Source organism: Protopterus annectens, chromosome 14.part0, assembly GCF_019279795.1.
Source record: "Protopterus annectens isolate FY-2018-M chromosome 14.part0, PAN1.0, whole genome shotgun sequence".
NCBI lineage: Eukaryota > Metazoa > Chordata > Ceratodontiformes > Protopteridae > Protopterus > Protopterus annectens.
In genome coordinates this window covers 503729815-503801903 of record NC_056748.1, presented here as the reverse complement: position 1 = coordinate 503801903, position 72089 = coordinate 503729815, and positions in this window count along the sequence as shown.

The window sequence follows — 72089 nt, the reverse complement described above, 5'->3', positions numbered from 1 at the left end:
AACAAACTCTACAACAAGAGGAGAAAGCTACTACATGACAGAGCAAAATCCCTAAATGGGAAGGCATCTCTGATCAATACTAGCAAAAAACTACGATCACTCATAAAATCATCCAAGGCCAACTTTGAGAGAAAAATCGCTAATGACACAAGACAATCATAAAGCCTTCTTTAGCTATGTTAGAAACCTGGGTGGAAACTCCCAGATATGCTCAGAATTAGTCCAAAATGATAAAAAAATCACTGAACCCACAGACATTGCCAACATACTGGCAGACAGGTTCAGTGCAAATTTCTCCCTCCCCCCCCAAAAGGAGAAATATCTATCCCACCAGAGTCTAGCCTCCCAAACATCTCAGATGCCCAGGTGAGAGCTGCTCTCTCTAAAGCAAAAAACACAGCATCAATGGGACCGGACGGTGTCCCCGGCTGTGTGCTACATGAACCTATGAACCTAAGAACCAATACCATTCACAGATGAAGCCAAAAAGATACATTTAGTGACTGCATGTAATAACCAGTCCATACACCATCAGTAATACAATTCTACCTTACATAGCTTATCAATTGCATCCATTTAACCAGACACACACCATTTAATTTACCATCCATTAACAACTTAAGAACCAATCCAGTTAGCTATATTCATCAAGTCAGGAAACCATAACATTACACATCACAAACCATCCATAACCCATTTGTAGACTCCATTTCACATCACATGAATTCATTGTAGCACCATGTTAGACATTGCATTCAACACGATGGTCTTCTGTAGTGAGCTGTACTACTTCCATGCATTCAACACGATGGTCTTCTGTAGTGAGCTGTACTACTTCCATGCATTCAACGGTGATGGTCTTCTTGCTGTACTACTTCCATGCACCATGCATTCAACACTCTTCTGTAGTGAGCTGTACTACTTCCATGCAATGTGATTCCATCGTACAGGTAGCCAAATGTAATTACCTTGCAGAAAAGAGGCTGAAATGTGGAGTATGACCACTACTTTTCCACACAGCCAGGGGGTGCAAAGACAAAATCCTCAACTCTTTACACTCTGATATGTGCATAAAACACAATTAGTCTGAACATCCACAGTATGGATAACAGAGGTTCCTGAATAGGTCTATCACCATTGCCATGGACGGTTTTGTCTTGAGCAAAAACATATCGACTAGATGGGAGACCCTACAGTCCCAGGTTAGTGCCCATGAAATGTCATGGCAACAAATCCGGAGTGAGAGACAAGACTCTGAATAGACCATCGACAATATCCAAAACAGGGGGTATAGCCAGAGGCCTATGTTGTAAGCTCAAATGACGGAAGCCTGTTCTGAGGACAGGGATTATTCCTCCACTCTAGGCCTTTTATCTGTGGGGGTGGGTGAGTACCCCTGATAAGAGTAATCAAGTCCTCAGCCATTTTAAGCATCTGCTTCTTCTTTGTGGTTCCAGGTGAGGGGCCCTTACCAAACTGTTTCCTGGGGTGTTTGGAAGCCTTGGCCTTGGTAAAGGCCTTTAGAGAAAGTAGAGGGAGGTCTGAAGACGCCATGAGAAGAGGCAGATTTCTCGACTGTCTCAGCATCAGTAGCAAAGAAGGCTTCGGTATAGCCAGGTAAGATTTTGGCCGACACACCAGCCTCGAGTACCCAAGGTACTGCTAAAGAGGTGTCATCTGTAGGCAGAGGCTGTGTCATAGTCTTGCTGCAAACTGGGACACTAGAGGTCGGCTTAAGCGGGGTGTTGGTAGAGGCTGCGTACCGCATGTGTCTGGCCTTTTCCTTGTGTTTTTTGTGTAAATGCGTAGTCGGTATATCAGACGACATTGTAAAATTCAAATCTTCTCCAAAAATATTTTCAGCGAACTCGCCCCCACGCTTTATACTGCGCATACTGAAAGCACAAAAGTGACAGGCAGAGACGTAGTGGTCTGGGCCTAAGCAAGGTATGCAAAGGGAATGTAAATCCCTATGAGGTATTTGCTTCCCACAAGAAATAGAATTAGCTTTTACTGCTTTTAGTGACATTGGTCTGAGCCAAGAAAATTATCCCCAATGGGGTACTTAGCTTTTTAGATGACTTTGGAATGCTGATATTTAGTTCTCATGAGCTGTCCGACCGGCACTTGCAAACTGCTTCTGCTTTGGGCACTGCGCGGCAAGAAATACTGAAGAAAATTGCCTCGGCTGTTTCCCTTATACCCATGCCGCACTAACGTCAGGGAAGAAGTGAAGACAAACGACGCTGGACAAGGACTTTGGAATACTGCCGACTCAGTGGGATCTCCTGATGGCAGGACAACCCATTTGTGATGCCTGCAGCTGTATGCACGGTGAACATTGTCCAATGCCACCCACAGGAGCCAGTGCACAATCACAGGATGGGGAGTGTGTGAAGTAATACTGCAACATGGAAGGCATGGACATCTTTCGGGTAACAATTCACACAACTTTGATGTCCTCCAGTTCCACTGTTGTACTATTCCATGTGGTTGCCTTCCGCAGCTCACCATGAACTCTATTCTTTGCTAGATGTTTCCCTAGGAAAAGGTGGATGACAGCCCGTTCCAATCTAGCTCTGCCCATTGTGATTGCCCTGCTTGCATTTTTATCATAACGTCTCAGCTATGGAAAAACTAGCTACTTCAATGATAGCATTGGTGGTGTTGCCACGTTCCTTAAGTCCCCTGAAGAGGCCATGGATCTTCTGTAGTGAGCGGTACTACCATGCAATGTGTTTCCATGGTACAGGTAGCCAAATGAAATTACCTTGCAGAAAAGAGGCTGAAATGTGGAGTATGACCACTACTTTTCCACACAGCCAGGGGGTGCAAAGACAAAATCAACTGTTTTACACACTCGGATATGTGAACAAAACCCAATTTGTCTGAAGATCCACAGTATGCATAACAGGTTCCTGAATAGGTCCATCACCATTGCCATGAAGGACGCTTTGGTCTGGAGCAAAAACATTACATCGACTTGACGGGAGACCCTCCCGTCCAAGGTTACTGCCCGTCAAATGTCATTGCTTCATGTACATACATTTAGGTGAGTCTTTGACATGTCTCACAGGGGGTTCTGTTCAGTACTTTTTCCTTCTAGTTAAACCCATGTAGGTGTCCATTTCATATGTTTTCTTAAACGTAGAACCCCCTTCGTGAAGGTAGTCTCTATAAGGTCCACTCAGGTTGCGAAATGCAGACATATCTAAAAAAGTCCATTTATAGCTCATTATGCACCCCTCTGTATTTGTTACTACACAATACAGGATTAGGTGGATTTTACTTTTCTGTGTCTCGAAAAACTTCAAAACTTCATGGAAAATATTTTCCTCTTTGATAGGCAAGATTGCCTTGTTCATCTGTGATCACTACAGTGTTTAGTTGGTCCACTGAGTGTGGTAACTTGGTGTGATTGACCAGAGGGAACCAGGGCTCTCTTGACCAGTATTGAGTCAACCTAAAGATGTACACTTTTTCCAGCTTAAGTTTCAGCTGCACATTTGGAAAGACTCTGAAGGGTGGTACAGCATGCAGACAATTCCCCTGCCAAGAGGTGGAGATGGCATCGCTTATCACTGCCTTGTCATTTTGCAATGCCAGCCTAATTGCCTGTTGGAAAAGGCAAACAGGTGCATTTGAGGTACGCCCCACATGTGGTCCAGTTCCAGTAAGATCTCTGAAGCTGTACAGAATGCCCGGGTGCATCCCAATGGGTGTCACTTAACTGGTCAATCAGGGCTAATCTTGCATATTCTATCAGTCGTTAGAACCACAAAACAGTTAAAATTAATTTAACTGCAGTGAGCTATTAATGGTATAGGTGTAGTCTCGCCTAGTACCATCAATAGCTGGGTATAATACTCTGTTAGTTGAAAAAAATTTCCACCATTTACTTACCCAGTCCACATTAGTAAATGCGCTGTTTCAACCTGGAGGTTTACTACAGTCACCGAATCGTGAAATATGTCTAGCAATCACCATACTCTTCTCAGCGTTCACACTTAGCAATATTCTTTGGTATGTCAGGTATAGCCATGGGTTGCGTTTCCAAGATCCCTCATTTAGCTTTTATAACTTCCAACATCAGGTCATAGATGTAGTCAAACTTTCTTTTCTCAAATATTGGTTTGGCTACCCATTCCTGTTTTGCTTTTGTGTACACCACGCAATACCTTAGCTCTCCCTTTGCTGCTGACTTCTTTGTAGGAAATCTCACCACTGCTTGCTCATGATGAACGTTCTCATTATGATCCAGGATGGCAAGTATGATTCTTGCTTTCATTCCTGCAAAACTAAAGTGCTCAAACTTGGGGCAATATTTGCATAGTAATGCATGGAACACCTCCAGATCGCCAGTATGGCAGAATTTGGTGATGTGCTTCAAATCTTTAATGAGAAATTTGTTAGCAACAATTCTCTTCAATGCACTGTGACAGGCATCATCTTCTTCCAGCCACTTCATCTCGTCTCCATCGATGAGTGGCATTTCATGTCCACAACAGGAAACCTTGTTGCCACCATCCCAACTGTGTTGGTCGGTTACATGGTAGAGCAACGACAACCATTTCTCCTCTAGTACTACTGCATCCCCTTCACATGTTTCAGCACACCACCACAGGTGATTTGAAATACTGTGGCACCACTGCAGTAAGTCTTGCTTGCCTCTCCTTTTCCCAGCTTCAGTGATTTTCTTAGTCAAATTTTTGGTCATATGCCACACATCAAACTGATGATCCACCTTTGGAAATTCTGTGCTATCAATAACCTTATTCCAGGATGTCTGTCTGTCGCCACAAAGGCTGACATTAACATTTTATCCATCAAGTTTTCATGCACTTCTTAAAAGCTTTCTTCTCCAGTGCCACTGAGGATACACCTCGGCTGACCTGCTCCAGGCAGAAATCTACAATGAATCCAGAATCCAGGTCCATCATGCTGTAGCAGCAGTACTTTGCAGAATAGCCTGGACTATCACACCGCCCATCTCCAGCTAACCTTACTTCCTTACCCATTGCATCTTCTAGCAGACGAGACTGATGCTGTGTCCAAGTATGCTGCAAAACGGGGAATAAATACTCACGTTGAATCAAATAGAATGTGGTTTCACTTATAAATTCAAGTCCTAGATAAGCACTGAATCGCGCTATATGTGCATATGTACTTCCACTGAAAAGTACAGATGATGCCAGTAGAAGATTGCCAGCTGGCATTCGGCCAATTAATGGTTGACTTTCCCAATGGAGAACTTCATGTCCACTAATGCATGAAACATTCACCGAGACATAGGATCCCAACTTCACTTTCCTCAGCTCCACAGCCGAGGTGTGGCATTGTGGACAGGTCAGTTTCAGCAACAGGCAATCCAGGCAGGACTCAAACACAATGAACTTTGATTCTCCAACCATTTTCTCGTCTTCATCCTGTTCCAGCACTGTGTCTTGATCTCTGACGTAGACAAGTTGTCAGAAGTGTACAACCAGTCTGGATCCTTTTCCACATCATCTGTCCACTGAGAAAGTGAGGAGCTGCTATGCATGCTCGTGTTATGGACGTCCTTTCGTAGCTTGACTGGAGTACTGCAATGTGTCATCTCCACAGCAATGTATGCACTAGAGCTACATGTGGCCTCTTCAGTGCAACTTTTGTCCTTTTCATTGGGACATCTAATCTCAATCAGGTGCTGATTGGCATTATTGAAACTGTGTTGTGGTCTGTCCGCACTCAATTCTGTTTGTACATCCTTTGATTTTTTAAAATATGTGTGGTCTAACAGTGGTGAGACTCCTACTTCTGGAACCTGTACAGCTGCATCAATCATAGTGCATGGTACTGTTTCAAGGTCCTTTAGCTTCACTTGAATTCCTATGCTGCTACCTTTCTTTTGGGGAAACTTTGTCTGGCATGCGACTGTACTCTGACTGCAAATCCCAGTCTCCATTGCATATACTTCCATGTTCTCGACTACCTCTTCATACAAATCAGTTGCTTGAACCTACAATCACATAAGTGTTACAGTCAATGCTTGACTAATGACAAAGTTAACTACAGACACTCTACGATAACAGGATAAGCATTTTGATTGCCGACATCCGGACTCAATATAGTCAAGGGAGTCCCAATGAACTACATAAAAATTTTGTAATTTACACTATTACTCAGACAACCATAGACTGAATGCTTATCCAGTATCGCATATTACTGTAGGTTTTCATCTAAACTTACTTCCACACATTCTTGATGCGCTTGACAGTCTTCCATTCGGTCTTCCACAGTGTGTCTTGACGCATCATTATCTGCATCCCTTTGATTCTGTAGCTGCACATGCTTCCTCTGCAAGAGATACAAAAAGTAAGGCACATTAAAATTACACATTCACCCGAGTAGTGAGCAATTATTTGTGCGCTGAAGAGGTAATACAATTACTCACCTTGCGTTGCACAGACCGTTGCTCTGTCACAAGGTCTTGCAATGTAGGCTGTGTTTTACTCAGAAGGTCTTCAATAAGCTGCATGTAAAAAGTACATCCAATTAACTGTTGCAATTTGAAACACATGCAGTGCCAGTATCTCACTACGCAAACGTCAGTTGACTCATTAAACCTTTCATTGCTCCACTGATACTCACCTTCTGCTGCTGTTTCTGCTGCAACCGATGCACTGAAGATGTCCGTGTCTTGCTGTTCGAAAGTGAGAAAATTGATGGTACTGCCGCTTTTATTAATCTCCGTATTGGTCGCTTGGGTCTCATGTCATCAGGAAGTAGCTGTTGCTGGTAGTCAAGGTGAAACTGGCTCTGCTCAAAGTGTTGAGAGCAGAGGAAATGTCGTGGCTTTGCACTACCCAAAACTTCCTTAACAAACTTCGGTATGCTACCAACATCTCTACCACAGTTAATCACCCACTGTCTACACAGGTTGATATCCCGTGGAAACCGATGGAATGATACCCCCCGTGGCAGATTGTCTTGGCACATACTACAGTTGATTGCAAAGCAGGAAGGCATTTTGACGATCACCTAATAAAAATAGAAATTACTATATCAAATCATACAGTACACACAATTCATGGTAAACTAGTTACACTCATTGATATTCATATAACCTGTAAGACTTAATGGTTAGAATTGATGTGCAATGAGATATCCAAATTTAATAATGGCTGCTTTTGTGTGACAGTCATGCAATGCATTTGTCAGTGTCACTTGCATCCGCCTTCTCTCTGCAATCAAAATGAATCCTCGCTTACAGCCTTTACACGGCACATGGAAGTCTGCATTTACTCAGATTCAAACTGGGGCACTGTCAACATCGACTTTTCTACATGAGCAATGTGAAAGCATTTTTAATTCAGGTGAATTTCTCCCCTTACCACAAAAACACTTTGTGGTGCAAATTAATGAAATGACGCAGGATGGCATATAGCGATTGTATGCTAACTCTGAAAAGGCCTAATAACTTATGGATTCATTAGTCTTGCATAGGCAGTGTGACCGGACCTGTACATAATTAAAAGCCACTTAAAGGATGACATACACTTTTGTCTGCATGGTGTGAAGGACGTCAGTTGCACAGGTGGACATTCGCCAATGATTTAAAGTTGCTGAAATATTGCTATAAAAAAGACAATCACCATCATGATATACAACAGTGAAAACGGCTGTAAGTACGCACTCTGCTCTCAGAGCAGCATCAATTTAAGGCGATGGTAGACAGATGTAGAAATGTACACATGACACATTAAGTATCCAAGTCAATGATACTAACTTTATTAGTGTACAAACTTCATAATAAGGTAGCGTATACAGTATTGACAAGTAATATCATTTTTCAACTTTGAACAGGAAATGCACAGCTAACAATAGACATGTCAGTGTTCAGAATAAATCCAAAGTCCCTCAAAGGCTCTAAATCCTGTGTACGAATCATCATCTGCACATGGAAACTGTTCTCGAATTTGTGACACTACACAAGCGGGAAGCACCATTCGATTACCAAATCCCAGCCTTCGATTGTTATGCACCCACAACACATATGCACGGTACGCCACAACCCGGTACAACCTGAAATATAGAGCAATCCTGTGGTCAGACACACTGACAGACACACACACTGACACACACAGACAGACAGACACACACACACACAGACAGACAGACACACACAGACAGACAGACACACACTGACAGACAGACACAGACAGACACACACAGACACACACACACACACAGACAGGCACACACACAGACAGACAGACACACTGACACATACAGACACACAGACAGACAGACAGACACACACAGACAGACAGACACACAGACAGACACACAGACAGACACACAGACAGAGACAGAGACAGAGACAGAGACAGAGACAGACAGACACACAGACAGACAGACACACTGACAGACAGACACACTGACAGACAGACAACGTACTTGTTTGTCCACTGCGGTGGTTGATAACACCCTCTACGCCGACACAGAAGCCTGAATATAGTTTTTAAAACGTGGTTATAAAGGCATGCCGAGTCAAACTCTGGGGGCACAATTATGCATGCATTGTGACCTGAAGTTGAAGTTACTTCTGCCCATTTTTCAATTGCTCGTGGAGAAGACACGCAACATAGGCATTCGAGTGACGTGGTCATCATTGTGCATTTGCCACATAGGCACCATGTCATACTTGACAGACTGCTGTAATCAGGGTCCGGTGAAGGCGGTTGATGCTGACCACTGTTGCACAAACGGCGCTGCTTCCTTGGCTCGCCAGGTCGATACCTTGGTTCAAATTGATATCCCTGTCTTGCGATATTTTGACTGTGCCCTGCCATGAGTACTGTTACAATGTGGGAGAGAAGAGCCAAAGGAAATGCATGAGAATTCTCCAATGCAAAAGAATGACATGTGTTCAGTGTTCCCAATATTGCATGCATGTACACATCCATATATATGACAGCCTGGAGGAGAAATCACCCTCACTGAAGACACCATTGACAGTGTTTCAGTTTGGATAATGGGCAAAGTAAGCTATATCTATCAGAAGGCATGTAATCACAGTACAAGAGGAAATTAAGTGACACACACACACACACACACACACACACACACACACACACACACACACACACACACACACACACACACACACACACACACACACACACACACACACACACACACACACACACACACACACACACACACACACACACACACACACACACACACACACACACACACACACACACACACACACACACACACACACACACACACACACACACACACACACACACACACACACACACACACACACACACACAGACTACACACACACACACACACACACACACACACACACACACACACACACACACACACAGACTCCACACACACACACACACACACACACACACACACACACACACACACACACACACACACACACACACACACACACACACACACACACACACACACACACACACACACACACACACACACACACACACACACACACACACACACACACACACACACACACAGACACACACACACACACACACACACACACACACACAGACTCACACACACACACACACACAGACACACACACACACACACACACACACACACACACACACACACACACACACACACACACACACACACACACACACACACACACACACACACACACACACACACACACACACACACACACACACACACACACACACACACACACACACACACACACACACACACACACACACACACACACACACACACACACACACACACACACACACACACAGACTCCACACACACACACACACACACACACACACACACACACACACACACACACACACACACACACACACACACACACACACACAGACTCCACACACACACAGACTCCACACACACAACCTCTTCTCTAGACCCTTAGTTTATCCGTCACTGGTAAGATCCGACCTCTCTTGTTTGGCATATATTTCGAGGTACAGGCCAACAAGTAAAGACTGTGGCTGACCAAGTTCACAGATGACTGCAAACTGGGTGCAATAATTGACTCTTCAAGAAGAATGTTGATGAGTGGATATGGGATCCTAGGTTTAGGCCGGGTATCACTTCTGTGTCACTGTTAGACAGAGGCACAGTATACTAATCCTTGAAAAAGGCCATAGCAAAATTAATTTAAAATGGGCGTCGAAAGCAAAACAACTTCTCCATAGGATTATAAATTAACAAGAGCAGATAGCCTAGTATGAACCTATGCACCTAAATCCAGTTATTCAATTGATTTTGAAACATTTACTGTGCTAAATTTCTAATCAAGATTATATACAATTTCGAATGGCAGTTTACACTGCTATAAAAGTATGTCAATGGTATTCCCAAATTAAACTTAATCTTATAAAATATAAACAGATGCCAGAACATAAAGCTGATGCTCGGACAAGATAAGAGCTGCTGCTGCATGAGTGCACCATACACATTGTACTACAGGTCCACTACCTTGGCCTAGCCAATAACCGATTTGGCCTGTGACATGTTGAAACACCTTAGGTTGCAACATTGTGATGGCAAGCTTCATCACTGCTATCAGTCAAGGATTTGGCAAATATCATTTTATGGAGTGAACACATTTGTGCAAGTCACATTTACAGGCTTCTTCATACGACAAAATAAAGTTATTTATTTTTTCAGTTTCTGACTTATACAATTTAGTTTAAATCAACAATTACACAGCTATAAATTTTATAACAGCCTGGCTTGAAGCCAATAACACTATACAACCTGGACAGATATGCTACTTGTGTAACAGTATCATAAATATAAATCAAGGTTTAACAATTAACTCTACTACTAAATGCAAATATAACTCAAAGTCTGCTTATGGCATTGGGACACTGCATTCATGCTTACTTTTTCTGATAGCACAATGATCTGATTCACTGTAATTCAAAAAAAATGCTAGACTAATCGGACCTTGACTGTGTGGAAATCATGAAACGACTACAACTCTATTTGCTAGCCAAGCATCCTAAAAACTAGTACTAAATGCAAATATAACAATTCATCATCGAAACATTAATTATGCAGGACAGGGGCATGTACACGACGCGTGAACGGTCACATGCACTTAGATTACATTTGGCCAGCATTACACAGAGTACTAAACTGATGCATGGACGCTCGCAGAGAAACGCATGCCGATTTTCAATTTACCAAATGACAGCTTTACAGAGAAATAAAACGAGTAATTATAAAAAATCATTCTAAAATACAGCCCCCATAATATAATATAGCATCAATAAATACGAAAGAGCTACAGTAATCAAGTAACAGCAGCAAACAGGGTAGCACGTGGCACATGCGCACACAAAAGATATACAATCTATCAATGTGCAGTCAAACACTTGCGAGCACAATATAAGGTCTAGTAGTACAGAGGCTCCATGTACAATTAACATCTGACTTCATTACGAAGACTTACCTTACTAATGAAGGAAAAATTCAGTCAAGCTGCAGGCAATGTAATGTTGAGGTCTTGAATTACGTCGACAGGATACACTCACTAAGAAAAAGAGTTCCACACGTTAGTCGGTCCGTTTTATTGTGGGTAAGAGTGTGATGGTCAAGGCACCTCATACATCACAAGATGGGTGCCTCATCTATACAGCATTCACATCAGGCTGTGGTTACATCAATTTTTGGGGGGGGCGATCTACTGAAGAGTACAGCAAGAGCTATGGCAGATATGACAGCATCATTTGAGAGCCAGCTCGACTATTTCTAGCTTATGGTTTAAAACGGAAACTCATACAGTACGTAAACGTAAATAGGCTAAGAGGTATAACAGTACAGTGGATTGTTTTGTAAAGCTGCATTTTTTACATTCTAATCAGGTATCAATTAACTGCGATTAGACGCACACCAGGTTGAGCAATCTAGTTTAATATCCCGTTCTCCTTAAATGCAGTAAATCTAGACAAGGCAAATTATATCTGGGGGGACATGTAAACAGTACTAAAAGTTGATCTGTTATAAACTGAGACAGGTGATCAAACAGGTCTTGCTTTGGCATGCATTTTTCACAAGGTTATGAAGGCTGAACTGTCTCAGCTACTAACTTTCTTGGAAAATTACAGAAAACCACAAATTTTGAGAGAACAAACCCAAAAACAAGAAGCCTTAAAATGGAGTCTCACACAGCCAAACTGACAGAGTAGCCCCCTTGCTTGCCTGCAGTCACACACACTAGCCCCCTCGCGTGCAGTCACACACACACTAGCCCCCTCGCTTGCTGTCACACACACTAGCCCCCTCGCTTGCTGTCACACATCCAAGCCCGAAGTGAGCATGCTTGTTTAGTCTATGTTATTTTTTTTGCTGTTTTCTGGTTTCATTCCAATTTAAGCACTAGTACAACAGGTAATAAGCAACCTCAAGAACACTGAAAAGGCTAGAAAATTCAGTGAGGAGACAATTGATTTTCCAATCGATTCTGAATTTGAAAGTCATAAAGACATAGTTATTTGTCAATATGTGGACACAATACACAACATGAAAGTAAATCTGAATGAAACCAGAATAGAAAAAAAACAGACTAAAGAAACATGGTCAGTTCACTTTAAACCCCATAGTAAAGAATAAAAAAGATGGATAACTCATGGGTACTGGCTTTTTTTTTATAAGGTTATATCAAAGATTCTTTGAAAAAAGACTGCAGCTGATTGAATAAATTCCAGCAAAAAAAAAAAAAAAAGACCAGTACTAGGCACTGAAAACAGACCTGCACTAGGCACTGCCTGCTTCAGATTGAGATGTTGCTAGAAGTATTTCAGTTTAACAGAAAACATTGAAATCATAAGCTTTGGAAGGCTCAGCTTGGATTTACAAAGGAAGGTAAACAGAAAATGTGCTGTTATTGGCAAAACTACTAGTAACTGTAAACTTGAATTACCTTCAGTCCTTAAACTTTTCTTAGAGCTAGGTTGAAAACATATCAAAATTGCGTTCTCATGCAATAGTGACAGTACACAGATTCTCAGATGTAGCCCACTAATTGTCTGAGGGTCACAGGTGTTACCCTTTAGCATTTTCACAGTGCAAGTAATAACAGTCACATCTTGGGAAGACAGCAATTTCCCACACAGGTGAGACAAATTGTATTGGTGGTACCACATCCTTCAAACATTTCTTTATAAGATATGAAGTTCACTCTTTCACATGTCTCTTATTCATAGTTGCTTGTAACTCCAACAGTGAGCAGTACAATATAAATGTTGCTTTCACAAGGAATCTATTTCCATCAAGTAGTACACACACTGTTCTAGAACTGAGCCTCTATCTGCATAGGTATGTTATAAAAGCCAGTACTCAATGTACTAGCTGCAGGAGAACTCACAGCATTACATGCCCAGTAACCATTTCACTACCATGCAGTCACAATCTCTGATGATGTATCATTGTCCAACATAAAAATGGATAACAATAATTAGATACAATGATTTTTATGTAATGTCATCATATTCCTATAATGTTGCATCACAGACTGTCCATGTGAAACTAAGTGGGTAAAACTGCCTTCCAGTTTATAGCCTGCTACAGACCACGCTCCCAAACCCAGGAACCCCACTCGGCCTTCCTGAGAAGGCTGAAAAATATGAAGGTCTCTCCAAACACCATTATATTGGGCGACTTCAACTACCCAAACAGACTGGGAGCATTACTCTAGCTCCAACACCCTAGCCCAAAGCTTCCTAGAATTTATAAACTCAAATGCTATGGAACAACTTGTTACCACGCACACTCTGCCCACACACACCCTGCCCACACACACCCTGCCCTACAATTCTCACTCAGCTCCTGCTTCACCATCCCATTACCTCATCTACTCCAAACCTACCAAATCACAGCAATCCCATCTCAGACTTACCAAACATCTCCATAAATGTATCCCTATCCTGCTCATACTCCTCCTCACATCCAACATTGAATCCAGTCCAGGTCCCTCCCACCACATAACACGCATAACCTTTCCCAACAGTAACACCCTCTCTTCTGCATTACTTAACACCCAAAGTATTTCTAATAAACTTGATAAAGCAAGCACTTTCCTTACAACCCACTCACCAACTTACAGTTGTCAGCGGAAAGTAGCTCAAAACAATAATCCTACTTTTCAACAACCATCTCCCTCCTAAAAATACCTCCAAGACACCTGGCCTTGCAGTAGACAAGGTGGCGCACTCATTTCTAACAGAAACCACCTTCAACCAATTACCATTGCACATGCGAATACCTCCTCAGATAATAAACTCAACTAGATCCTTCTAAAACTTCCTTCCTGGAAGATCAGTCACTCTTTAATAGCAGTTGCATACCTTCTTCCACCAGTCTCTATCAAATTTAAATCCCTTATTCTATCAGAACAATGACAGTGCTGAATGCCTAGCCAATATCAACTTTATACAGTCAGTGATGCTACCCATCTAGATTAGGGCTACCCAATTTGAAGTGATATTTAAAAGCCACATAGTTAAGGCTACTATACACAGCACAAGCAGAAAAATATAATTCAAAGTGGAAAGAGATGATGATAAAACGGGGGTAGCTCAAGACACAATGAGGGACTGGGCTTTTGGATGCAGGCCGTTAAGGGGAACAAATTGTACAGAATACTGTATCTAAGTGGCAGAAAGTATACTTGTTGGTGGGACAGATTTGTGTCCCAGAGACTCCCCATCTATGGAATAGACTCCCTCTCCACATCAAGCAAAGTCCCTCTTTATCCATTTTCAAGCACAATGTGGATAACTGGATATGAAACAGAAAATATACCCCTGGGATTCTAGTCATGTCCCTGCTGGACAGGGGCACTAGGTGTCAATTTGTCTAAACATGGGCTAAACTCAGCTAGGCTTATAAGGGCCTCTCGGGGCCAATAGCCTAGTAATCTCCTATGATCCCTAGAACTAAGCCAACACAGGAATGGAGAAAGGAGATTCTACTGATTGTGATGACTGCAATTAGGGATATAGACAATATGCAAGAGATGGCTAGAATTTATTGGGGAAAACTGGCAAAGAAACCAAGGTATTGGGAGCAAATAACTAGAAAAGGAAATATGACAGAATGGGAAGATGCCAAGAATTGAGCTTGAATGCAGGTTAAACACTGTCTATACTCAGATACCAATCCTTGATTGGTAAGGCAAGGGGAAAGAAATAAGGGGTCATAAAGGAAAGACAAGCACTGCCACAGTTTTTAGTAAAATGCAGAACAGAAGCTGTCATTAAAAAAGAAATGAGTAATGTATATACAGTATTGTATGATAACTTAAGAATCAGAGGAGGTTAGAAAGGATTGGGAAGAGAGAGTGGATAAGCAATTCACAACTAAACAGTGGCAGGATCTATGTATGCCTCCAAAATATGCAACAAAACATAGAAGATGTAGGATTTTTGCTTGGAAATTTTTATATATTTTTATACCCCCAAGTAGACTCCAGAAAAATTTTCCTCAGGTAGGCAAGTGTTTGAGGCATGATGGGGAAGAACGAGGCAGTTGGGAACATATTTTCTGGGAGTGCAGGGTAAGGATTCCCTGCGGGATGCACTGTCAGAGATGTTGGGTGGGACGATTGGTGTGACAAGGGAGATGATTTTTCTGAGCTATACCACCATACATAGGGAATTCCGATTCTATAAGGCCTTGCTGTGTCTAATTATGGTGGTTGCCAAAAAAGCAATTACTAGAAAATGAAAATAAAAACTGTACTAGAAAAAGTGAAAACAGTAACAGAGGTAAAATTGAAATTGCGATCTTCAGAAAAGGTAAGGAGCAAACAACGGAGGGAAATGGGAATTGTGGGAGCAATACATGGGGAGGAATAAGGTTTAAAAGAAGGCAGAACTTAAATGAGCGATGTGATGTTTAAAAATGAGTGGGTAGATTATAAGTGATACAGAACGTTTGCAACTGAGAGTGCGTCACTATGGTTTGTAATGTAAAATGCTTCAACTAGGATTCTGTTGGTGTACTTTGTTTTCATTTATATAAAATGTATAATTACTTATGTCGTAAGTGATGGCTTAATAAAGATGTTTCCTGTTAAAAAAGGCAAGAACTGAATTATGTATATAATGTTGTTTATGATACATAGCAATATATGTGAATTATAATGGTTACAAACATGAACTTAGTACAGTTTGATCACTTTTACATAAATGTAAATTGGCCTATGTCACAACTGATAATTCAATAAAGGATGTTAAACAAATAATGCCTCCGGGATCTGCTAATAACTAACAACCCTACCCTCATCTCCAATATATCTGTTCTTCAGTGAGCACTGACCAGTAACCAAAACTGCCCCCTAAACTAGTTATCTCCATACCTAGATTCACCATCAATACAGACAACCTCAAAAAACAACTATCAACTTTTGACTGGGCTCCCATTACCAGCCTTCCGAACCCCAGCTTGGCTACAACAGCTCTGACACAAGTACTCCTTAGACTAAGAAAAATACTTACCTCTCACACAGTCTCTCTTCAAATACAACAAACCCCCCTGGCTAATCACCGAACTGAAAGCTGTACTCAAACTTGTAAACAATGCGTGGACTTCATGGAAGCAAAACCCCTCACCAAAAAATCATACTGCCTATACCTCTTTATGCAACCAAGCTAACCAAGCCATACACAGGTACAAAACCAACCACTTCAAAATCAAGTAATTTGTTTTGCTAGGCAAACCTAAACATTTGTCATGCAATAAGTCTCACACACCATAAATCCATTGATCCCGCCTCTTCTAACACTTCTCAAGGCCAACTGTGAACTTCTGGCTTTCTCAAAGAAATCGGCCACCTCCCTAGTTCTGCAACCTCTACCACCCCCTCAACTCAGCTCACCCCTTCCTTTTATCCCCCTCTTCCATTTTTTGGAAACACACAAAAAATTGTTCCACTTATAAAAACACACACTTGGAAGCACCCCTTGGTGTAGACAACCTCCTCCCTTGGTTTAGATGACTCTGCAAAGACTTCCTTGCCACACCTCTTCTACATATTTGTAATCTCTACTTAATTCAAAATACAAGACACACATGAAAAACTGCTCTGGTTAAATCCCTTCCCAAACAGACTCAGCCAGTAAATACCTCCTACTTCTGCCCTCTCTCCATCCTCCCACACTTGGGAAAACACTTGAAAAACTGATCTACAACCAAATGCCCACTTACTTCCAAAAGTATTACCTCCTCATTCGAACGTCATGGATTCAGGCCTGGCTGGAGGACAATGACAGCACTATGGTGACTTACAGATGAGGTCTCTCAACAAGGATAAAAGATACCTTTCAGGAGGATTCTTTGACCTTACCAAAGCTTTTCAACTAATTGACCAATTCCTGGTCCTTCTCTCCCTCTAAGAAATATGTATTAGCCCCAATATTTCTAAAGCAGGTCTTAGGCCTATCCCTATCGCTGCCAGCACCCCTTACAAGAGGAGTGCTCCAAGGATCCATACTTGCCCCCCTTTTGTTTTCTATCTGTATTAAGCTGCCCTATGTAATCTCTTTAACCTTCCTATTTTTCTATATGCAGAGGACATGGTTATTCTTTGAATCCATTCCTTAACATTCAACTATTAAAACCAAACTTCAGTCTGACCTCTGCTCCCTCAGTTCTTGGCTAAACAACCATACTCTACTCCAAAACCACTCAAAAAATAATATGGAACCTCACAAAGGCCAAAAGAGACTCTCAAGATTGCAGATCTCAGTAGCTGCCCAATAGAAACAAACAGATAATTTTAAATATTTAGGTTTATGGCTAGACCAGTCACTTAACTTCCAAAGTCGCACTGAAAACAAAAATTAATAGATTTTTTTTATTCTGGTCCTGGAAAATATATCCCTTTCTCAACATTAAAATAGGCTCTCCATCAAAGCCTGCAAAACAAAAAATAAAACCTCACCCACTCCACAGTCCATTGAAAACAAAATCTGCAGATTCATTTCCAGGTCCTCCCTTCAGGAATATCATTCCATCATTCTCTCCAAGGCGAAATGGTACTAGTCTTCTATAGAGTTGAGCTACTTCTAGAGTAACTTGTTTTCAAACTAATTCAGCCAGGTGCCTTTCCACCTCTTGCAGCCAAACTCTAGAACAAAACCAACAACTACCTACAACCTCCGCAGCCTCTCTTAACTCACTCACTCCAGAAACCCCAAACTTTACAACTTTGTACTGACAATTCCTTCTCCATTCTTGCACCCAAACTCTGGCAGTCCCTCCACCCCACCTTAAAGAAGTTGTCTCTTTCCTCACCTTGTAAGTTCAACTGAAAAGACACCTTAATCAAAAATCTGACTGCGAGTGTTTTTCACCACTCGATACATAACCTAACTCCCTCCTCACATGCATCTTTTCTACTTTGATCCTCTGTTCCCAGCTGTGGCTTTCCTCTCATATTTATTACTGTAATAATTCACATTTGATTTTCTACTTTGCTATTAATTACATATTGTATCAATAGTCTATAGTATTAGCTACCTTCTGTGATTACTCCATTTGTGAATTTGTTATAGGTTTATTTTTTTTTGAATGTCTTCACCCAAGCTGTCCCTGCAAATGGTCTATAATGATAAGTGTACTCCCCCGGTAAACAAACTAAAATAAACAATCACATATGCTAGGTATTATAAAGAATTAAAGCAGTTGGAGAGATGCTTGTTAGATAAGGGAAAAACCAAGATGTATATTTTATTAAAATAGTGTACATTTAGCCATTATCTTTACAATGTGGACCAAAATGGACAAAATGAATATGGAAGAAAATGAAAATGGTGCAAAATAAAACAGTGACATGTATGTTTTAGTCTGGAAACGTTTATAGATATGTAAATGTGAGTATAGGATTGTGCTAGGACTGTGACGCACCAGTAATCAAGGAGTCTCAATCCTCACTAATGGGAACAGTGGGGTATGTACACACTGGGAGGATGACAAGTACACACACACAGTGAAGTGCAATTTCCCTTAAGAGCACACAGAGATCAGTCTGAGGCTGGTTTCTCCCTCTTTCTCCAGACCCCCAAATAAGACTCCTCACTGGCACAGCTATAGGGTTGAGATCTCAGCTGATGGCCAAACCAAGATTCCCAGTACCCTCTGTCCAACCAGTGCTTCGTGTCCCTGCCCAAATAGGTGAGACACACAAAGACGTGATTTATATACACACACTTCTGGGAAAGGCTGGCACAGGTTTACTAGCCATGCCCCCTTCTGCCCAGACTAGAAGTAGTTCCAACTGCGACCAGCCACTCTATCAGCTATTTTAAGCCCCTTAAAGGGTGTCCAGTCCTACTGTGTACTGTTACAAGTGGTAGTTTGACCAAGAATCAGGCTATAAGGAGTGGCCTGTACAGTGTTACTAAATAGATATGCAAATACTCTAATAGCTTAAATCTGTCTAAACACGCCAGCCACAACTGAAATGTTTAAATATATTCAATAATTAATAAAAGAACAAGACAATAAATACCAAGTAAGTAATCAAGAGTTCAAAATCATAGGAAATATTTAAAACATTGCAGGACAGTTTCAAATGAAGACAACATCTAAGCTATATTTTACTATATTCCTATCTGAATCTAAAAAAAGAGTTACTATGCCCTAAAAACTGACTTACAGAACAACAAGCATACAGAAGTGGTGAGTGGATGTGCTTATCAGGTCAAAGACAAAACACAAAATACAGTTTCTTTGAGAGAGTTCTTAAATTAATATCTCACATATTGCTGCTGGGTTAGCTTGGATGACACTTTGTCACCTGACTTTAGTTCAAGCTAAACCCCCAGTGTCAGAAACTACCAACAGTTTAGCATATTCCTGTGAAAAATACCCCTCTCATCTTTGCAACTGCTGAAAGAAACAATGCAGAAAGCACCCTAATTCTAGACATCCTCTCTCTCCTTGCTGGATTTCCTCTCCTTGGATTTAGGAATCCAGCAGAGCACGCTGTGGTCACACATCTAGGCTCAGCACTGTACAAACCCTGTTTAACACTTCTGTACCAGCAGTTTAATATATACACAACACAAGCATATGAATCATGCTGATATTCACAAATGACATACAATTATTTACAAAATTCCAGATAGCTGTGCTGGCAGTATCTCCGTCTGTCACAATTCTATACAAATCATATTAACATTCACAAATGGCATAGAATTATTTACAAAATTCCAGCTAGCTGGGATGGCAGTATTTCCCTTTGTCATGACACTGAGGATTATTTTGGATACACTGTTTATCAAAGTGTCAGTTTGGTAATGTGTTGAACAAAAGGCAGTCCTGTCCTGCATTCATTCTGACAATAGAGAGGGGACCCAATGACAAACATGAACAGTGTTTGGACTAAGAGGGGTTTGCAGAGGGAAAGGTGTACATTGAGCTTCATCTTGGAGCAGACTGTTGGTCATGCCGGTGAGATACTACATCAGCAAAATGGTCCTTGAAAACAGACCAAATAACCTACTGTATGCAGATTATGTGACACTACAACCAGACTCTGAAAAGGACCCTTGGCAAATAACAGGAGAAATTGAATGTTTCATCCTGTGTGCCCTAGGTTTGGCAGAGTCCAGTTGCGACAGCAGCAAAGGGAAATCAGAAAACTGAAAACAGACAGGAAGACAGTGGAACAAAATAACAGTTTCAAATATCTATAAGCCATTGTTGAGTAGAAGAAAGTCTGAATAAGAATAGCAGTAAGAAATCGGAGGTATTGCAGTGTCAAGGTTACTGCAGGACAGCAGAATACAAAAGCTGAAAGAGGGCAAAAGGAAAAAAAAATAGTGCAATCAGTGTTGATGTAGGGCACAAATCTCAGCTGAGAAGGAAAAGCAGCTGAAGAAGCCTGAGATAATGGGGTGAAATCTCAAGGTGTGTAGTAAGATATATACTGTAGAATGTGGAAAAAATTAAGTAATGAGGACATAGAAGCAGAAGTCAAAGCAGCTCCGACTTTTATACAGGTCAAGCAGAAGAGACTACAATGCTTCAGTCATATGCACAGAAAAGGCAACAGCAATCTGGTAAAGCAGATACGAGAGACAGAAAAGCAAGAAGGGACAATGACACCAGCTTAGAGATGGACTGTAAGACAGAAGACCTGTAATAGTAAGGCAGAACTATCAAAGGTAGAAAAGTGATTCCAAAACAGAAAAGGTGGAAGATGACATTAACAGTCCAACTCCATGTAATGTGTGGAAAAATTATACTGATGACAACCGGAACTCTGCATGCGTATGCATTTATTCTAACCTTCCCTAAACACCATTATATTGGGCGACTTCAACTACCCAAACATAGACTGGGAGCATTACTCTTGCTCCAACACCTCGCCCAAAGGTTCCTGGAATTCATAAACTCAAATGCTATGGAACAACTTGTTACTACTCCCACAAGAGGGGAAAACGTACTGGACCTGATCATCAAACATAGGGACTCTATACTCCAGACCAGACCAGAAGTGTATCCCTCACTGGTAAGATCAGACCATAAACTGATCTCACTGGATATTCACATCCCGACCCCACCCCCTGCCCAGAAAACCACAGTGAAAAGCTTCTCTAAAGCAAATTTCACAATCCTCAAAACCGAGGTGGAATCCTTCAAAGCCCCCGGGCCTGTGGAAAATACGGCGCAGACCACAGAATCCTTTATAAATGCATTCTATGAACACCTTCAGCAATGCATGGATCATGCAATCCCAAATAAAACCAAGACCCACTCCTCCAAAGGCAGGACGACCTGTCTGGTGGACCCCAGCCATAAACAAAATATACAATAGAAGGAGGAAGCTACTGCATGAGAGCAAAATCCCAAAAAGGGAAGGCATCTCTGATGAGTATGAGCAAAAAACTAAGGGCACTCATAAAATCGTCAAAGGCCAGCTTCGAGAGAAAAATTGCACAGGACACTAAGGATAATCACAAGGCTTTCTTTAGTTATGTTATGAACCTGGGTGGGAATTCCCAGATATGCTCAGAATTAGTCCAAAATGACAAAAAATACACTGATCCCAGACATTGCCAACATCCTAGCTGACAGGTTCAGCGCAAACTTCTCCCCCCCCCCCACCAAAAGGGCAAATATGTATCCCAGCAGAGTGCTGCCCCCCTGACATGTCAGAAGCTCAGGTGTGAGCCGGCCTTTCCAAAACAAAAAACACAGCATCAATGGGACCAGACGGTGTCCCAGGCTGCGTCCTACATGAACTCCAAGAAGAGCTAAACCCAAACATAAAACTACTGTTCAATCTCAGCCTTTCTACAGGATATGTACCCAAAGAGTGGCATACAGCAACAGTGGTGCCTCTCCACAAAGGTGGTGCCTCAACAGACCCTGGAAACTACCACCCCATAAGCCTGACTAGCTTGGTGTGCAAAGCTATGGAAAGGATCATCATGGACCTCATAAATAAAGATATTGGGGACCTACAGACACTGAATCCTACCCAGTTTGGCTTTGTTAAGGGCAGATCCTGCCTCTTAAACCTGGTTGACTTTGAAACAGTCACCAAGGCCATTGACGAAGGGAAGGTGGTACACAGCCTATCTGGAGCTCGCAAAAGCCTTCGATACAATAGCCCACTCGGGCATTATAGATAAGCTCACCAGCTTAAATATAAACCCCTATGTCACTAGATGGGTTGCAAACTGGCTCAAGGACAGAACCCACATGGTTAGAATTGCTGGAGCCATGTCAGACTCCAAACCAGTTACAAGTGGCGTCCCACAAGGCTCAGTCCTGGGACCCCTCTTGTTTGGTATACATTTCTCGGAGGTACAGGCCAACACGAAGGACTGTGGCTGACCAAGTTCGCAGATGTCTAATGTACATAATACATGCTTTTTCACCAGCTGACATGCCTCTGTTTTGTCAGTTGCAGAAATGTACTCAGTTATTGTCTGAATACATTTCTGCACTGAAACTTATACCACGGAGACCTAGCAGCTTGGTGAATCGCTAAATCACCTCATTTGCATGGTTTTCACTAGCAAATGAGGCGATTTGCATATTTGCCATTTTTCAATGCTAGAACAGTATAGGACTGCTCATGCATGTGAAAACGGTAGTATCCTGACTCGCTCAGTGGCCATTTTCCATGCAGAAGCTCCTATTCTGTTCCTACATGGAAAATATGGCTTCATGAATCCCAGGGCATATATCTTGAGCAACAATGTATGCATACTAACATTTTATGCAGTTTACTAGGTTAAGAAAGTTTTCAGAGGAAGCCAAAGTGAGCTGTGTGGTTAAAAGTCAGTCACAGAATCATACAACAAATGGAGACCGAAATAATTAACCCCATGTGCTCATTTGCAGTTCACAAACTTAATGTCCTATGCTAAATTGGCGAACAATCACTCCATAGATATGCTTCATACAGAATAAAACTCTACTTTCACCTTTTCCTTAACTGAGTGACATTAAGATGATTTCTCTGTTTCAAGAACATTTAAATGACATAGCATAAAAGACCATGGCAGCTACTCAGAAGTCTAACTAATAGACTTCTCTTCAGTGAGGCCATGCTGCCTTCATTCGGAAACAAACTCATCAACTTTAGTGTACCTGTGCCAGTTCCAGATATCTTTCAGACACCTGCAAATGTTAGTAGCTGCTACAGATCACCTCCTTTCAATATTAACTCATTCATGCCGGCAGTGCCTTTTATGTATACTTCTGTTTAACTCAGTTACTCATTGCTTTCCAACATTTTTTGAGGGCTGGCTTCTTCAACTAAGTGACTTGCCAGTTAATAATAGACAGCATAAGAAAGGGAAAATGTAAATTACAAATTGATTATATGATTGCTGATCTAGGATTTCTAGTAGTGGATAGATCAGTCCTTGCTTGTCACCCTTGTAATTCCTATTTTCATATTTATATTTATACATTCAAAACCGAAAGTGCTACATGTTATCAGGGCAGAGAAAGAAAAATACATTGTGTCACTGTGCATGTATATTACAATGCACTATACTGAGGATATTGCCCATTTCCTAGTAATTATGAAGGTATGCAAAAATTCCATATGTGCATTACTATCCCCAAAACCAATTGACTTACATACTGTCGCACTGTGTCAGGCGAAATCTAGGTGATGTTGAAAAAAATGATGCTGACGAGTGCCTGCATGTTGAACACCTTGTGTTATTTGTATTAACTATAGAAACAAGCATAATTTAATATATATCTGTAAATATCCTAAAAACACACTATCAGAAAAAGGAATGGCTTGCAGTCACATGAAAAATTCAGCATAAAAGTAATCTGATGCTATATGTTTAGATCAGTCCAAGTGAGGAAACATTGTTTGTGAAATATTAGAGAAATTTCCATTCTCCAAATACACTGGTGAATGAAATTCCATTCACTCCACAGCTACTTAGTAGCACGTGCGAACGATCTGCACCACCTACGCCCCCCCCAGAACACATAACCCAATAAAATCAGCTAAACACAAACCCAAGAGTATTCCAGTACAATACCAATAAAAGTAAACGTTATAATATTGTCACTACTGCATGACTGAAAGTAAACTGCTGTTCCAGCAAGACGTTATCCTCTCATCAAGCACACCTAAAAACATGCTGGCTATGCCCTTGCAACTCCCACTCTAATATCACCCACCCCATCCAACCACTACCTTTCTTTCCACTCCACTAACTACCTTGATTATAGCAAGCTCAGATGCTCATAAGTCTAGTATTTATTATACAGCAGGAACTTATTGTAACATTTTGCTAATGTCTGTTATGTACTTCACAGATAAAGATTCTAGTTGTCTATTGATGTACTATGTTCATCTGTAAATATGTTGTAAGTAATTGCTATGTTAAATTGTTAATCGCTATGTAATCCAATGCAACTGCTGTCTGTTTATTTTAACTGTGGAGTTTCTCTCCGGCCCTCCGCTGAAAATAGACCTGCATCCAGTTGGACACTTCTGGTCAACAAAGTAAGTAAATAAACAGCTACAGCAAAAAAAGCAGGAATTCAACAAAAGATAAGTCAAATTCAACTCTTCTTGTACTTCTAATATGGAAAATGGAATCTGTTATTTTTTTCTTTTTTAGGTTTTAAACAAAACACAAGGTTTGTTCTGCAGTATCATGTACAGATGATCTATTGTCCAGTAAGCCAGGACTTGCCCTACATATGGCCAGTCAATGCATGGCTATTAACGCTCTAAGATAGTTACTAAAAACCACCCAGCTCCCAGCTCATCCTGGAAAATTAGTTTTTAATTGTCTCTGGTTACCAAGAATTTTCACAAAGCTAGCACTGTCTGCAAATGTTCTTGACAACACTGATATTGTTAATGTAATAACAGGCATACTTATGAATATTTCTATCCAAATCTGCATGGCCAGACACAGGAGAAAGGCAAGAGTCAAAGAAAGGACAACCATGTTTAATCAAATGTTATGCTGCCCAGCAGGGTTAGAGGTCCATGATATTATCCAACTGCAATAACTGGCCCTGCAGTAGAAATAGAGAGGACAGAAACATTATAAAACTCTGTCCTAACATACCCAGTTTGCAAATGCATAAAACTGCAGTATGAGGCAAAGCAGAATACAAGGTTCCACTTTCACCAGGCTCTAAATATTATGACAAACATTGTGTGTTTGGTCTAGGCACCATAAAAGAGAAAAAAAGCACTTGTCAGAGTAAAGACAGAGAGTAGTACTGCTCCATACAGACAAAGGGTAAGCTAACTCCAGACTACTAGTGCAGGAAAAGCCAGAACAGAAACTCTTTAGCTTTGAAAATGGTCTGGACAGCTAAGTGAACTCACAATAACCAGATGTTCATCTTGTGTGTGTGTGTGTGTGTGTGTGTGTGTGTGTGTGTGTGTGTGTGTGTATACATATATATATATATATATATATATATATATATATATATATATATATATATATATATATCTATATAATAGTAACTTTTAAATCTATGTGGTATGTATTTTATTGATTGTATTTGGTTGTTCAGCCAGCAAAAAGGGTTCAATAAAAGTTGTATTTCCATCATGCACCATGTAAAAAGCTGCCACATTTTAGTGAAAAATATATCCGTCAACCTCTCCATTAACAAATTACAAAAAATATGAAAATAATCAGGAACACTTTTGTTTGCAAAGAATAAAAACATTAATGACTGAAATTATCACTGCTTTGTCACACAAATACAGATGTTTGAGGCAGAAATGATGTTAAAGCTGAGCGTTCTCACTTCGGCAATTATGGGAAGAAGAATTGGGCACGTTTTATAAGTGTACTAGAAAAGAAAAGCGTCCGACTGCTGCACCTCCCAAAACACGCACAATTTAACAGAGGTAAAATATCGCAGGCATCTAGTAAGCATGGCCGAGAGCAGCGTAAAGTCTGACAATGAATCAAAGGAAATCCCACTGCACAAAAATACCAACCAAAAGCGCAACGAAAATGTTAGTAGATAAACAAATTACATCTGCTCATATACACCCTAGAAATATACAAGTTTTGACCAAGTACTAGCTATGTTATATTGGCTCACTACAGCTATCCACATTCTCCTTCCTCCTCTCTTTCTCTCCCACCCACAAACACTCGACCGCCCACAGAGGCGGGTAGTGACTAATTCAGCAAACCATTTCGCTACAGCAACATCCTGCAATCCCTTGCATTTTTCAGCTTAATCAGCCCTCATTTGCTTCAAACAATTTTAGAGGGAGGTGGGGGTATCTATCTTACACGTAAAATTGCTAAGAGTATGCTAGGTAATACAAACTCCAAAAAAGTAATTTCACGTAGATGTAACTTATACATGGCATATATAGCTATGCACATACCCAGCCTCCATTTGCCAGAATCCACTGGTGGAGCTATCCTGGGGAGGAATACAGTTGCACAGTAAAAGTGAGCATTAACAACTGCAAGATAGCGGTTTTAATTTTTTTTTTTCATTTTTAGGTAGGCGAGCTTAGTGGTCCTGCTTAGACACAAAACGGGAAGCTAGATTTAACCGTGATGCACTAAAAACCGTAACGCTTATTCAAACAAAATATAACATTTAAACGCATATTTACAAAACAACCAGTACTTCTAAGTCCACAAACACCTGCGCAGCATAAAGAATATTTATACGGGGTCATCAGTTAAAGGCCCCCATATGCTAGCTGCAATTTAATAAAACAAAAAAAAAACACAATCTACTTCGCAATCAGACTACACACACACACACACACACACACACACACACACACACACACACACACACACACACACACACACGTACAAAATTCACCACTTTCAACATTAACATACACACTCTCTCTCCTACCGAACACAAACTACATCTAAAACTTCCACAAACCTAAAACATTTGCACCCAAAATCCTACACTGTATGAACTGCTTTGGCGGACTTGTTTCCACGTGGCTGATGCACATTTTGATTACTATCACAGGACTTGGACAACTCAAACTTTTATTTTAATTTTACAACACTACGACAATTAAGCAAACGGAGCACACTACTTTAAAAAATGACCGCACTAACACAAGTTAAAAGCAGTATTTACAAATTACCTGAACTACGACCGCACTACCACAAATTAAAAAAAGTATTTACACATGATCAACGCTATAAACGCTATGGCTTTAAAATTATATTTTTACACATTTAAACACAGTTAAATAGACTAAGAACACTTACCCAACACTCGAGAATATGCAGGCAATACAGTTGCAGCGGGTCCTTCACAGGAAATAGAGCCGATATGATGGACTTCCAGATGAAAAGAAGTTCCACACAGCAGCTACTCCTTTTATTATGGTTATAGTGGGCTGGCCAAGGCGGCAATGACGTCACGATGTGGGCGGATAACAGGGGGCTTCAATAGAGCATGCTAATAAGGCAGAGTTTATGTCACTTAGGGGGAGGAAACGTCCTGGGATCTACTGGAGGCAGATGTGACATCATTATTTCTGTGCCGGAAAGCCGTTTTTCATTTTGTTTTTAAAACGGAAACAAATACAGTACGGAGGGTTAGGAAGGTAAGCTGTAAAACAGTTTCTGTCTTTTTATTTTAAAGCTGCGGTTTTTAATTTTTTTGGCCTGTAGCACATAAGGGGGACTTAAGGAGACAACAGATAGAGCTTTTCTATTTGTTATCCCATTGTTTTCCTTTAACTTGTTTTACAGCATTATACCAAGCCTCAGGAAGTGATGTAACTCAGTCAGGAAGCAGCTTTCTTTCTAGCCCTCATGAAGTGCAATCATGATCTTCTTTTCCTAGGCCCTGGCATTCACATCTCCTTTTTGCAAAAAAAAAAAAAAAAAAAAAAAAGCGTTAAAGTTAAGAAATCTTAGTAAAGCTACAAGAAACCCTGATTCTTTCGCTTATTAGATTTCCTTAAAGTGTTAAGCTGTCTGTTTAGCTGTACTACGCCACGCACAGTGCTGTGAGAATGGAACAGTAAAAAGGAGATCCTTGCAGTCTTGAATATAGAGGTCACTGCACTGCAAATATGAGTCTGAGATCAGGGAAGAAGTATAAACCTGAGGATATGTCTCCTATGACACAGCATGGCAGCTCTAGTGTCCCAAAAGATGATACATGATCACATGGCTCCAAATCATCAAGATCCAGTAAGATGTCCTCAGCATGTTCCTTAGCAATCAGAGCTCGTACCAAAGCAGATGCGGCACGTGCCCAACTGGCATTTGCTGAAAAAGAAGCCATTATGATGCGACAAAAGGCAGAATTGGAAGATAACCTACATATTCTTCAGCGCCAGAATACAGCTGCTGCGGCAACAGCAGATGCCATTGTTTACCTGAAAGCAGATTCATCAGTAAGCGAGATAACTCACTTAGAACCAGAAGTCCCAGAGAAACCTTTCTCCTCTGCTGAACGTACAAGTGAGTACATTCAGAAACTTACTAGTATGAATGCAAGCCAGCAGTCACTTAGGATTATGCAAGGAGAATCCAGCCCAAAGACAGCAGATGTCCCGAGTATGCCCCATCTGTCTTGTGATGTCAGCAGTGTCAAACCAACAAAAGAACAACCTCCAGAGCTCCTTAGAAATGGAAATCCAGGACTACCACAGCCTAAATATTACATGCCTGAACACCAAAACATACAGGATGTCACAAAGTATCTTATCTGCAAATAAATGGTTAATTCAGGTTTTATCAAGTTTGATGACTGTCCAGAAAACTATTGGGCATGGAAGTCCTCCTGTCTGAGTGCAAATAGCGACTTAAATTTGGCAGCTGCAGAAATGCTGGACTTAATGACAAAATGACTGGCAAAGAGTCAGCAGAGCATGCAAAAAGCATGCATAGAGTATACTTATTTAACCCTTTGGCAGGACTTAACATGGCATGGCAGAGGCTAGAAGAAAGGTATGGCTCACCTGAAGCAATTGAAGGTGCGCTACTGAAAAAGCTTGAAACCTTCCCCAAGTTGAGCAATAAAGACAATTTAAAATAACAACTGGGCGATCTTCTAGAAATAGAATGTGCTAAAGAGGAGGGCTATTTGACAGGCCTTTCATATTTAGACACTGCTCGTGGTACTAATCCACCAGTGGAGAAACTACCATATATCTTGCAACAAAAGTGGGCATCTGTTGGAGCTAAACACAAAGAGGAAAATGGAGTAGCTTTTCCCCCTTTCTTTGTGTTTTCTAGGTTTGTTCAGCATCAAGCAAAGATTAGGAGCGACCCCAGCTTTGCCTTCACTAGCAGCAGTAATCCACCATCCAGACCAGAAAAGCCTTCCAGACCTTACGGTAATACTTATGTGTTTACACACAAAACAGTTGTACCTTCAAGGGCCACAAACTGTCAAGACAGCAGCGAGGTGAGCCCTACAGAAAGTCCTGATAGGCAATGCCCAATTCACCGGAAGCCTCATCCTCTGTAAAGGTGCAAAGGGTTTAGAGGTAAGCCTATTGAGGAAAGAATGTCCTTTCTTAAACAAAATGGCATCTGTTTCAAGTGCTGTGAATCTACTAAGCATATAGCTAAAGACTGCAAAATATCAATCGAGTGCACAGAATGTGGCAGTGAGGGAACACATAGCTGCCTTACACCCTGATCCACCTCTACAACCAGCAAGGATGGTAGAAGCCAGGAAAGATCAGGGCAGGGAGCAAAAAGAGGATTCCCCTTCTTCAGTGATGTCTATGTCCACTGAAATCTGTGGCCAAGGTAAAAATCCACGGTCATGTTCTAAAATCTGTTTAATCACTGTGTATCCCACTGGGAAAAGAGACAACGCAGTAAAAATTTATGCAGTTCTTGATGAGCAGAGCAACAAATCACTTGCAAGGTCGGACTTCTTTGATATCATTAACATTAAAACAACTGCAGCTCCCTATACTCTAAAGACATGAGCAGGCATTATGGAAACTGCATGCAGAAGAGCCATAGACTTTGTTATTGAATCTTTTGATAAGGAAAAGCGATTCCTGTTACCTACACTGATAGAGTGTGACATGATACCTGATGACAAGTCAGAAATTCTTTCTCCAGAGGTGGCTTATCATCACACTCACCTCCGCCCAATTGCTCACCTCATTCCAGCCATTAATTCTGGTGCTTCTATCCTTTTGCTTCTTGGAAGAGACATTTTAGAAGTACACAAAGTGCATGAGCAAATTGATGGACCACTCAACACCCCTTATGCTCAGAGACTTGACATGGGGTGGGTCATTGTAGGAGAAGTTTGCCAGGGATCACCTCACCAACCAAACAGCATCAGTTCCTTCAAGACGTCTGTGTTAACAAATGGCTGCACATCCTTTTTCAGTCCATGCCAGAACAATTTTACTGTTAAAGAAAGCTTTGATAATTTAACATGGTTTTGTGACTCTTCTTCACACAGCTTTAACACAGAAACTGACAGTCTACGGGTTTCAGTGTTCCAGAAATCAAAGGACGATAACAAACAAGCCCTGTCCATAGAAGATCAAGCCTTTATCTGGATCATGGACAGAAAGACTTACCAGGATGATAATAACAGCTGGGTGGCCCCTCTGCCATTTTGCACACCCAGGTATTGTTTACTTTGTAATAGAGAACAAGTCATGAAGTGCCTGAACTCTCTTCATAGAACCTTACAAAAAAAGCCAAAGAAAAAGAGAGATTTCACAGAATTCATCAAAAGGTTACTGGATAATGATCACGCTGAAATTGCAGGACCACTGGATCAAGGTAAAAAACACTGGTATTTGCCAATGTTTGGTGTTTACCACCCACACAAACCTGATCAAATAAGAGTTGTGTTTGATTCCAGTGCAGAATGTGAAGACATTTCTTTAAATAAGGTACTGTTAAGTGGTCCTGTTCTAAACAATACTCTACTGGGGTCCTCATGTGCTTTAAGAAAGAGCCCATAGCCTTCACAGCTGATGTGCAGCAGATGTTTTACTGTTTTCTGGTGAAAGAGGACCACCGAGATTATTTACGTTTTCTCTGGTACAAAGATCATGACATAGACAAAGAAGTAGTGGAGTACAGAATGAGAGTACATGTCTTCGGAAACCATCCCTCTCCTGCTGTGGCTATATACTGCATGCGTAAAGCTGCCCTAAAAGGAGCTGAACATCATAGACAAGATGCCAAACACTTTGTGTTGAGACATTTCTATGTAGATGATGGACTCGCATCTGCTAGCACTCCTGATATACCAAATGACATTCTCAACAAAACAAAGCAGATGCTGGCAGAATCTAATCTGCGGCTTTATATATATATATATTCTAACAGCAAACAGGTCATGGAAGCCTTTCCTGCAGAAGATAGAGCTAAGGACCTTAAAGATCTTTGTCTGGGTACAGACTACCTTCCTCTTCAGAAAAGTTTAGGAATAGGCTGGGATCTAGAAACAGACAGCTTTGTTTTTCAGGTCTCTTCAGAGGAAATACCCTTCACCTGAAGAGGAATCTTAGCTACCGTGAACAGCCTTTATGATCCCCCTTGGGTTTGTTGCACTAGTGACTATAAAAGGCAAGGCCTTAGTCTGTGAACTGTCACCTGGGAAATGAGAATGGGATGCATTACTTCCACGAGACAGACTGCATGAGTGGATTCAGTGGAATGAGATACCCAGATGTTATGGGCCTGTTTCACTGAAAGTAGCCTGTAAAAAGGGACTGTATATTTTTTCAGATGCATCCATCACAGCTATAGGTGCAGTAGCCTACTTGAAAACAACTGATGCAGTAAGTGTATGTCATGTTGGGTTCGTTATGGGAAAGTCTAAATTAAGACCTAGACCAACGTATACAATCCCACGTTTGGAGCTATGTGCAGCTGTATTAGCGGTAGAACTGTATGAGCTAATCAGAGATGAAATAGACCTGGAACTGGATGTTGTGAAATTCTTTACAAACAGAAAAACCATCCTGGGGTACATCTGAAATACCTGTCTAAGATTCTTTCTGTATGTCTCTAACCGAGTAAATAGAATCAGACAAGTAACTCATCCTGATCAGTAGTTCTGTGTACCCACAGAGCAAAACCCTGCTGATTATGCTACAAGGCCCACACAGACAGCCTGCCTTTAGAACTCTATATGGTTCTCAGGCCCTTCGTTTCTCTACCAGCCAGTTAAAGACAATTTAAATGACATGGCTACTGGTTATCCTCTCACAGAGCCTGAAGCTGATCCTGAAATTAAACCAGCAGTTGTAAACTTCAGCACTAGTGTCTCTGATTCCACAATTCATTCACATTGTTTTGAAAGATTTTCAAACTGGAAGACACTAGTTGAAACTATAGCCAGACTTATTCATATTGCCAAAAGTTTTCAGAGAAAATCAGATGGCTCTCTACTGAGAGGCTGGAAAAGTTTTCATCAGCAAGTTATCTTAGAGGAACTTTCACAAGCAAAGAATGTGATCATCTTTTCTGTTCAGCACAAACACTTCAAAAAGGAATATGACTGTGTAAAAGAGCAAAAGGCATTGCCAAAACAAAGTCATCTCAAGAAGTTTAGAGCTGTTATAGATCAAGATGGACTGCTGAGAGTTGGCGGATGCTTGTCCTTTGCAACATTGACTGAACAAGAGAAGCAACCAATTATCATCCTCCACAATCACATTGCTACACTCATTGTGAGATATTACCATAACCAAGTGGCTCATCAAGGATGTCACATAACAAAAGGTGCAATCAGAGCTGCAGGTTTCTGGATCCTTGGTAGTAAACGCCTGACGTCTGCAGTTATTCACAAATGTGTTATCTGTCGTAAACTGAGAAGGGGATTAGAAAGTCAAAAGATGGTAGATTTACCAGAAGATAGAGTGACTCCTGAACCACCACTCACTAGTATGAGTATTGATGTTTTTGGCCCATGGACAGTGGTAACCCGCCATGCTAGAGGAGGTAGTGCTGACAACAAACGCTGGGCAGTACTTTTTACATGTCTGTCTACAAGAGCTGTACATATAGAACTGATTGAATCTATGTCAGATTCCAGTTTTATTAATGCTTTGAGAAGATTCTTTTCAATCTGCGGCCCAGCAAAGTTACTTCACTCTGATAGAGGGAAAAACTTTGTGGGAGCTTGTAGGGAACTGAATATCTGTGCAGGTGATACAGCAGTATGAGATTATCTCCAAGACAAAGCATGCACGTGAGTCTTTAATCCTCCACACTCATCTCATATGGGAGGTGCTTGGGAAAGACTAATAGGTGTAGCTAGACATATCTTGGATGTAATGTTGCTGCAAGATAAGCCTGCTCGTCTGACTCATGAGAGTTTAAGTACCTTTATGGCGGAAGTTATGGTTATTATGAATGCAAGACCTTTAGTACCAGTGTCTAAAGATCCATATAATCCTGAGGTTCTTACATCAGCCATGCTTTTGACTCAAAAGGCAAACTCATTGTTGGCTCCTTCTGGTAACTTTGAAACAGTAGGCCTTCATGTAAAACAATGGAAGCAAATTCAGAATCTTGCTGACACCTTCTGGAAAAAATGGAAAAGGGAATACTTGTCCACCTTACAAAGTCACAGAAAGTGGACTCAAGACTATCCAAATGTTAAAGTAGGTGATGTTGTGTTAATAAAGGACAGTCAAAAATGCAGGAATGAATGGCCTGTAGGACTTATCATTGTCATGTTGCCAAGCAGAGATGGTAAAGTGAGAAAGGTGGAAAAACTGAGGGTGATGCTACTCAATGCCAGAAGTCTAAATCTCAAAATGCACTCACTCGAGGCACTCCTTAAAATGGAGAACATTGATCTGTGCAGTGACTGAGACTTGGTTCAAGGCTCTAGAGAGTACCCCTGCACTACCAGGCTATAACTCATGCCACACATTTTGGCCATGTAACCTGGACCGGAACACCAAAGGCGGAGGTGTAGCCATATTCATTAAGGATATCCACACCTCCAGGCTAATTGCTCAGCATAATGCAGCTGAGATTATCCAAGTACAACTAACTCTGGGCAAAACTGCAACCCAAATTGTGGCTTGCTACAGATCATCCACCATGCCCCAGGATTCCCACTCCTCTTTTCTTGATCTACTGGAAAATATTAGGGTTCAACCAAACACCCTAATAATGGGCGATTTCAACTACCCTACCATTAACTGGGAAAACTACTCATGTACCAACTCCTTCACTCAACGCTTTCTGGAATTCATAAACTCCAATGCCCTGGATCAACTTATCCACACCCCCACCAGGGGCAACAATATCCTAGATCTAGTCATTACCAGTATGAGTGACCGGTGTTCCACACCTGAAGTCAATGCCTCATTGGTCCGATCCGACCATAAGCTAATTACCCTAGATATCCACATCCTGCCTCCACCCCCCCCCCCATTAAGGAAACCATAATAAAAAATTTCTCCAAAGCCAACTTCATGATTCTTAAGACAGAAGTGGTGAACTTCATGACACCCATGCAGATGGACAATACAGTTACGACTACTGAATCCTACACAATTGCACTTTATAAGCACTTACATGAGTGCATGGATCGTGCTATCCCAAACAGAACCAAGACTCTATCCTCCAAAAAAAGGAAGCCAATATGGTGGTCCCCTGCCATAAACAAACTGTACAACAGAAGGAAGAAACTCTTGCAAAATAGAGTAAAATCCCACGAGTGGAGGAGCTCCCTGGTCAGCCTCAGTAAGAAGCTGCGATCCCTGATAAAATCCTCCAAAGCTAGTTATGAAAACAAAATTGCCACTGATTCTAAAGACAACCAGAAAGCATTCTATAGCTATGTCAAGAATCTGAATGGCAACACTCAGATCTGCTCTGAGTTACAGCACAATCTCACTAAATATACAGACCCAACTGATATTGCCAACATCCTGGCAGATAGGTTCCGTGCTAACTTTACCCCCCTCAACCCCTAAAGAGCCCATCTCTATACCAGAAGAATGCAAAGTTCCTGTAATCATGGTTGCACAGGTAAAAACCACACTCTCCAAAGCCAAGAACACAGCATCCATGGGACCAGACAGCATCCCAGGCTGCGTTCTACATGAACTACAGAACGAACTGGCACCCCACCTAAGTACCATGTTCAATCATAGCCTCACGTCAGGCTTTGTGCCTGCTGAATGGCGCACAGCAATGGTTATCCCAATCCACAAGGGGGGAGCCATCACGGACCCCAGGAACTACTGCCCCATTAGCCTGATGAGCCTGGTCTGCAAGGCCATGGAACGTATCATCATGGAACTTTGAAACAAAGACATTGGTAATCTCCAAACTCTGGATCCCACCCAGTTTGGGTTTGTAAAAGGCAGATCATGTCTCCTAAACCTGATAGACTTCTTTGAAGCAGTCACCAAAGCCGTAGACAAGGGTAAGGTGGTTCACACAGCCTATCTAGATCTTGCCAAGGCTTTTGACACCATCCCCCACTTTGGAATTATAGATAAACTCACTAAACTAGGTATAAATCCCTATGTCACAAGATGGGTTGCCAACTGGCTCACTGACAGAACCCACACTGTGGAAGTAGCAGACTCCAAATCCGACTTCAGACCAGTGACAAGTGGAGTACCACAGGGTTCAGTCCTGTGTCCTCTCCTGTTTGGTATCTACTTCTCTGAAGTATAGGCTAACACAGAAGGTCTTTGGCTAATGAAGTTCGCAGATGACTGCAAACTAGGAGCCATAATCGAAACTCCTAACGATGTGGACATCCTACAAAAGGGCCTCACGGAGACAGATGCTTGGTGTCAAAGCCATGGCCTCAAGCTCAATGCCAAAAAGTGCATTGTCATCCCCTTTGGTAAAAACTCTGTACCCATGAACTACAACATAGGTGGTAGTATACTTAACACTGAAAGTGTGATAAGAGACCTTGGGACACAGGTGGACAGTAGTCTCTCCTTTGATAATCACATCACCACAGTAGTCAGGAAATCCTTCTACGTGGCACACCTCATCACAAAAGGTTTCTCACCCAGAAAAAAAGAGGTCATTGTTCCCCTCTACTCATCACTCATTAGACCCATTATAGAGTACAACACCCCTTTTGGTATGTACCTCACAAGACATCTCCAACGACTGGAAAGGCCACAGAAATACCTCACAAAGAGGATTACCGGCCTCAAACAGATGCCCTAAGCTGACCGTCTCAAAAAACTCCAGCTTTACTCCGTCGCATATCGCCTACTCAGAAGTGATCTTTGCCTAACATACAAAGCTATGGCAAACCCAGAGCTGTTGGACATGCTCCACTTAAAGAAATCCCAATCCCTTTGAGCTACACGCTCTAGGGACCTAAACCTTGTCACCACAATAAACAGAATATGCTGGAGGGATAGATTCCTGTCCCAGAGACGTCCCATACTCTGGAATAAACTACCTATCTATATCAAACAAAGCTCCTCTGTAGCACTCTTCAAGAAAAATCTTGATAATTGGATGGGAAATAGGAAATTCACCCCGGGGATCACCTCTGTGGCTCTGCTCGACAGTGGCACAGGAAAATAATTTTCTTGGGTGGCAAAAGCCAGGGTACCTTTTTGGCTGGGCTTGTATAGGCCCCAGGGCCGATAGCCTAGTACCTACCTATGAACCTATAAGAGTTGTCAAACAAGGAACTGCTAAAGTTTATTTGAGGCCAGTCTTGGACATCGTAGTTCTTGTTTCTGAAAATGGTTAAAATGTGTTATTGTGTGTAGTAATATTAATGAGTGTAGTGACATCCCATTATATGCCAGGCAGGGAGTATTCTGCCCTTCATAGCAATTCAGGCAGTTTATATTATAGTCATACAGTTTGAGCATGTTTGATCTGTTGCTGCCATCTAGTGGCCTTTTATTTATAACAGTTAGATTAACTTGTTTTACAGCATTATAGTAAGCCTCAGGAAGTGATGTAATTCAGTCAGGAAGCAGCTTTCTTTCTAGTCCTCATGAAGTGCAGTCATGATCTTCTTTTCTCAGGCCCTGGCATTCACATCTCCTTTTTACAAAAAAAGTATTAAAGTTAAGAAATCTCAGTAAAGCTACAAGAAACCCTGATTCTTTCACTTATTGGATTTTCTTAAAGTGTTGAGCTGTCCGTTTAGCTGTACTATGCCTCGCACAGTGCTGTGAGAATGGAACAATGCATGTTATAGAGGACAGGCAGACAACTAATTTCTAATAGGAATAAAACAACACCTCTGATATTAAAAGTGTTTCAGAAACAAATTTATTCTGATTTCAAGTTATAGTTATAGGTGTCTGCTGATACTTTACTGCATCTATAGCTTAAAATTTGTTATACAGATGTACAGGAGAACCTAATGGGAAGCTAGTTCACACAGAGATCTTGATATCATCAACATTTACTAGAGACTGAAGGACTGATTGTGTCACATGATATGGAACTACCATTATGCTTAAAAAGATATATATTTACTGTGATAAATTTTTATATTACCATGTGTGAAAGTAGGAACATACCAATATATGATCCTATCCACACACTAGCAGAACTATTTAAATAACAGTAAATATGGAAAAGTATGCCACATACATTCACGGTCATCACTGGTCTTCATAATTGCAATTTAAGGAGCCAGGTGCAGTACTTTCAGGTAAGTGCTTTTGTCCATCTGCACTCTTACATTATATTGATCACATCACAAGGCTTCTTACATTGTAGGCAGGCTACTAAAACACTGTCCTATAGAAGGAGCAAATGGGCATCATGAAAAATGTATCCATACTGTGGCTGCGTATTTCAAAATTATCCAAGAAGAAATTAAATCTCAAAGGTGCAGAAACATGATAGTTCAAGGAAACATCAGCAGCTATCCCACATTATTAAATAGACAAAATATTTATTTTTTTATTTTAAAGAATAAGCACAATGCATCTGTTGACAGTAAGCTAATACTCTATAATTAAAAGCAGAGATGTCTGTGATACACACTGACTAATGAAATTCAATTTGTTTAAAATCCTTACTTCAGCCTAATTAATTGAGTTTATTTTAATTTATTAAAATTTTACTTTGTCAAAATTCATATGAATTTTACTTTGTCGAAATTCCTATGGTCGTGACTACATGATCGACAACTTAAAATATCGAAATAAACAGAAACAAAATTGCATGGTGGTTGCAGTGCATTGGGGATTGGGGAATGTTCCCTTTTCCCCACTGTAGTGCGATTTTAGAGTTAGATTATAAAATTAACAAGAGGTGTGGGGGTGCAGGGGGGCTTGCTCCCTGCTGAAACCCTTGTTTCCATTTTTAGTTAGTTTTCGATATTTTAAGTTGTCGATCATGTGGTCTCAACCATATGAATTTCAGAAACGTAAAATTTTGATAAACTAACATAAACCCAATTAATCAAACACTGAAATAGATTTAATAAAATAGACAATGTACAGCACACAAACACTCAGCTAAAAAGCTTTGCAGTATACATAAAAATGAAAACAGAACATAAAATTGTATTTTCCAACTAGCTGTTAAACTACCCAGTTCTTTGGTCAATGACCATCTAAACATGTACTGCCAAATGTAGAGGGTCTGGATTGGGGGAGAGCACATATAAAACATTGGTGTAAGATGACAGCACAGCAGGGGTAAGAGGCAACCGTAATGCCATAGCAAACAGTTAGTTTTTCTTCCTATTTTCTCACTAAAATTGTCTAATGTCTGTGAACAGCCTAGAGACTCATATTTGTGCCTGTTGTTAGACTGTTTTCATCTATGACCTGGGCCAGAACAGCATAGACAACAATAACATTCATACAGAAAAATAATTGTAGTGTTAAGCAGCAGCAACACAGAATTACTGCATTTCCAACAGTGGCATAAACAATACATTTAAAGCAATAAATACAGTATAGTAATAGAAAACAGTATATGTGTATTAGCACTTCCTCCTTTATTTTCATGTGGAAGCCTTATAACCCTTGTATTGTGCTATTTGTAATATGGGTCTTCCTACACTGAAGTTAAGTGTTTGATTGAACAAACATTTACTTCTTTCTTTCAGTGTGAGGAATCCTAAAACATTTATACTATTATGTTTGCAATATGGATTTTAGACTTTCTCCTCCATCTCTCTCCTTATCTCTCTCTCTCTCTCTCTAAGGGCTGCAAGAAATGTAATCTGCTTAATATGTAAAGGGAGCCTATTCCAGTAACAGAGGAAATGTTTCTTTAGGTATCTCTTATGCTAGCTGGAATTATTAATATGGTGGTATATGTTTCTAGAATGAGTGTTTGTTTTAAAATTGATTCTAATTAGGTGAAAGAGTTCAAAAAGTGGTGGGTTATTGATAGCATGGTACGCTAAACAGAGATCGCTCTTTTGGAGCTTAAATGAGATGAACATAGGGGTGGGGCCTTAAGTCTGAGGTGCTAAAAACACTAAGAATAAGTATAGGGTCACGACCTTAAGTCTGAGGTGCTAAAAGCACAAAGAATTAGTATAGGGATAGGGCCTTAGGTTCTATATTACATGATCGAAGCTTTACTTAATCGAATAAGTGAAGCTCAAACTTGTAATATCGAAACCGTAAATTGTCAAATGGCCATTTTAACCCAGGGAAACACTTCCCTTGGCCATTCTGTGGAGTATTCCCATTTCTCCAATTTGGAGTGATCGCGGAGTTGGTATATTTAGATAGGTCTGGTGTGGGGTGTACAGCCACCTACATCAGGGGGTGTGGGGGCAAAGCCCCCCACTTGATTTCAGATGTAAAGTTTTTTTTATTCAGCCGAGGGAAGTGTTTCCCTTGGTTGAATCGGCCGTTCGACAATTTTAGTTTTCAATATTACAGCTCTAGTTATTTGATTAACTAAAGCTTTGGTGTTGTAATATAAACAAGGGCCTTAAGTTTGAGGTGCTAAAAGTACTATGAATGAGTATAGGAACAGGACCTTAAGTCTGAGGTGCTAAAAGCACTAAGAATGAGTATATGGATAGGGCCTTAAGTTTGAGGTGCTAAAAGCACCAAGAATGAGTATAGGGACAGGGCCTTAAGTCTGAGGTGCTAAACGCACTAAGAATGAGTATACAGATAGGGCCTTAAGTCTGAGGTGCTAAAAGCACTAAGACCTGAGATTGTTTTGGTTAGGCAACATTTTATCTCGCAAGTTGGTTTAGGTACTTAATGAGATACATATCAATAGAGGCATTTTATTTAATGTAGGATCTACAAATGGAGGAATAAAGTGGAATTGCAGCTTCTGTAGACCTTATGATACAGAGCCATTTTTAAATGATTGCAACTCAAAGCTCTTAGTCAAGCTTGCATGTCCTAATGGTAAGTGTGAGGGAATTCTTAGCAGTTTTAACTCTCTTTCATAATGATGAAGTAGAGATGTTTTATAGATGGCCAGAAGCTTTTTCCGTTTATTGTAGAGTTTGCTGATATGGGATTTCTACCACAGGGGTATTCTTTTAAACTTGCCATTATACTTCTGTCAGTTAGGTAAGGATCATACCTCTCAACCTCTTAGAGCAACACATCTGGATAAAGCACAAATGATGGGGGACAAATGCCCAAAAATAGGGACACTTTTTAAATACTGCTCTTACAAACTTAGAAAGTTGATAGACTAACAGGTTTTGCATTATCTTGAATTGTTTTGAAAGGCATGAAGTCTGAAACTCAAATGTCTGCCATTATTTTCTAACTTAGTCCTCAATGATTTGTCTGTGATTTGTCAGAAAACCATACTTTTATGAGAAACAGGCCAAAAATATGAGGCAAAAATCTGGACATTCTGTGAAAATCTGGACACTTTAGAGGTATGGTATGGATGCCTCAGTACAGCTATTTAGGAGAAGTAAAATTCAGAGGCATAACAGACAGTAGCCACTAATACAATTGTGATTATTAGTAAGATTGGTGAATACTAAGTAATCCCGGAAAATGCCAGAGTGACTAGGAACCACAAACCAAGTCTCAAGAGAGGAGGTCACAGTGAGATAGTCTGATTTGACCAAGTAGAGAATAATCATTAATGTAATGAAATCAGGGAATAAGTAAGTGGGGACAAGATCTAGAGGACTGATACCGCCGGTGGGCAGGACAAATAACTTTGTGAAGTGTATTGATATTTACGAAGTCCAGAAATCTCTGGGCATTTTTGCTATTGCTAGCGTACTTTTCCAGTTTATGTGTGTATAGCTGAATTTATTTATAAGGAAGGTATTTTGTAAGACTGTTAACTTTTTTTTTAACTGATGAAGATATTCTGCATTCTCTGAAGGTTCATGGATGATCTAAAACTGGCTGTAATATGCTAATTATTTTCTTGGATATTAATAGAATTTTATCTAGTTCAGGATTTATATTCTGTGGAACTTGATGATGTATAATAGGGTTATGAATAAATACAGATGCTCCATCTAGATGCTGGCAGATCTAAATGCATGATAGACATTATACCATGGAGTAGAGGGACTGCTGTCACTGTATTCAAATCATTTTTCTATAATTACATAATACTGATGTCTTCAAGGGTAAGGAAGGCCATAAGTTCAGAAATGTCCTTGCTTAGGGTTATGCCATTCAATAGTGCTACCTTGACATTATCCAAATTAGAAATTACTATGTCAGGATGTCCATCAGTTAAATTCTGCCAAATAAAGACACTGGAGATGGTAGCAAGAGATTCAGCCAGTTTAGGAAAACTGATGGGTGAGATGTACAGGCCAACTTTTACAAAGGAGACATTCTGCTGACCATTTCGTGCCAAGCAAACACTCACTGGCTCACCCTCGAATGACAGAATTTGCTAACCAATTATTGATGCCAATTTGTTTATCCATTTAGGCATCTTTCTTGTTGAAGGCAGAATGATACTCAGTGCCAGGACTGTAGCTTCAATGAACATGTAAGCAATGAACTCAGTGCCTTTCTGCATGTCTCCAACTGTGAAATATCTAAGATTGTTCACCCCCAGATGGTAACATCCAAGTTTTTCTTTCCTGGAAAAAAAAAAGCTTGATAACTTCTCTACCCACAAAAAAATCAGCCTGACCATTCTGTGGGGTGAGAGTCAAGCATTCCTGGGCTAGCTAAAAGCCCTATGACCCAATTACCCCTGCCCAAATAGCCAAGTTGGACCATTCACTCCCCAAGGGTAAGAGTTGGGTGGTAATTAGTGAGCTAGCTTGCTTGTCCTCCAAAGTGGCTTACATCTCCTCTTGTGGAGAACCCCCTCTCTTGCTGTGGTTCTCTGAGCTCTGTGCTCATAGGGTCATATTCCATTGGTGCACATGTAGTATTCCCCTGAAGATATGACCCAAGTGTTGAACCTGAGCTGCTTCTTTCCCCTCAGGATAAGTGAACTACCAGCGACGGCTCACTCCAATCCATCCTTGCTAGCTACTACAGAGATGGTAATCAAACTTGGGTCACCTATATTATCATAAAGTCTTTGCTTCTCTATACCAAGGTGCTGGTAAATGGGAAGACATAAGACTGAAATCCTGTCTGAAGTTGTGCCTGGCTCCATGGTACAAAGGAATGAGTTCTGGTTGCAGCAGCATAGCAAGGGAAGGGCGAGAGGGGCAATCAGCACATGTGCTGGGCACAATCCATGGCAATGAAAGAAAAAATATATATATTTTTTACTTCCGTTTAAGGGAAACCAAAAGTAAATTGTTATATCCTTCATGGACGTCAAAGACACTCCAGTGTGCTTCCCTCCTTTTACATCACCATGCATGTGTACCACCCTGAAGACCTCCAGGCAGTGCAGACAAGGCAATCAGAGGACTTTATCTTTTATGGGACCCGCAAGACAATCTGTTTAGTTTACTTTTGATTTTGTTTAAATAAATCTTATGGGCTTGCTACTCATTGTTACCTAAAAGAAAAAAGAAACTGCTTGCTAACTGTCAGTGGCTACTGGTTTCCATTCCTTTTTACCAAGATTTGGATTTTTATAGTTTTAGAAAGTAATACTTTAATAATGTTCAGATTTCAGTCTCTGAGTTTGAAGTTGTTTATATGCATGCTTCTCATCACCCAAATCAGGATACCTCAGAGAGCTTCCAACTGGGCTTGTAGGGAACTCCTCATTATTAAGGTGTTCAGGGGTTGAGAATACATAAGTTATATTATTTTATATGTGCATTTCTTTCTATATTGTACCATTAATTTTCACATGAATGAGCAAAGTACTGGTACAACTATGCAGATTGTATATTAATTAAAAATCACAGATTATTGGCATCTTGACCCTGATTTTGAAAGCTAGATGTCTAGTGGTATGCCTTTTATTATATACTGCTGCTGTATCAGTTTTGATTACACACACTTCAGATGGGGGCTAAAAGGTGCATTGAGGTATCAAAACCTTTTTTCTCCATTCAGGTCATTTCTGCAATCTTTAGTATGAAGACGTACTAACTAATAGTCCTGACAAATAAATATCTCTCCGTCTGTCTGTCTCTCTCTCTTTACATTCTTTTAGATCAGATTGGGGGCTACACAGCCTTATTTATTAGTGCCAAACAAATTTATAAATTAGCTTCATCACCTGATCTTAAGGACATTCTCACATCTTGCTGCTAATTAAGTTTGATAAAGTAAATGTTTGCTTTTATCTAAAAATCTGTTTTTCTCTCGTCACTTCTGATACTGTTGTAGGTAATCAGCTCCCATAATAAAGATTTAATATGGCAGCCCAGAAAGTAGGTTTTCATAACACTAAGTTCTACACAAAGTGAAAGAATTGAACAAAAAGAACAAATACTATGCATTATAATTGCATGAGATGAGACACTCAGCATCCAAAAACCTTTGCTACTCCTATGTTGTTGTAATCATCTATAACAGCCTTACCAGTGCCTTAACTGGCAGTTTTATGGGTTTCTTCACAAATAATGACAGAAGGAATTGTATTTTTGTAACTTGACAAAAAAGACAATAGATCCCTCAAAAATTTAATTCACAGGCCTGGACTCAAAATATTGTCTATAAAATATGTTTCAGAGAACTAGATTTCACTAGTTTCTGCCCATTGATACTGATCCCCATTTATTGACCTCTCCTCTGGCACAAACTTTGTGCCTGTTCAGTTTAAGCTAATATTCATTTGACAAAGTAACAAGACTTGAGCCTTTATAACACATTTTTTTTCATGTATTATGCAAGCTGAAACTATGGGATTTGAATAAATGGTAAAAGGCAATGTTGGTGGCTAACCTCCTCCCATAAGTGGAAAAAATACATCTTGGCCTTTTATGCAATACATTTTCTTACCTGTTGTAGTATAAAACGATGACTTTGCTCAGTTTCATGACTTTTTTATGTTCAGACAGGGTGGCATGGCATTTTCCCATGTTTCAGTCTCAGCATCAGATTAGTAATAATTTTGAGAGCTGTCATGATATAATGATCAAAAAATTTCTGATTATATGTGTTGTGTAACATAAAGAAACAAGGGATTACCCATCAACAGGTATACCACTACCCCTCTTAAGAGCTGAATCAGGTTCCCTACAACATGACTGTAGTTTATAACACTGTACATGGGTATGTACAGTGTTATACCACTGTACATGGATATGTAGTACTGCCTCCAGCTCCTTATACACTGCATTAAGCTACCATTGTAATCTGTATGGCAATAAAAAATAGTGCAACACAATGCACCTAAAATGTCTCCCCCAAGCAGACTTTAATCACTTTGTATAATCAGTTTGAAAAGATAGGTGGCAAAAACTTAGATCCATATTTAATTTCTGACAATGTCCATAGTCCGAATAGTGATGCCTTCTTGTCTTGTTGTTGCAAATAAGTCAAATGCATGCATCATGCTTTATAAGTGATAAACAATCTTTAGTAGAAATGTGTCCACCCCCCCACACCAATATTCATTTTTATTTCTCAAGGACACCTGCCTCCAGATACTAGCTTTTATACACCTGTAGACTGCAGTTTCTATGGTTGCAAATACAACTGTTGATGAGCTTAATGGACTCACACAAGTAAGTGAAAAATCCATGTCAAATCCTTGGTCTCCCACTGATTTACAAAGTGTTTAACTACTGAAACAGATACACTAATATAACTCCTACCATGACTATCAATACTCAGAAGGCATTGTGATAGCAGTAGCTTTAATAAGCCTGTTCTAAGAATTCCATATTTTTCCTTTCTGCTGCTCTGCTGCTGTTGTCTTTAGAAATATGTGATATATCAAAACCTTCTCAAATGAACAGTATGCGTGGTCCTTCTACTTTTAAGCTGCTGAGATAGAATTTACCAGTCCTTGCTTATTTATCAGCCTTTCATCCTAGTGAAGGTAATGATACATGATACACTGCATAACAGTGCTAGCTCAGGCTGGTTAAATAAAATATCTGAACACTGGGCATATGATGTATTGTTGGTAGCCATTAATTGCTTCAGTAGAACTGCATATTAAATTTATTATCTGGTACCACTTTATACATTCTCTCCTGATACATATGGTTACTTTTAACACCATGGTATTAATATGGTATGATGGTATGATGGTATTAATATGGCCATGATGTACACACCAAGCATTCACAGAACATTGATTACATTACTATACTCGTCTGCCCTCAGATTCTCTTTCTGCTTCAGTCACTCTTATTTCTCCTATTTCTTTTCTAATCCTCATTTTTCACGTTTAACTTGCTATTAGCAAGTTAGTAAGTGGGTATTGGTTTGAAGAAATGGACTTGGTATAAGATGGAAAAGCTGATCGCTACATGCCCCCTCTGCATTGCCTATAACATCACCAAAGTCCTGATACGTGATTGATCTATATCTATTTTATACTGCATTTAATATATAATGACAACAATTAGAAAGAAATTAAGAATTATTATAATTTAGACTTTTTTTTTACTTCAGAAAAATGTATATTAATTCACATTCTCTTATTCAGTCAATAGCTCAGGTTAACACAGTAGCAGTATTTTAAGTGTCTCTGAATGGTCTCTGCGGATTATTATTTCTGGATTTGTTTATCTATAAGTAATCCAGATCAGAGTCTCCTTTTTTCCCACAAAGTCTTCTAGGTCTAAATAACTTACCAAGTCCTCTCCTGTACCCCTACTTTATACTACACACATTCCCAGTTTAGGGCTTTCTGTCTTATAGCCTTACTATACATCACACATTCTATATTCCTTTAAGTCTAATTTACAAATTGTATTTTTACCACACTACGTTTTTCTTAGCTGCTGATTGTTTCTGAAAGCATCTTCTAACATGATCCAGGTTAAACCTGCTCTGTTTGCCCTCGCTACACTAAGGCTCACTCCTCAACCCCACCCACCTCCCTTTCAATTACCTACATTGTATCTGTTACTCCACCCACTAATCATTATTGTCCAATGAACACATACCATCTAAGCCCCACCCTCACCACACCCATAGCAGAGCTATTTCCATATAGCTCTGGACTTTTCCTTTACAGAATATAAATAATTACATAGACCACTCCACCAAATAGTCCATACTGTATTGTACTGTTTTCCATTTCCTCATTCCACCTACTGATATATTTACCCTCTTTAGCTAAAATAAAGCTTAAATATGGTTCACCCCCCCACAAGACTTTATTTTCTTAATGTCACTACTTACCCTCCTATGCATACTATTACAAGCCACTTCATTTAGGTATACACTAGCACCAACACCTATAAAAAATCCACTCAAGCCTTATCTCTTGTTACCCAAGTATATAGTTTCTCCAACATCCATCCCTGCTTAATTGAACATAACATAACTCATTTTACCAAACTCCACTACCTCCCTACACCTAACAAAATAAAACTAACAACACATAAACCCTACAGGCAAACAAACAAGGTTAACCTTATTCATCACATCAAAATGCAGCTCCTTAAACTGTTATAATGTGGAGATATTCACCCCAACCCTGGATCTACACACCCACGCATCTCCTCACAAACTTCCTTCACTAAGAAAATGCTATTAATAGCACTAAATTTCATAGTTTATGCAACAAAATTACTGAATTTCATGCATGGCTAACACTACACTCCCCAGATATAGTAGCAGTCACTGATACTTGGCTAAAGTCACATATTCAAGACACTGAAAATGTCCCTTCAGGCTACTACATTCTAAGAAATGTAGAACACATAAGAAAGGAGGCAGAATAGCACTAATCTGTCATTCCAACCTGTCACCTACCCCTCTCTAAACCCATTCCTTCCTTTAGTAGCACAGAAGTACTCATAACATCCATGCATGTGAACAACTACAGTATAAGCAAATATGTATAGGAGTAATTTATATACCCCCAGGACAAAATATACCAACTCGACTTTCTCTCCTGGTCCTCCACTAATATCTCCAATGAAACTATTATAATGGTCGATACTAACATTAATTGGCAACATATGATTTCCACTCCCCCAGTAGATAATATCTACCTTCATGGCTTTACACAACTTATCACCAATCCCACCAGAGTGCACAAAAGCAATGAACGAGGGACAGTAATAGATTGGATACTAGTTAACAACCAACTTAATTACTGCAATTCCAGTACTTTTTCAAATAGCTAAAGTGACCATTGTCCAGCCTACATCTACAGAAATCTGACTTATACGTCAAAACACCACAACTATAAATTTCTAGAAACCTAACCAAATTCAACCAACAGCTTTTCAATAATATCCTAAAAGCCATAAACTGGACTCCCTTAAAGACACTTCCACTAGACAATGCTATAAGTCATTTCAATAAAACATTCCTAGACATTCTAAATCTCATAGCCCCTTTCTGAATTAAAAGGATTAAAACAAATCATGCTCCATGACTTACAAAAGCTACTAAACTGCTAACTAGAGACTGAGCCTGGAAAGTTTGGCCAGTAACCAAAAATGAACTCAACCATATAAAACACAAGCAACTATGCAATCAAGCAAAAAAGCTAGTGATAGCTGCCAAGAAAAAAGGGTTTATATTATAACATCGAATATTTAACAGTTTGAATCATTAAAGGTTGACCTTTAGTGATCGAACTGTTAAAACATTGAATGTTCAGAAAAAAAAATAAAAACAACAACAAAAAAACTAAACGGTGTAGGCAGTGGGGCAAGCCCCCCTGCACCCCTCACACCCCACACTACTTAAATATACCAACTCCAAGACCGCACTACATTGAAGTAAACAGAAATATCCCCTTGCGGAGATTTCCGTTTACTTGTTCGATGTTCTGAAGTTTCGCTATTCCTGTGTCGACAATGTCAGATTCGACATTGTCGGCTTTTGAGAATTTAATATAGACCCAAGAAAAAATATTTCACACAGCAACTAACCTTTCAAACCAACAATCTTAAAAAAATATTGGAAATCTATATCAACACTCCTTTCTCCTGGGACATCTCAAAACTCCTCACCAGCCCCAGATAAAACACCATCTCAAATAGCTGATATGTTTTGCTCTCACTTCATAGATACCATACAAAAACTTATTAACCTTTCCTCTCCTAGCACCATCTCCAAAACTACCGATGACCTAACCCTGACAGACTTTGGAAATATTAACCCACTTTTTAATGCCTCTACTCTTGCAACCAACCCTACATAGCCACACCCTCAACAACCACTTTCTCTCTTCAATCTGTTCCCACCTCACCCTCAACAACCACTTTCTCTCTTCAATTTGTTCCCACCTCACCCTCAACAACCACTTTCTCTATTCAATATGTTCCTACCATACTTGTACAAAAACTTCTTACTAAACTAAAACCCTCCTCCCTCTCTGATGACAACCTCTCATCTAAAACTAGCTGCAGAAGCAATAGCCTATCCAGTCAGTATTCTGATCAGTAGATCCATCTCTGAATCCTACATCCCCAAACTCTGGAAAAAATCTATTATTACCCCATTGTACAAAGGAGGATAAAACAAAAAACTATCTAACTATAGGGGTGGCACAGGGGTGTAGCGGTTAGCACTGTCACCTCACAGCAAGCGGTTCTCTGGTTCGATTCTCAGCTGGGGTACCTTATGTGTGGAGTCTGCATGTCCTGCATTTGTGTGTGTTTCCTCCAGGTGCTCTGGTTTCCTCTCACATTTCAAAGACATGCAGTAGGTGGATTGGGCACTCTAAATTGTCCCTAGGTGTGAGTGTGTGCATATGAGTGTGTGATGCATGCTCTGAGGCTAGCAACCTGATCCCGTAAAACCTGTACCCCCATGGAAACAATAAGTGCTGAAGGGTGATTGTTGCCTGATGTGCTGAAGAGCTTGGGAGCGAATTCAGGATCCAACTATTGACCCATTTCTATCATCTCTCCTCTATCTAAACTTCTAGAAAAATGTATACATCTACAACTAATGACATTTCTCTTAGCTAATAATCTCCTAACATCAACACAACATAGTTTTCAGCCTGCACATAGCATCACTACAGCACTACTATCATTCACTGACACTGTTTACAAAGCTTTGGACAAGGTCCAATTTACATCAGTAATCTTACTAGACCTATCAAAGGCCTTTGACACAATGTCCCATTCTAAATTATTACAAGAAGTTTGTATAATAGGTTACTCCCAAACTAGTCAAAAATGGTTCTTCAGTTACTTAATTGACAGGCAACAATGTGTCAAATGGCAATTTAACCTATCCACATACCAGTTAAACAGTACTAGAGTCCTCCAAGGGTCCATTTTAGGACCTCTGCTCTTCAATATATTCATTAGCAATCTTCACCTGCCTCCCTCCAAAATACACTCATCCAATAAGTGTATGACTCCTTTATTATTTTTACATCTAACAATCCACACCAACTCCTAAGTATCACACAAAAAGCCTTTTCCTCCATAGAAACATGACTAAACAAAGCTCAACCCAAACACAGCTAAGCTTCTGCTGTTCTCTCCAAAATTACTCCCTACTCAAATTAAAGATTTATTTACAAAACAAAATTCAAATTGAACTTGTTACTCATGCAAAACTTCTAGACATCACAATAGACAAAAAAATTACCTTCAAACAACACATACTTAACTTAATCAAGAAAAAACACCTCAAACTTGGCAAACTTTATAGACACAAACACTATATGGATGCTTCCACTAAAACTACACTAGCCAATACCCTTCTACTCCCCTCCCTTCTTTAAGGAGCCCCTATTCTTACAAATCTTCACATAACCTTAAAGAACAAACTACAATTATGTTATCACAAAATTGCCAAGTTTGCAACTGGTCTACCAAACCATACCCACCACTGTTTAGACCTCTAAAACTAAACTGGCTAGAATTCCCACAATATCTAAACTTAGTACAACTCTCTCTAGCTCATAAAATAATATATAAACCTGACAGCTGCCCAGCTCTGAAAACTACCTTACAGCCCAATACTCAACCCAGAAATTTCTACTCCACTAACAAACTACTTCTACAAGTGCATAAACCTACCAAAAGAGCTGGAGAATACCTTTACTCCTATGCCATTGATAAACTATGGAATACCCTACCATTAAAAATTAGTGCCATCAAATCCCTCAGGACCTTCCAACTTACACTTAAAGACAACTACCTCAACTCCCAAAACCACTCTTGCTCCCATGTAACAACCAATTGACCTAGTATATTTCTTATAGTCAACTAACTCCTACCTCTTTAAGCTTCCCCCTTTCTTCCTACTTTTGCTTTTTCAAAAAATTCTCCCTTATATCTAGCTTAGATTCTTTCACCCACCCCCTATTTTACCTCTCACCATAATTATTTCTACATTGCATCCTCATCTAACTTTCTCTACACTAATTCTTCTCTCTCATCTAACTCCCTGCCTCTTCTACTACATCTGTATTCATCTACTTCTCCCAACAATAAACTCCTTGCTAAACATCTGCCCTATTACCTTCATATCAAAAAGCTCTATTGGCTGCATGCTAATTTTAACAAATCTGATTGCATTGACTTTGATCTCTACAAAACACTCACAAATGTAACTTATCTCATATACCATACCTTGAAAACCTTGATTTTGACTGTATGTAAATTTCTACTACTAATACATGGCTACACCATATATGTTTTAGTTTAATATCTTGTTATTGTTCTTACTTTTAAAAATTTTTGTATTTCATTATTGTACTTTATGATTATACGTTGCTAATCTCTGGAGCTTTTCTCCAAGGGCCTCCTCTGAAAATGAGCCTCTGACCCAGTCAGACTTCCCCAGGCACCAAATGTCAATAAATAAATAGTATGGCTTTGTATACAACCAAATTACCCTTTTTGAAGAAACAGCTGGTGTATTGCACTTAATAATGACATTAATTACAATTATAAAATATACTTCCTTACTTCACAAAAAATTATATTAATTCACATTGTCTTATTCTGTCATGTGAACAGTAATGAAAGTGTCCCTGTCTTATTATTTCTGTCCTGTCCCTGATTCCAAAGATAAGTGTCTGATTTGTAATACATGCATGGAATACAGGCAAAATGTTGTGGGGTATCCTCCTGCTATTGCTACCAGTATCGCCTATTGTGCATTTGTTGTTGCTTTATAGGGAAGACAGTGATTTTGTTAGCTGTTTTATTGGTTGGATGGATAAAAGCTCTTAACTAATTCATCAAGGCTATTTTTCTCTATTATTACTTGATTATTTCTACTGATTGTAATTTCAATGAATGCTACATTGTTTTTTGGGGGGGGCGTGGTTAGAAGAAGAAAGAAGATATTAATCAAGGCTGTTTTTATCTATTATTAGTTGATTATTTCTACTGATTTTAATTTCAATGAATGCTACATTGTTTTTTGGGGGGGCGTGGTTAGAAGAAGAAAGAAGATATTAATCAAGGCTGTTTTTATCTATTATTAGTTGATTATTATTTTACTCATTGGACTTGGACTTTTAATGAATGCTATGCTGTGTGATGGTGGTGGTGCTGGGGGGGGGGGGTCGAAAGAGATATGAGTTATTGATTCATCAAGGTTGTTTTTTTTTTTGAATGAATGAGTGCTACTTCCTTAAGGATTTCCTGAGAATTGTTTGTAAAAAGATCATTGTGTATTTGAAGCCTTCATTGTAATGTACATCAGTTCATTTTCCATTTGCATTGGTTCGTTCCTGGATGCAATTTGTATTGTACAGTTTTTCTTTGATGACTTGTTGAACAGTACTTCTTCATATCATGGTGGATCATAGGGAGGGGAGACACTAAATTCAGAATAAGAATATCGCAAACGTTCTTCACATGGAATGAAGTAAAGAAGGACTTTCATGGAATTCCATGCATGCATATAATACTGATGTCATTCAGTGCTCAATTTCTTATTAATGTACATCAGAGAAATTGCATTTAGGTGTCCAGTTCAGTCCAGATCCTAACCTCACAGATAGTTTTGTTTTTGTCTTATGATACCTTGCTCACGTTTTACTAGCTGAAAATGTAAACTGTCAAACCTGAATTTATTGTTGACATAGCAGCCATTTAGTTTTGGATGCCTAAGTAGTACATACTTAAAAGAGATAAAGGGGTAGGCAACCAGTTAACATGCTGCAGGATGGATTGTATAGGTTACCTTTCTACAAAGGATTCCTACGACACCTCTGGCTTACTCTTTTACAAAAGCAATAGAGTGATATGGGAATTTCATGTTGGCAGCACATTCTGTCAGTAAGTCACCATTCATGTACTTGCCTAAGTATCATGATGAGTCACAACACAGCATCCCTGGGGGTGGATTTTCATATCGGAAAATGTGTAAAATTTTCAATAAAACTTCTAGTTTGGATTTGCTTTTGAGCATCTTGGTCTGTTTTATGTTTCTGTGAAAAGTCGTCTTTAAGGCTTTTTTCCTCCACTCCTGCTCAAAAAAAAAATTTTTTTTGCTCTGAATGGGTGGGGGGGGGGGGTTGTCAAATGAGGGTCTCACTCTGGACTGTAAATGGTCTAGCTACTCCTCTGCTGGATGTGACCCAGGCAACTGGGGTTTGATTAGTGACATAGGCAGAAAGGGGGGAAAAGTTAAGGTCTAGGTCCCACTCACCTCTCCCACATGTTAGGGAGGGATGCGCACACTTGTGGATTGCATACAGTTGGTGCATTTTCTCTCTATGGCGCTGAGGAAAATCACCATTTGTGCTTTGGGTATGCAGCAGGGCTGTTTGAAGGGAATGCCCCTTGTGTAAGTTTGCAGATGTTCTCTGTGTATCCCTGTTTGGCTATTAGTCGAGTGCATATCATAAGCAGAAAAGACAATGAACCATCCCCTGATGGCTGTCTAAATGATGACCCCCCTCCTGGTCAATGCATTGGTATAGGGACCTAAAAACCCTAGTGTCATGCTTGATCATAGCACCAGAGAGGAAGCTGCCACTCGGAATGGGCAATATCTGTACATCTTACAATGGAGTTACCAATGACTACGTGGGATGTATCTAAAGCTTATGGGTTTTTTAAGATGCAGGATTGCAGTAAAGGTGACACCCAGGAGTAGTAAGAGTGAGCACAGGTGTTGGTGGGGTGTTAGTATTTTTGGCTACATGGTGGAAGCAAGCTAGGATGATATCCAGGAGCCCTAGGAGTTTTTGGCATATAGCCTTTTGGTTTTGTTAAAAGTTCCATTGTTTTTACAATAGTAGCAGGGAATTGCCACAGAACTCAAACTTAAGCAATGTGCTCTTCATTAAAAAGTGCTTTGATTTCACAAAGATTGTCAACAGTGAGTTGTATCAAACTACTGAGACTCCTGTGCATGATTCAAAGAGAAAAGGATGATTATTGGGAAGTAACCTTTAGTATTTTAATATTGATGACAAAAAAAAAAAAAAAACAAGGATATCACTTTTTCAAGCACTGTTTGCAAATGATTTTCCCTTAAGTTGAGCTGAATCTTTCTTAATTTGCAGTTTATGATTATAAGGAAGCCACATACAACATTTCATCTTTCTAAATGTTAAACTGACCTTGCTTTCACAAACTCTGTCAGAGGTACAACCAAAAAGCTATCACAGACTCTAGGGTTATGCAGAGAAGTATCATAATCAATGGCAATAAAAGTTCACAGCAATGCAGTCATAGAGTTTTGTGTATTACACCACAGAGTTCAAAGCATTTCCTGCTTGCTGTTTTTGTGTGGAAAATCTTTAATATTTTGTCTCATTTGCACAAAGATGACTCATTATCAAACTGTTTTATGCTTTTTATAACTGTATGTGTTGATGAAATTGTTCCATGTTTGACTGTTTTATGCACATCATTACCAGTTCCACTCATGCACTTTGTTATATCAGGACTCTGTTGTTGTTCTATTCCTCCTTAGTTGTGTACTCTGCTACTCAGTGTAACATTATATCATGTACAGTCTTGATCAGATTTATTAGGTACTGTTAACTGCAGTGTTGAACAAATGTATACTGTCAACTGCTCTATGAGCCCAAGTCAAAACTGAAAAGGGTCAGTACACCAGTTCACCTACCCAGTCAGCAAACACAAAGTAACTTACTAATTAACTGACTAACTAACAAACTAAAATAAGTAAACTCTGCATGCCAAAAAAATGGCTAAAAATACATACACACAGTCCACCCCGCATATAATCGTAGTTTTTCCCTATCCTATGCACCTTGTGTGTGTGTGTGTGTGTGTGTGTGTGTGTGTGTGTGTGTGTGTGTGTGTGTGTGTGTGTGTGTACCTCTCAACCTCTTAGAGCAAGAAATCTGGAGAAAGCCATGAATAAAAGTGGGACAAAGGCCCCAAAATAGGGACAATTTTTAAATATTGCTCTTAAAAACTTAAAAAGTTGATATAATAACAGGTTTTGCATTAGCATGAATTTTCTGAAGGGTTTGAAGTCTGAACTCAAATGCCTGCCATTATATTCTAACTTCAGTCTTTAATGATTTGCCATTAATTTGCCAGAAAACCACAACTGTATGAAAAATAGACGACAAACATGATGCAAAAATTTGGACATTCTGCAAAAATCTGTACAGTTGAGAGGTATATTGTGCGTTTGTGTGTGTGTGTGTGTGTGTGTGTGTGTGTGTGTGTGTGTGTGTGTGTACATGCATGCTTGAGGTGGAACTGGTTGTACCCTCTTTTTTGTCCCACTAATTTACATAATTACATAATTAAGTCTAGCATCATTTCCTCTCAAAAGAAAACTACTATGCATTTTGCTCTATATTCAGAGTGAAAAGTTGTTTGAAAAAAAATTCAAAAGTTTTTTCTTGATTTTAGCCACCTACTTTCAGTGAAATGTATGTGACATATAAGAATTCAACTGGTCCTTTTTTCATTTCTAAAGTAGGCTGTATATGAAAATGAGTGTCTATGGCAGCCACAGTATAACAAACTTTAAACTGCATGTTTTATGTTCCCCGGGCTTCATGGGTTGATTTCTAAAGGAAGCAAACCCCTGTTAAAAAATAATGCAATTACCCATTCATAATGTAAATTTCCTTTAGTCCTACCTAACTGGTTATTAGAAAATCCCACTGTTTGTTACCATATCTAACTTTCTAAATCATACCATGGAAAAGTACTGGCTAGAATGCCTCAGAAGCTTCCACCATGTCTTCTTGATTCATTTGAGTTCATAACACAAAAACTCAACAACAAAGACTCACACAGGATGAGCCTGAGTACATTTATACACATTAACAAGAAACAAATGTAGCATGTTCACTGCCTCCTGTGGATTAGTATATGTCTTAGTAGCCCCAGGCAGAAACAGTCAATGAATCGTTTGTTGCAATATTCTCCATTTAATTTGAAAATGGGTATTCTGTACCCAATCATACTTCCCTGGTTAGGTTACCAAATATTAAATAAATATATATTTTTTTGGCCTTACTGGAAAAACTTACCCTGACTCTACCACAACTTGCTGTGAGGGATGGGTTGGTTTGTTTTTGTATGCTTGTATTTTGTATTGCTTTAGTGCCTTCTTCTATTTTGTATATTGTGATTTATTTTCTTTACACACCGTTTTACTTGTATTCCTCTTTTAATTGCATACTTAAACTATAAAAGAGACCATAGCTATGTATTTTGTGAGTCACACAGAAATTAGAACAGGTCAACTAAGGTTAATTACCTGCGAACTGAGGGTGGAGCTAAGAACTAAACCTTCTATTTAAGGGGTAAAATAAAACATTTCAAGATTTTACTGGAAAACCTTACCCAGACTCTACCAAAACTTGTTGTTCATAGGTTCATAGGTTCATAGGTTCATAGGTTCATACTAGGCTATCTGCCCGAGGGCATTTACAAGCCTAGCCCATCGTTTTGTGGCTTATGCCACCCCTTTAGTATGGGGAACTATACCCATTATTTTGCTGTGCCTCTGTTGAGCAGTGACACTGAGGTAATCCCTGGGGTATATCTGCGATCTCCCATCCATTGGTCAAGATTTCTCTTGAACAAGGCCAGCGAGGTGCTCTGCCTCACATGTACCAGGATTTTGTTCCACAGCATAGGGAGTCTTTGGGTGATGAATCTATCCCTCCAGCACGTCCTATTAATAGCCGTGGTCGAGGTTTAAGTCTCCGCCCTTGTGGCTCTGATGGATCTAGATTTTTGAGGTGAAGCATATTCATCAAATCTGGGTTTGACATGGCCTTGTATGTTAGGCAAAGGTCACCTCTGAGCAGCTGTGTTTACTGAATAGAGCTGGAGTTCTTTCAGTCGGGCAGCATAGGACAGATTTTGAGACCCTTTATCCTTTTGGTGAGGAACTTTTGTGGCCTCTCCAGCTGCTGCAAGTGTCGGGTCAGATACATTCCAAATGGGGCATTGTACTCAATCATTGGTCTGATGAGTGATGAGTAAAGGGAGACTATGACCTCCCTTGATCTAGATGAGAATCCCTTCATGATAAGGTGGGCAATGTAGAAGGTCTTCCTGACTACTTTAGCTACATGGGTGTCGAATGACAGACTACTATCAACCTGGGTCCCCAGGTCCCTGATAACTTCTTCTGTGCTCAGTGGATTGCCACCTATTTGGTAGCTAGGGGTAACCTTGTTTTTCCCGAAGGGTATGACTATGCATTTGTTGGCATTTCACTTTAGGCCGTGGGTCTGGCACCAGTTATCCGCTTCTGTGAGACCCTTCTGAAGGATATCTGTGTCAGATGTGTTTTCTCCTATGGCCCAGATTGCAGTCATCTGCAAACTTTGTCAGCCATAACCCTCCTGTGTTTGCTTGTACTTCGGAAAAGTAGATGCCAAACAAGAGTGGGCCCAGGACTGAGCCCTGTGGGACACCACTTGTGACAGGCTTTGAGTCTGACATGGCGCCAGCAACTCTGACCCTGTGGGTTCTGTCACTCAGCCAGTTTGCAACCCATCTTGTGATGTATGGGTTAACATTTAAGCTGATGAGTTTTTCAATGATACCCGAGTGGGGTATTGTATCGAAGGCCTTAGCCAGATCGAGGTAGGCTGTATGGACTGCCTTTCCTCATCAATGGCTTTGGTAACTGTTTCAAAAGTCAACCAAGTTTAAAAGGCATGATCTGCCTTTGACAAAGCCAAACTGGGTTGGATCCAAAGTCTGCAAATTCCCTATGTCTTTATTTATGAGGTCCATTATGATCCTCTCCATGGCTTTGCAGATAAGGCTTGTCAAGCTAATGGGCCGGTAATTTCCAGGGTCGGTGGAGGCACCGCCTTTGTGAAGTGGGACCACAGTTGCAGTGCGCCACTCCTGGGTGCGTATCCAGAGGTAAGACTTTGATTAAACAGCTGTCCTAGCTGTGGGTTTAATTCCTCATTGAGTTCGTGGAGCACACAGCCGGGGACACCATCAGGTCCCATGGATGCTGTGTTTTTGCTTTGGAGAGAGCAGTTCTCACTTGGGCGCTGGAGATGTTTGGGGGCTGCAATCGTTTGGTATAGATATCTCTCCTTTTGGGGAGGGGAGAAGTTTGCACTGAACCTGTCAGCCAGTATGTTGGCAATGTCTGTAGGATCAGTAATCTTCACATCATTTTGAACTAGTTCTGAGCATATCTGGGAGTTTCCTCCTAGGTTTCTAACATAGCTAAAGAAGGCCTTATGATTGTCTTTTGAGTCTTTAGCTATTTTTCTCTCGAAATTTGCTTTGGATGATTTTATGAGAGCACTTAGTTTTTATCTTATAGTGATCAAGGGTGTCTTACCTTTTAAGGATTTTGCTCTATCTTGTAGTAGCTTCCTCCTTTTGTTGTAGAGTTTGTTTATGGCTGGGGTCCACCAGACTGGACGCTTGCCTTTGGTACAAAGAGTCTTTGTTTTGCTTGGGATTGCCTTATCCATGCAGTCCTGCAGGTGCTGGTAGAAGTCATTTGTAAGTGATTCAGCAGCTTGAGTACTGTTTTCCACGTTCGGGGCCTTAAAGGAGACCACACTAGTCTTTAGAAGTGTGAAGTCGGCTTTTGAGAAGTTCTTTACTGTGGTCTTTTTATTTCAGGTGGGGTGGGATGAGGACCTCCAGCGAGATTAGTTTGTGATCTGATCACACCAGTGAGGGGTATACTTCCGTGTTGAACATTGTGCTCCCATGTTCGTGATGATGAGATCAAGTATGTTATCTCCTCTTGTGGGGATGGTGACTAGTTGTTCCATGGCATTTGAGTTTATGAATTCCAGGAACTTTTGGGCTAGGGTGTTTGGGCTTGAGTAGTGTTCCCAGTCTATATTAGGGTAATTGAAGTCACCTAGTATGATGGTGTTTGGTGATACATTTATCCCCTCTAGTGTTTTCAGGAAGGCCATGTGAGGTTCCTGAGTTTGTGAGGGTGGCCTGTAACATGCTACAATTTGCAGAGCAGTCTTGCCTACTGTTAATTGCACATGGATGGTCTCCGATGCATCATGCATTGCCACCAGTCTTGAGGTGTGGGTGTCCTTGATGAATATGGATACCCCTCCTCCTTTCTTGGTATTGTCCGGATTTTGGGGCCGGAACGCATGATATGAGGTAAAACCTGATAGCTGGGGTGCTCTCAGGAGCCTTGAACCAGGTTTCTGTCACAGCACAGACATCGATGTTCTCCATACTGAGAAGGGCCTCGAGTGAGTGCATTTTGAGATTTAGACTTCTGGCATTGAGCAGCATTACCCTTAGTTTTTTTCCTTTTTTGTGTTCTAGGGTGGTAGGTTTAGAATTTGAGCCTTGCCTAAAAAGGCACTATGGGGTGGCAAGAGCCTTTGCCAATATCCGGAATCCCAGGGTGACAGGTGCAAGCCGTCCCTCATGGCAGCGTGGCTTGTCCAGCATGTCATCCCAGGCAGACAGATACTGGATCCCCTTTGAATGACACCAGTGTTTAAGCCAATTGTTAAAGCTGATCATCTTATCTCTGTATTGTGGCATCATTCTTGGTGAAGGTAGGATACTGCTCAAGGTCAGGGTCATACCTGCCTGGGCTACATAATCAGAGAGCTCCTCAATGTCTCTTTTCATGTAGTCCAAGGAGGTACGTCTCAGGTCGTTTACACCAGCGTGGACAATGACTGAGTCATATTTGTACCTGCTGTTGAGAGACCTGAGTGCTTGCATTATGTGGCAGATTCTAGCGCCCGACAGACAGCTTACTGTGACCTTCTCCTTACTCAGTCTGGTGAGCGGGACGTCAGTGTGTCTGACTATGGAGTCACCAATGACTAGTGTGTCTGGCATTGTGTTTGGCCATAAGGGCTGTGACTGTTTGACACTCTGACTGTGAGGTCTATGTGTTGTGAGGTCTATGTGTTGTGAGGGAAAGGTTAGTTTGTGTTTGCTTTCTTGTGCTCTGTATTGCTTTATTGCCTTCTTCTGTTTTGTATATTGTGATTTATATTTTACACTATGTTTGTAAGTAATTGTAGTTGCCTGCCCCTTATGTTAATTTGATCACATATCTTTTTCCCTCCACTCTTTCATTGGATATTGTGAGTAAGCACAAAATTACCATTTTGTGAAATCAATCCCATTTGTATTCCATAGAACCAGACTACAAAGTGCACACTCCTTCCAATCTATTTTGCTGTTTTAAAATTAGAGGCTCTCCACTTAGATAGCTAAGGCTTAAGTTAGCCCCTCTTTCATATCTAACTGCTTAGTGCACACTGCAGCTTTTTGGATATTAACCCATTTTTCCATCTTACCTTTAAAATCTGCAACATCTACTCCAAGACCACCAATTATTGGAGAGCCCAGATTCTGCCTCTCAGTAGTCATCTTGGGATTAGTGCTTCTGTTTTGCTCCTTCATGGGTTCATAGATAGGTTCATAGATTAGTACTAGGCTAACTGCCCTTGTGAGCTATTTTAAGCCTAGCCAATTACCCCCTGTGAGAATCAAAACCTGCACCTTGTGTTTGTAAGGCAAACACCTTAATCATTATGCTAACCTCTCTAGTGAGAGAAGGAGTACAGGGACATTATTTCCTGGAGACTGCTGCTCACAGGAAAGCCTAATAACTGCCTCATAGGTGCCAGCTTGGAATTTGTGTTTCTATTTTTCTCCTGGTGAGAGAAGGAGCACAGTGCATTGATTCCTGACTGTTTCTGATTGGGCAGTGAGTGTCTGACCTTCCTGATGGGTCTATTTGCAATGCAAGGCATCTACCAGGAAAACGCTCCAACAAGCCTACAGACCCTTGCATCATCTGGGACAAGACTGGATCACCAAACAGGCTGCGGCCTGATTCTTATCTTGGGATTGGTGCTAATGTTTTGTTTCTGGTAAGAGAAGAAGCAAAGGAGCATTGTATCCCAGCAGAGTGAAGTTGTGGTGAAACAAACACTAGTAGTAGCCAGGCAGTAACCATTCAGGCAACTCCCCTCTTTTCTTCATTCTTGACAAACTAATTCTAAGTAGTGCTTGATTTGCTTCTAACTTCAGAATATCTATCTAAATACTTTATCCATAAATCATCAGGTTCTGCTTAGTTTCCCCTCAACAGTTTGGTAGTGCTGTGTATAGACACAGACACCTTGAGCTGACATGTTCCCTGTAAAAGCACCATCAAAATGTCACCAATACCTAGTTTCACGCAGAACAACTAGTTTGCAGTGACAAGCACTGTCCCCCAGAGTTGCAAACTGGATACACCTGACATTACTTTATATTCTCACTCCAACTGTCTAATGAATAAAAAAAGGGATGGATATGAACTTTCCTGCTATCTCTATTACCAGCTTGGTGGATATGGGCAAACTGAGGCAGTGTAGAAATTGCCTCATGTTTACTAACAACCCATTAATTCTCAAACAAACAAACTGATATATAGTATGTTAGAGATGTATATACACAGTGTCACTGGAGGCAAAGCTCTCACATAAAAGCACTACTTATGTCAATAAGCTTGTCAGCAGTACACACACTGCACCCATCACACATAAGTCAAAGCAGACACATAGACCCACATATGCTGCGGCACTTAAATGTTGTTGTCTTTTGGCTTTTCCCGGTTAGAGGTTGCCACAGTGGAACTCTGGTACACTAAGATTGGCAGTAGATTTTCACGGTGCCGAGTTGCCAGCTCAATGCCCAACCTTCAATGAAGGCACGCCCATTCACACATGTCTTTCGGAATGCCACTCGACCTGAAGGGAGGACATGCAGACTCCACACAGAAGGCACTCCCCGCACACTAGCTGAGAATAGAATGGGAGAACCTCTTGCTGTGAGGCAACAACGCTACCGCTGCACCACCACGGGAATGCTGCGGCACTTAAATGTAACCTTTCTAAATTCTGAATACCTCCTAGATGAAGTACACATAACAAGCACCCTCAGCAGTCCCGAATGCACTCTTTCAAAACAACACTCACATAAGTGCATAGAGCCACATGTAATGGAGCCTCTACTTCTAAGCCCATAAGTCAAGTCCCACACAATCCGACATTCTGGTCATTGGAAACTCCATTATGAGACACACTGATGTTCCATTCACAAGACTGAGTAAGGAGGAAGTCATGGTAAGTTGCTTATCAGGGCCAGGATCTGCCACATTATGTGTGCACTCAGGTCACTGGACCACAAGTATCAGTATGACTCAGTCATAGACCATGTGGGTGTAAATGAACTGAGATATACCTCTCTAGACTATGTGAAGACAGACATCATGGAGCTCTCAGAATATGTGAACCAGGCTAGTATGAGCCTAGCATTGAGCAGCATTTTACCTTCTCTAAGGATGATGCCACAATACTAACAAAAGATGACTGGTTTTAGTAATTGGCTTAGTTCACGATGTCATTCTAAAGGGGTGCAATATTTATCAGCACGAAAGGAGATGGTCAACAGACCACTCTGATTTACCAGGGATTGGCTGCATCTCTCCCCTCTAGGCTTTCAAATATTAGCTAAAACATTGTACTTTTTTTCAGGCAATGCCAAACTGAAAGTACTTCTGACAGCAAATCAAAACCAAGAAAATCTGAAGGTGTTACTTCTCAATGCTAAGAGTCTTAACAAAAAACTCCACTCCCTAGAAGTTCTGTTCACCCTAGAGAATGCTGATGTCCGTGAGGTCACTGAGACATGGTATAAAGCCTGGAAAGCACACCGATAGTGCAAGGTTATAATGCTTTCCACACATTTAGATCATCTACTACACAGAAAGGGACCACAGGTGGAGATGTCTCAATTTACATAAAAAAATAAATGTACCTCATGGCTGATCAAACAGGACAATGCACTTGAGCTTCACTATATTCAAATCACCACAGGCAAAATCCACTTCCTTACAAGCTATAGGTCCCCCTTTCTGACCCAGGAAAACCATAACAGGTATTTAAACTTATTGGACACACTCATCATCCAACCCAATACCATATTCATGGGTGATTTTAATTACCCATTTATTAACAGGAATTGTATACAACACCAAAATGTACAGGCACAAAGATTCCTGGATTTTGTAAACACATAGTCCCTGTACCAGATTGTCATTACGCCAATCAGGGGTGCAAACATACTGAATGTGGTCCTCACAAATATGGGAGAGTGCTGCACATCCCCTAGTGTAATGTCTTCCTGGTAAGGTCAGCCCGCAAAATGGTTTCCTTTGAAGTAAAAATAAAACCCGGAACCCTAGCTAACCCTGGAATGTTCAGGAACTACTCTAAAGCTAACTTCCTGCTATTAAGTGATAACCTGGCAAAATATCAAGCCCCCATAAACCATGAGAACACTGCTGCCTATGCAGAACTGTTCACTGAAACCATAAACAAGCATGTTAATAGCTGCATAGAGGCAGCTGTACCCACCAGGAAGAAGCACAGAACTAACTCAAAAACAAGCCCCCCTGGTGAAATCACAACATCAGTATGTTGTATAACAGGAGGAAGAAAATAATGGCAACAATTAGGAGCTGCAGCACCCAGCAGGATAAAATCACTGTCATCAAACTAAACAAATAACTCAGAGGACAAATCAAGTCTACCAAAGCCACATTTGAGGAAAATGTGGCCTCCCAGGCCAAGGACAACCACAATGTATTGTTTAGCTATGTCCACAACCTCAAAGGCAATATATAGTTGTGTGCAGTGCTAAATGTAAAGGGAGCCACCTATATTGAGCCAGAAGATAGCAATCCCACACTCCAACAAATTCAGCTTCAACTTTACCCCTCTCTCCCTCTTAACCTTCCCTCACTTCAAATATGACTCCCCCTGCTATCACTAGGGAACAGGTCCTTAATGTTCTAAGGCCTACAGCACTGCAGCAATGGGCCCAGACAACATCCCGGGATGCCTTCTAAATAGCATGAAACATGACCTATCAGGTCCTCTGGCATTGTTATTTAACTATAGCTTCCAAACAGGCTTGTGCTTCATGAACAGACAACAGCAACAGTCATCCATCTGCACAAAGTTGGGCTATTTATAGACCCTGGAAACTAGAGAACTATAAGTCTCACTAGTCTCATATGCAAAGCCATGGAAAGAATTGTCATGGAAATGATCAGTAATGACATAGGAAACCTTCAGACACTGGACCCAACCCAATTTGGTTTCATGAAGGGCAGGTCATGTCTACTCAAACTTATGGACTTCTTTGAGCAGGTCACCAAAGCAATGGATAAGGGCAAAATAATTCACACTGCCTACCTTGACCTGAATGAGGCATTTGACACAATATCCCACTTGGGCATTGCTGACAAACTCAAGAGGTTAGGTACAAACTCATATGTCACCCAGTGGATAGACAACTGGCTCACAGACAGGACCCAGGAAGTTAGAATTGGGGAGTCCACCTCTACAAAGAGGCCAGTCACAAGTGGAGTCCCTCAGGGATCATTTCTTGGACTGCTCCTTTTTGGCATTTACTTCTCAGAAGTCAAGGCCAATGTCAGTGGTCTCTGGCTGACTAAATTTGCAGATGATTGCAAATTAGGAGCTGTCATTGAATCACCCACCACCACAAATATTTTCCAGGAAGGGCTAACACAGACAAACAATTGGTAACAAAGCTTTTGGGAAGTCATCCACCCCTGGTAACTATCATATTGACAACACACCCCTAAGAGTTGAACCATTAGTCGGGGACCTGAGGACACACATAGACAGTAATCTAGCCTTTGACCATCACATGTCTACAGTAGTGACAAAATCTTTCTATGTTGTGCAATGTATAAACAAAAGTATGGCATCTAGGTCCAAGGATTCATGGTTCCACTTTATTTGGCATTCATCAGACCTATCATTGAGCACAATGCCAGCTTGTGTATGTATCTTACCGGGCATATCCAAAAACTAGATCATCCAAAGAGGGTCATAGCTAAAAGAATACAGGTCATAAATAACATGTCTTTTGCAGACCGCCTCAAGGCCCTATGCCTGTATTCTGTTTCATTACAGGCTGTTCAGGGAAGATCTATGCCTGACATACAAGGCATTGTCATACACTCTGATGGATGTCCTGCATATCCACAAAACAAGCAGCACCATAATTACCTGTCCCAAAGACTTAAACCTTGCCTGTGATATTAATAGGACCTGCTGGAGATACAGGAATGTATCCCAGAGACTATCCCTTTGCTGGAACAGGCTCCCCATCCATGTGAAGCAGAGCTCCTCCCTAACCCAATTCAAGTGTAACTTGAACAATTGGATGGGGAACAGGAAATTCAACCCTAGTTTGGCACCTATGTTTGTAATGGACACAGACAGCCTGCAAATGGTTCATCTCCCAGGTCCCTGCTTGTAAATGTTTCACCTCCCAAGCCCCTGATTACATTTATCAAAGATACCAGAACTTGTCAGAGATTTGAGATGCATGGCTAGGCTTAAAAAGGCATCTGTGTTCATAAGCCTAGAAAACACGTACGAACCGATAAACCTGTTAGATAAATATGGTAAACTATACACACATCCCAGTACCTCACTATTAGACAACTTAATTACTAAACTTGGTTTTATATCAAAATTAATTTTAGAACATTTCTAGGCAAATTTAAGGTATAGTACAAGCAATAATGCCACCAGTAGGTAGCAAGCATAGTAAGGATTGTGGACAAAACTGGAGTTCATATGCAGATGATGCTTCACAAAAGGCAGCTCTGTCAGGAGTAGTTATGTTATGAAGACACTTATATTTTTTTGAATAATCAGGATAGACTACTGAAAGTGATGCAGTATTTCTTATTTGTCCCATTAGCTGATGATATTATTGTAGACCTATCCAAGAAAGGGAAACAGAGATTTCATCAAAACGTATGTGGACTGCCTACTCCTCAGTATCCAAAGAGTTATAACAAAAATATAAGGCTCTTACATGGAAAGGATCTCTCCCGCTGTTTCCTTAACAAAAGAAATATAAAGGAAAGCAAACCAATTACAATAAATTAAGTGGATATAGCGTTGTTGTTGTGTCTTTCGGCTTTTTCCCGGTTAGGGGTCGCCACAGTGGAACTCTGGTCCGCTAATGATTAGTAGTTGATTTTTATGTGCCGAGTTGCCAGCCCTGATGCACAACCTTCAACGAAGGTATGCCCATTCATGCATGTCTCCACACAGAAGACGCTCTAGCTGAGAATCGAACCGGACAGCGTCTTACTGTGAGGCGACAATGCTACCGCAGCACCACCACCGCTAAGTGGCTTTAAATTGTTTGTAAAACCCAGTTGTCTTTTTGTTATCTCCTGCAATACCAAAAAAAAAAACTGCTCTGTAATTTCCACCTGTGGGCATTTGGAACAGAAATGTGTAGAAATTAAAGTGCAGCCATTTGCAAATCTCACGCTATATACTTTAATTTCTACACATTTCTGTTCCAAATGCCCACAGGTGGAAATTACAGAGCAGTTTTACTTTTTGGTATTGCAGGAGACAACAAAAAGACAACTGGGTTTTACAAACAATTTAAAAAGGTTGTACTTTATATTTTTCAGAAACCATAAATGCAACATCTACTACAGACACACTCAAAACAGTACAACTAATTTTACAGCTGCGGGATCAGCTATTAATAAAAAGTCAATGCAGAAGGTGCTTGCTAATCAAGGATGTCAAGGCTTTTACTCCTAACTGCTTCTAGTTCTATCAAAGGAGCTCTTCGGACCAGATTAAGATTTATCAAATGTGAACAAAGTCATAAACACAGACTCACTCAGGACGGCAACTTTAAAGACTCTCCTTCCTTTCACAGAAGAAGACTCTTCCATGGCTACCCTGGTTGTTGATTGTGCCTATCTTCAAATCTGACTAATACCATCTCACAAAAATACCTCAGATTTCATGCAGCTCAGCACCATTTTAAGTTTTCATTTCTGCTATTTGTACCACCTGCTGCCCCTTTAAACTATTTAGCATATATTTAGGTTTAGTGCTTGCCCATTTCAGAAATCAAAACAAACTCCTGCCTTAGCCATGTAATTGCTTGGTGGCAGCAAAAACAACTAAAAGTGACACAGCACATAAATTTGACAGTTGTACTGCTCCAGCCTCTTGCAATAATAAGTTGCAAGTCAGTGTATGATCTTCATCAATATGGTTTCTAGGAGCAGTCACATGATTTTCTCTACTTAAGTCAAGCAAACATAAACTCAGCCTGAGGTAATACAATTCTGTGAGCATCAACCTATCACAGCAAAACAGTTTGTGAAGGCATATTCCTCCTGTAGTCTCCAAGTGTACCACGTAAGGTTACACAGTGGCGGCTGGTGACTTCAAATCAAAGGGGAGCTGCAGGAGACAGCTGAATGGGTGGGGTCAATGGGAAGGGGTGTGGCCAACTAGAAAGGGGAGGAGCTATGCTCAAAACCACAAAAACTAACTAAATACACTGCCCTGGGTGCCAAACCGTCATTATGAGAGTCCAATCAAGACAAAATGAAGTGTAGAAGAATAAAAAATATTTCAATGCATTGGCTGCATAACAGCTTACTTAATATCTAGATGGAAACAAAAAGGTTGTAAGGCATGAAAAAATAAATTACTTTTTAAATACATTAATGGAATGCCAGTCAAAATCAAGTATAAGAAAAACAAGCAGCACTCAACTCAAACCACGTCTTGCACTGCAGTTCTAATTATACTTTATATTCAGCTTTATTAAAGTACCAAGTAACATGCTGAAGGTAGAAATCTCTGATGCCCCACTTGTAAAAATGTTTCTTATCCAAAAAAAGACCTGCTGCCTGACAACTATCTACTTGTTTCATGGGGAAAACATGATCAAAGTAAAAAAATGAAAAGCAAACAAGAAATAAGCTCAAGATACATTGCTTAAAGGATTACTGTACAGGTTATGGACCACACGACTGGCAGTCTATTTAGTTTACGGGTAAAGCCTGCAGAGATGACTGGAAGTCTCCAAGTGTAATGAGCTTCTTAAAATAATGTAATCCTGTCCTTTATTACAAATACTGTCATATGCATTTCAATACCCAAGGCTTATACATTATCTAGTTAAGTATTTTCTACATTTCAACAACAGAAAGGCTTTCAATGTTGGCAATTCTTTAACAGTATGCTTATTAAAGCTTACTTGCATCTTACGATCTCAGCCAAGCTTATCTGATGGTCATTAAAGTATTGCTACTTAAACACAGAGCAACAGGCACTTTGAGTAATAAGCATAAATCAACAGTACAAAAAAATATGACAGAAACCAGACCATTCTGCAAAAATCAAGGACAGATGAAAAGCCACTCTAGTACTTGTGTCTACCTTGGATGGGTGGGATACTCTGCACATTTACACTGCATAACTACTCCTTGCCTTGCTTGGACACATCCAGAGTCACTACATGGGGGAGTGAGGTGCAACAAGTATGTCACAATTTGAAATGTCTCTGGCTGACTGTGAGGGCCCTGACACATGTCATACCTCTCAACCTCAGAGCAAGAAATCTGGACAAAGCCATACAGAGAAGTGGGACAAAGGCCCAAAAATAAGGACAATTTTTAAATATTGCTCTTATAAACTTTGAAAGATAATAGAATAGGTCTTGCATTAGTATAAATTTTCTGAATGGTATGAAATCTGAAACTCAGATGTCTGTCATTGTTTTCTAACTTCAGTCTTTAATGATTTGTCACTAATTTGCCAAAAAAAAAAAAACAATTTTATGAAAAATGGACCAAAAATGTGATGTAAAAATATAAAATAGCCACACAATACAGCTGGGAACCTGTCAAAGAAGGGACACTTTAATATTGAGCAGCTGACAAAATAAAAGAATCTACATGCATTTCTGAAATAAAAGTAGTCTCTAACTCTGATTATTTCAGTTATTTCTTAATTGTAAACCCTCCATGTTTTCTTTCAAAATTGCTATTTTGCGGAGGGATTATTAGGGGGAAGAGCAACATTTTGAGCCAAAATCAGGGACAGTTGAGAGGTTTGGCTATGCCTAATTCTATAAAGCAATGGAGAAGTGTGTACATATTCAACTAATGAAATATCTCACACAAAACAAACTTTTATCCAACTCACAACATGGTTTTAGGCCCACCACCCACACACACCACTACAGCTCTTCTTCTCTCACACAGCATCTAAAAAAAAACGTCGTAACAACAAGCATTACTCTCTCCTCTGCCCTCTTTTGTCCAAGGCCTAACAAGTGGTATAATACAAATGAATGAGAGGCCAACAACTTAAATAAAATTACAATGCAGGAAACAGGCTGTACTGGTGGGGGGGGTAAATCTCCACACCACCTCTCTATCAGACTAGTACCCCCCCCCAGGCAATACTTCTAGTCCTTCTTCTCTCCATCTTTATATAATAGCATAGCTTAGCAGCCATACCACTGCAGACCTGCATTCAATATGCAGATGACTCCTCTACCCTTGATCTGCACTGCCTCTACCCCCAAACCACCACCAAAATAACACAAATCACCTTCAACAAGCAAAAACTAAACTAAAAACAAACGCCTACTACCAAATCAATAATAAACTTAAACCAACTTCACCCTCCCACCACACAGCACCCTACCCCCTCCATCTATAAATATATTACCACCACTAAACACCCATCCAAACTAATCTGTGTCAGATTTGATGGTTTTGCACATCAACTGTACGATCAAACTACCAATATAATAACTCAATCATAAAACTAAAGCGATAAAACTATAAAACTTGGCAGTCTGTTCAAGACCAAAGCATACCTCCTCCTCCCCAGCCAGAATACCAATCCTCTCACTCACCCCTCCACTACCACCCCTGCTCTCCTCTATTCTCCAACCTGAATAAATAAATTGATCTTACTGTCTTCATGCTACTCACCCCTCTGCCACCCATGCTACTGACTCTCCACCTCACTCTCAGTTGGAACACCAGAACTCTCTCCCTGAACTCCTGGGAACCACACCTCCACCTCACCTCCACCAAAGCTCAACCAACTCAAAGTCCCACATCCTAGACACCACCACCAGCCAGACACCCAGCCTCCACTAACACTACAGCAACCCCTAGTACAACACCTCAAGCTCACCCACCACACCACCTCCCCTTACAACCAAAACTCAAATTTGCTGTGTGACTCCCTACCTACCAACTGAAAAAAGAAAAACTGGACTACTTATCCATTACCAAAACAAAAAGTCTACCAACCCCACTGTTAACTTTATAACTAGCTTACAACTACTCACAGTCACACTGGACTTGCCCTGCTCCCTCTCCCATCTTCTTAGTATAACTCCCTCTTGTGTACTCTTCATAACTACCTCCAAGCTCCCAATCCAATGAGATCCTTTACTCTATGACCTATAACTATATGAAGCTATTGTCCTCCTCCAATCTACTAGCAAAGCACATTGCTTATACTAATGTATATACTATGTATACTAGCATACTATTACTATGTACTATATCTACAACTCTTATTGGATTGTCTCTATGTACTATGTACTATGTCTACAATCTTCTCTACATCATCTCTCTCTGTATCCCTGTATAACCGGGACTTGTCATAAATATATAAAATGTTAATCTGTCCAAATTTGCATGTACCTCTCAACCTGTTAATGCAATGAATCTGGACAAGGCCAAATATATTGGGGGAACATATAAACAGTACTAAAAAGTGCTATTGTATAAACTGAGACAGTTGATAGAACAACAGGTCTTACTTTAGCATGCATTTTTCTGAAGGTTATGAAGTCTGAAACTCAGTGTGTCATTATTTAGTGACTTAATTCCTAAATGATTTGCCAGAAAACCACAAATTTTATGAGGAACAAAAAATAAGAAGCAAACATCTATTCATTCTTTGAAAATCTGGACAGTTAGGAGGTATAGTTCAGCTGGGGCTGTCTTTAAGTTTGCCGCCCTACCCACTCACAAAATCATGGTCGAATGGAGCCTCCCCCTGCAGCCATTCCAATGATCCATTACTTGGCTATTTCACTCCATTTACCATAAACACTAATGTGCATACTTATTTACTTCTATGATGATTTGGACTTCATTTGAAAGTTTTATTTTGCATTTTACAGCACAAACACTAAGACATCTGCTAAACAAACTTAGCATTAAAACTTCTCTGCCCTTGAAACTCACATTCATTGAAACAGCATTGAAACCCACATTCAAAGAAAATACATTTTACCAGTGGCAGATAAAGATTAATTCTGGGCTGTTTTCAAATCATAGGCCCATTACATATGAAACATACATGTACTCTTTGATACACCTTCCTATTATTTTGAACATTTTTCCATTAAACTATGAAACAAAACACATGCACCAATAATGACAAAACTGCCCAATTCAGAACATCTTTCCAGTAAACAATGAAGCAAAATGCATGCACCCATAATGACAAAACTGCCCAGTTCAGAACATTTACATCATAAAAGTCTACTCAAACTTCTACAGTCCACCATTATCAGTAAATATGCACAATTCTACAGTCCACCATTATCAGTAAATATGCACAATTCTGCAGTCCACCATTATCAGTAAATATGCACAATTTTACAGTCCACCATTATCAGTAAATATGCACAATCTCTGAAGAAGTAAAAAAGTCATCTAAATAATTCCATATTAAATAAATCTGTAACTAATGAAGAGGTTGCTGCTAACAAGCACCTTTATATTTCATGGTTTC